Source organism: Ylistrum balloti, unplaced genomic scaffold (genome assembly GCF_031769215.1).
Source record: "Ylistrum balloti isolate Yb309-2 unplaced genomic scaffold, AGI_CSIRO_Ybal_v1 Utg370406, whole genome shotgun sequence".
Classification (NCBI taxonomy): Eukaryota; Metazoa; Mollusca; class Bivalvia; order Pectinida; family Pectinidae; genus Ylistrum; species Ylistrum balloti.
Window position 1 is genome coordinate 868,909 of NW_026782277.1, and position 69,744 is coordinate 938,652.

The following is a 69,744-nucleotide window of genomic DNA, read 5'->3' on the forward strand; positions in this document are numbered from 1 at the left end:
TATAATCTGAGTTTGAATTAAAATTCTTTTAAAACGTCGGTATTTCCTTTGTTGTTTTAATGAAATATCTGTAAACAAAATACCTTATTCTTTGTCGCCATATTTAGTAAAATTATCTAAAGGACGACAATATAACCCAACTTAAGGTGGAAACATAGATATCCACTCTGAAAGAGCTGCTGACATGCATTTCATATCAAAACACAAAGAGAACAATTCATCAATTTAAGAATAAGGAATCAATTATACGCTTCAAGTATTAACGATTTTTAATGCCTTAAATAAAGAAACAATACCCAGAAATGCAGTATGCATGAAACAGGAAATGATGTCGAAGGTCTGTTATCACTAGAATTCCGTCTGTAATGTGTTTATTGCGTGGGTATATGTATTTAACCATTTCATTCCCTAAATGATAAAAACGATAAAAAAACATACGGACTTTATAGCAAGATACATGTGCTAATAACACATGACGTTCAATTATTCTTCATCTTGATAACGAAATTCCTGCACTTTAAATGAACCGTCTTCCAGTAGATAAATCGATACAGGGTAAGTTTGGACACATGTTGCATTAGAATACAAGTAGACTATTTCTTCTGTCCTGATGTTAGTTATAATGCGTAAATATGAATTATTTTTTCCGCGGTCATTCTGTATTTCAAATTGACAGAAATTTCTGTATTGTTCTTCGGTAACCAGGTCATCCTTATATTGTAGATTGAACAATAGATACAAATTTAGTATTAGAAAAAACAGAGCCAAAAAATTAATTAAACTCCATCATAAATTTATTTCCGCATTCTGATGGAATCGTCAGTGATAAATACTTCCTTCCCACACATCTGAAACGATAAATTTGTAGAGTCAAAGGTTTCAGGTTGTTTGTTCCTTAGTAAAGGGAAAATAGGTTTACAACATTTCCTGTTGACGTTATTCCAGCTTGTATGAAGCACTCTCGTTGTGCCAGAGTGGAGCTCAGGAAGGAACCCTAGTATTGGGGGAATATGTATGTGGTCGTGGTTACGTCCGATGCAGGAATCGAACCTCTGTCATCTAGATAAAAGACGATTGTGGTACCATTTGACCAACTAAGTCGATTATAAATGATATTGTGCCTTTTCATTTGATTCTTTACAAACTAGATTACGTGGTTGTATGGAAGTTTCTTAATAGGTAATGATGTTGCATTTCAGTCGTATTTCTTTCTCAAAGTATTTGCTATAAATACATATTATCTGGGTTTTGTTTCTGATATGCCTCATTTGGATGTGTTGTTTCATCAAACAACATATAATTTAACATTTTTAAACATTGGTTTCAGATTATATCAATATAAGAAATGGAAAGAAAAATTCGACAAATATATAGTTACCGAGATTTGGCTAAAAGTTAATTATATCGTGTTAATGGTTTAGATTTGGCAAAAGTAACAGTTTGGTTGATATGTGTGAGGTACGCGAAGTATAAGAGCGAGAGCCCTTTTGTGTGTGGACAGCTTTGTAGTGTATATTTTGTCTTCGTTTCTAAAAAGGTTTTATTTAAAACAAACGCTTTGTGTAGACACATTTCAACTCTCTAAGGTATATATCACATACTTAAAACACGATCCTCTCTCCAGCAACTTTAAAGCGTTTTTGGGTGTATTTGCTGATATATAAAATATTGAATACAGAAATATTTTGAAGGAATGGAGATAGCACAATCTCTATTCCAACAATCCGAGCAACATTTGAGAAAAAATGTTGCACGAAATCCTGAATTTTACAATCACATCTCTCGATCTTTTGTAAATTAATTTGAAGTTAAAAGGTTTTAATGGAAAAAAAAAAGAAGACTAACATAATGAATGTTATGCTTCTTTTCATTCATATGTGAAATTGGCAATTACGACATGAATGTAATTTCCGTGTTGAGTAATGTTTTCCTAAAGTCAATGTTCATTATATTAATACTACAAAATGGGTCCCTTGTCACAATTTATGCGGATTCGATGAATAGGTTTATGGTTAACGACGGGTGGTAGTGTGTGTCTTGTTCTGTCTTAAAATTACTGACATTAGCCTAATAGCACCTCTGGTAGTCATTTATTATTTTATGAATTTGTTTTTCTTGGAATTTTCAGATACAAAAAATAATTGATTAGAATTTTAGTCCAAATATTCTCAGTTTTCAGACTTGTTTCAATTTCGATTCGCTACAAATGACTGATCTTATATTATTGAACCAAATTTTACCAAATTTTTCGAAATTGCATACTGAAAATTTGAGAAAATTATTTTTCTGTGAGAAGGAAACCAGATATTTCTGATCACAATTTATTCCTTCCTTTTTTATTGTCATCATTATTCTTGTATTTTGATAGGAATTTATAACAGGCCCAGCCAGCATATAATTAGAGTATTCAATTCATTTGAAGACATGAGGCAATCAAAGTGTTGGTAATAGCCTGGCTGGGTACATGCTTAAAACTGTACCTCAGGATAACCTCACCAGCTGGAGTGGTTACTTTAATGTTATCAATGATATGTTTAATAAATAATTTTTATCATCATCCCTCGTGCAAGAGTGGGAGACAAATAATTCTGATGAGTTTTACTGCTTGTTTACTAATTACAAGCGCCCATCCCCACCCCTAAGGAATTGCTTATTTTTCTTTGCCTGAATTCGAATATGCTGTCCCATTCGTAACATTATTGATGTATAATACTTTTCTTCCTCTGCTATCCACATCATCGTTCTTCTATTGGTGTCTCCTTGTTGTTGATGTCTCCCTAGATACACGTTTTGATATGACCCTGGTTGTTGATGTCTCCCTAGATACACGTTTTGATATGACCCAGATTGTTGATGCCTCTCTAGATACACGTTTTGTTATAACCCTGGTTGTTGATGTCTCCCTTGATACTCGTTTTGATGTGACCCAGATTGTTGATGTCTCCCTAAATACACGTTTTGCGATAACCCTGGTTGTTGATGTCTCCCTTGATGCACGTTTTGATATGACCCTGGTTGTTGATGTCTCCCTTGATACACGTTTTGATAATACCAATATTGTTGATGTCTCCCTAGATACTCGTTTTGGTATGACCCAGATTGTTGATGTCTCCCTAGATACACGTTTTGATATGACCCAGATTGTTAATGTCTCCCTAGATACACGTTTTGCTATAACCCTGGTTGTTGATGTCTCCCTTGATACACGTTTTGTTATTATCCTGGTTGTTGATGTCTCCCTAGATACTCGTTTTGATAATACCAAGATTGTTGATGTCTCCCTAAATACACGTTTTGATATTATCCTTGTTGTTGATGTCTTCCTAGATACTCGTTTTGATAATAACAAGATTGTTGATGTCTCCCTAAATACACGTTTTGATATTATCCTTGTTGTTGATGTCTCCCTAGATACTCGTTTGGATAATAACAAAATTGTTGATGTCTCCCTAAATACACGTTTTGATATTAGCCTTGTTGTTGATGTCTCCCTAAATACTCGTTTTGATATTATCCTGGTTGTTGATGTCTCCCTAGAAACACGTTTTGATATGACCCAGATTGTTGATGTCTCCCTAGATACACTTATTAATATTATCCTGGTTGTTGATGTCTCCCTAGATACTCGTTTTGATATGACCCTGGTTGTTGGTGTCTCCCCAGATACACTTTTTAATATTATCCTGGTTGTTGATGTCTCCCTAGATACTCGTTTTGGTATGACCCAGATTGTTGATGTCTCCCTAGATACACGATTTGATATGACCCAGATTGTTAATGTCTCCCTAGCTACACGTTTTGCTATAACCCTGGTTGTTGATGTCTCTCTTGATACACGTTTTGTTATTATCCTGGTTGTTGATGTCTCCCTAGATACTCGTTTTGATAATACCAAGATTGTTGATGTCTCCCTCAATACACGTTTTGGTATGACGCTGGTTGTTGATGTCTCCCTAAATACTCGTTTTGATATTATCCTGGTTGTTGATGTCTCCCTAGAAACACGTTTTGATATGACCCAGATTGTTGATGTCTCCCTAGATACACTTATTAATATTATCCTGGTTGTTGATGTCTCCCTAGATACTCCTTTTGATAATAACAAAATTGTTGATGTCTCCCTAAATACACGTTTTGATATTAGCCTTGTTGTTGATGTCTCCCTAGATACTCGTTTTGATATGACCCAGATGGTTAATGTCTCCCTAGATACACGTTTTGCTATAACCCTGGTTGTTGATGTCTCTCTTGATACACGTTTTGTTATTATCCTGGTTGCTGATGTCTCCCTAGATACTCGTTTTGATAATACCAAGATTGTTGATGTCTCCCTCAATACACGTTTTGGTATGACGCTGGTTGTTGATGTCTCCCTAAATACTCGTTTTGATATTATCCTGGTTGTTGATGTCTCCCTAGATACACTTATTAATATTATCCTGGTTGTTGATGTCTCCCTAGATACTCGTTTTGATATGACCCTGGTTGTTGGTGTCTCCCCAGATACACTTTTTAATATTATCCTGGTTGTTGATGTCTCCCTAGATACTCGTTTTGATATGACCCAGATTGTTAATGTCTCCCTAGATACACGTTTTGCTATAACCCTGGTTGTTGATGTCTCTCTTGATACACGTTTTGTTATTATCCTGGTTGTTGATGTCTCCCTAGATACTCGTTTTGATAATACCAAGATTGTTGATGTCTCCCTCAATACACGTTTTGGTATGACGCTGGTTGTTGATGTCTCCCTAAATACTCGTTTTGATATTATCCTGGTTGTTGATGTCTCCCTAGAAACACGTTTTGATATGACCCAGATTGTTGATGTCTCCCTAGATACACTTATTAATATTATCCTGGTTGTTGATGTCTCCCTAGATACTCCTTTTGATAATAACAAAATTGTTGATGTCTCCCTAAATACACGTTTTGATATTAGCCTTGTTGTTGATGTCTCCCTAGATACTCGTTTTGATATGACCCAGATGGTTAATGTCTCCCTAGATACACGTTTTGCTATAACCCTGGTTGTTGATGTCTCTCTTGATACACGTTTTGTTATTATCCTGGTTGCTGATGTCTCCCTAGATACACGTTTTGATAATACCAAGATTGTTGATGTCTCCCTCAATACACGTTTTGGTATGACGCTGGTTGTTGATGTCTCCCTAAATACTCGTTTTGATATTATCCTGGTTGTTGATGTCTCCCTAGATACACTTATTAATATTATCCTGGTTGTTGATGTCTCCCTAGATACTCGTTTTGATATGACCCTGGTTGTTGGTGTCTCCCCAGATACACTTTTTAATATTATCCTGGTTGTTGATGTCTCCCTAGATACTCGTTTTGATATGACCCAGATTGTTAATGTCTCCCTAGATACACGTTTTGCTATAACCCTGGTTGTTGATGTCTCTCTTGATACACGTTTTGTTATTATCCTGGTTGTTGATGTCTCCCTAGATACTCGTTTTGATAATACCAAGATTGTTGATGTCTCCCTCAATACACGTTTTGGTATGACGCTGGTTGTTGATGTCTCCCTAAATACTCGTTTTGATATTATCCTGGTTGTTGATGTCTCCCTAGATACTCGTTTTGATATGACCCAGATTGTTAATGTCTCCCTAGATACACGTTTTGCTATAACCCTGGTTGTTGATGTCTCTCTTGATACACGTTTTGTTATTATCCTGATTGTTGATGTCTCCCTAGATACTCGTTTTGATAATACCAAGATTGTTGATGTCTCCCTCAATACACGTTTTGGTATGACGCTGGTTGTTGATGTCTCCCTAAATACTCGTTTTGATATTATCCTGGTTGTTGATGTCTCCCTAGATACTCGTTTTGATATGACCCTGGTTGTTGGTGTATCCCTAGATACACTTTTTAATATTATCCTGGTTGTTGATGTCTCCCTAGAAACACGTTTTGATATTACCCAGACTGTTGATGTCTCCCTAGATACACTTTTTGATATTATCCTGGTTGTTGATGTCTCCCTAAAAACACGTTTTGATATTACCCAGATTGTTGATGTCTCCCTAGATACACTTTTTAATATTATCCTGGTTGTTTATGTCTCCCTAGATACTCGTTTTGATAATACCCAGATTGTTGATGTCTCCCTAGATACACGTTTTGATAATACCAATAATGTTGATGTCTCCCTAGATACTCGTTTTGGTATGACCCAGATTGTTGATGTCTCCCTAGGTACACGTTTTGATATGACCCAGATTGTTAATGTCTCCCTAGATACACGTTTTGCTATAACCCTGGTTGTTGATGTCTCTCTTGATACACGTTTTGTTATTATCCTGGTTGTTGATGTCTCCCTAGATACTCGTTTTGATAATACCAAGATTGTTGATGTCTCCCTCAATACACGTTTTGGTATGACGCTGGTTGTTGATGTCTCCCAAAATACTCGTTTTGATATTATCCTGGTTGTTGATGTCTCCCTAGAAACACGTTTTGATATGACCCAGATTGTTGATGTCTCCCTAGATACACGTTTTAATATTATCCTGGTTGTTGATGTCTCCCTAGATACACTTTTTGATATTATCCTGGTTGTTGATGTCTCCCTAGAAACACGTTTTGATATTACCCAGACTGTTGATGTCTCCCTAGATACACTTTTTAATATTATCCTGGTTGTTGATGTCTCCCTATATACTCGTTTTGATAATACCCAGATTGTTGATGTCTCCCTAGATACACTTTTTAATAGTATCCTGGTTGTTGATGTCTCCCTAGATGCACGTTTTGGTATGACGCTGGTTGTTGATGTCTCCCAAGATACACATTCTAATTAGACGTTGCTTGTTGATGTCCCGTACTAATTTGACCCTGCCTTTTAGAGAGAAATCACAGCTATAAAATAAAGTACTTATTAGTGATATTAAGGGTCTAAATTTTAAACCTAGGGGGCGACAGGGGGACATCCAAACATATATTATAAACCTTATCTCTCCATGTGAATGGCAGCAAATATTGTTATTCACACGACTTCATCTTATCGACCCATGCTCGTGAATTAAGAAACCACATTATCTTTGTGGACGCACATCTGTACGCTGTTGCATACTCCTGATTTGTACACAGCAGAAAGAAAGAGTAATGTAAATTTAACATTGTAGAATATTTTTGTCAGTTTTTGTCACTGAAAGTTTGGTAGAAAAAAAAAAGCATCATAATCCAAACTCGAAGTTAATATGTTTAGGGCAAAATATGAACAACAGAACAACGCTCATGAAAAAGCAGGAGAAGAAGACCATGTGTTCCGAAAGAGTACGCGCATTTGTCAAATGAGAACAAGGTAGTAAACAACGGAACCAACAGGTAAACAAACGAGCATCAAATACGACTAGCGACACAAAGAAATAGAATATCTCAGAATAACGAATGACTATATAATCTCAGTATTATTTCCATTTGACTAACCATAACGACATCAGTTATACTTAAAATGTAGATTTCCAAATAGAAAAGATATATACAGCTGTGTGCGTATCGTATAGCAGAGTTATATATAAGCATTGTGAATAGTTTACTGCATACATGCACATGTGCATATAGTATGTACAAAACTTGCTGCCATTTTCTTTACATCAATACATGTATTCTAAGATAAAACAATATAACAAGATGAAACAACATAGTGAATTATTTCTGTATGAATTGACGCTTTCTTCTGCGACATTTTCCTAAGATAGAGTTGAATTCATGTGAAGTTAAATTGCTGTTGTTTGTCTAGGATACACGAACAAAATTGCACGTTTGCTATGATACAGTACATGTAGATCCGTCACAAGCAACAATTAACCTATCAGAAGACGTTTTACGTAATGACAGGGTTGCTGCATCTCATGTTCTGTTGATTCAGAACGAACGTTTAGTACGCGGTGAGATAAAGTAGTTGGTATATATAAGACGGATGCAATTTCTGCTGAAGGACATAATAAAGAACAACAGAAATACCGCCAAATTACCATACTTCGCATCCTAATATTTTATTTTCTTACCTTTCCTTTTTTTCTTTATATGCTGCATTTCCACTCCTTGTGGCGCTTTCGACAACCATCCTGCTATAACCCAGACCGTTCTGAAACAATATAAGCCCCTACACCCAATCTATACCAAAATAAAGCGACGGATGCAATGAGTTTTTAACGTGTTCAGAAAGTGTTCCCATCTTATAAATCTTTAAACGGAGTAAATGGTTTGGTTTCCTTGCTTTTTTTGTTCCATGCGTTTGATTTCAGATATATGTTGTAATACTGTTAAACATTATCAGCTTCAAACTACATGTAACCTCACTAGTTGTTGTATCTATCGCCATTCGCTGTTTCCATCGGAAATACTCCAGTTCATCATATGACATTTCGGAACCCAGTTTGTTATGATTTCTAAATTTTCCCGCAATCGCGTCTGCGGAAAGATATTGTATATATTCTCCGAACGATAGTGATATGAATTAGTGTTTGGTTGCTCCTAGGTTTTTGTCGACGTTTTTGATATGATGGTTATTCAAATTTTAAATAATTAACAGAAGGTTCACAACATTCAACAGCTAGATAGATGTTAAAATCTCTTGGTGAGAATGTAAGACATTATAGATTTACTGAATTTGATTTTGAAAATAAGGATGAGTTCTAGCAAAGAAAGGTTATGAACGCATTTGAAACACCAATAAATATTCATCGAAATAATGGGTCACATCACAGCATGAACAACAATTTAATAACATCCTTTTTTTATAGAGGCAATATTGAAATTCAGATTTTACCTATTGTAACATAACATTGTACATGAATGTGTGTTTTTGGATCAAAGATTTCTTTCACCCTCCCAGAAAGCATGTTATTCCAATCCTAAATTCGTCCTAAACACGTGAAATAGTTTTCAATATCCAACTGTGTGCCATCATTTATATTCGCTCTTTGAAATAAGGGTGAAATAGGAGAAAAGTTAATTCCAACGAAAGCTGCCCTGTTTTCAGAAACTATTATTGGTACCAATTGGGTAAAATATCGTGTATCTTAATTAAATATCTTTCTTGTATGTAACAATTTAATTCATTTGAACATTGACACAGTTCAGCATACACCCATGTACAAGTTGTTTTCAGATATTAAGAGACTTAAAAATGAAAGTTTATTAACGGAATTATTGGGATTCTTCAGAAAATTTCTTCGATTAGTCTTGGTTTCACCTAACTCGTCTCCTAGGTTCAACTTTTGATCGCTTTAAATACCTGACGAGTCCTTGAAGGACAAAATGTCTTAATGCTGTTAGCTTATTCCATCATATCATACTGTGTCTAATTCAAAACTCTAAAATACCATCATGGCAACATGATAACAATTCAAACTCAAATTTCCATAAAACTAGGGCAAAATATGACCAAAAGAACGATTTAGACGGAGAAAACGTAAAAGGAGAATTAGACCATGTGTTTCGCAAGAGTAAACGTCTTCTGCTTCATTAACGACATCCGCCTTGTTAACCTTAGTCAATCCAAGTACGTAATGTCACGTTCAACGGAACCAACAGGCAAACCAGGCAGTGGAAGTAGCTCTTCACTTATATTGAATTTCAGTTAGGGTGTAGTCAATATAGGCTATTATAAAATGCTCCTTTTGGTCAATAATTTATTGAGTTTGGAACGATAAGGATATACGTCAATAACTTTCGCCTTTTATGTTACATTCATTGTTATCATTACTTTTAATAATCTATAGATAACAACCTGATATATACGGTTAATTGATTTACATACTCGATGTTGCTGTTTATTGCACTATAAATTGATATCAACAAATGTGTGTTAGCTTATCAACAAAATAATAAAAATATATTCCATGTTACATATTGTTGCATACCTAAACATCGTTCACAAGTTAATAAATAATGAAAACTCAATAATTCAAATTATAACATTAAAACTAAATAGATTTAAAAGATACCAGTAAAACTTAATATCTAAAAACATACTATTTAAAACTAAATCATTTTTACCAAAATACCATAACAATATTGTGACAAAACGTTACCTCTTGAATGTTCTATTTTGCAAGAGACAGAACTTTACATAAATCATAAAACATTATCTGTATGAGCTTGTTCTCAGTATGTCATTATCAACAATATTGAAATCTCAAAGAAGATTCCATACATCTCCTTTGATGGCATTATATAAAGCTAACAAATTTACCTTTCATCTCGCGTTTCGTATTTTATACTCGCTCGCTCCTAGTTCCCTAATTAATGCACTCACCGTTTATCTTATAAATTTGTGTAATAATTATTGAATTTTTTATCGCACTGCCTTTGTTCGGGTCGTAAATATGAAACACTTTTCCAATATTAGGTATGTCTCGCTGCGGAATATCAATAAACCAATCAAGCAGTAGTTTACCTACCACGGTGTTGTTCGTATACAATCACACACGCATGTAGGGACCCATTCAGGTCTTTGATAAGACCATACCTTATAAAGCTTTGTCAGTTTCTTTTTGAGACCAAATCTGAACGAGGTGAATGTGATTCGATGATATCCCCAGCTGAGTGGTCCTGTATTTTACATATCGGGAGGCTGATGTTAATTCTGTTCTTTGTTAAAAATCTTAATCTCAATTGCCTAGGATAAGACGCGCTGGGTCTCCCGCATGATGTTCAATGAGGCAGCAACCGAGTAAATAGATATATAACATTTGACCTTGCGTTCAGGTGCATATCTTAAGGTATAGATATGTTATATTTATAGTTATTTATTTCATGGCGGTATGATCTAATACTAGATAACATTTGTTTCTCCCCGGTACAGCAAATGATATGAATGAACAATGATGAATCAGTCACACAATTCATTTTTATACTGCCATCTTACTGAAATATCATAACCTCGACAATGCTACAAGAATCCCTGCCAATGACACTATGCTTACAATAGGCTAACCATGCCTTACCGTTCATTTCAAGCTGAACGAAAACAAAACAAGCGCAAGGTTTATGGACATTGAGTTTTCTTTGTTAGGAAGATATCTCATTACATTATCCTTTTAGATATAGAGAATTAAACATGTGTGTTTGCTTTTACGTCAGAAAGTCTCCTTGTATGAACTAATCACGTTTGAGGTGTTTGATTCGCGTTAGTGTGTCTTTGTTTGTTTTGATTCCTTTGTTTTAAACCTTGTTCTCATTTTAGAAGTGTTATTTAACATTTTTGATTTGGCCAAGGCTTACATGGCGGAAAATGTCGATGAAGCAGAAGACGCTTTTCCTTCTTAAACACATTGTCTTTTTATCTTTGTTCTCTTTCATGAATCTACGTGTAAATATTTCCTTAGCTCATTTTTTCCAGTCTCACCAAACGTAGGTTTAAATTAAAGAGCCAGACCCACTCCGCCATAAATCTCCGGAAAGAGATTTTACCGATAAATGCAATCAAAACTCTATATATCCTGTATGGAAATCATCTAACGTATGTATTGATTACATTTTTCAATGCTTAGATATGACACAAAAACGTGCAGATTACGAGAAAAACTACGATTAATTGTAAAGAGGCCCTCAAATGTGGGCTACGATACGGTAACGAACATGTAGAACATCGCGAAATGGATCTATCTAAAGCGAATATTTGATGATAAGAGTATTTATGAATATGATGTTAGAGTGATACTACACGAGAGAGCCAAACAGAAAGCCATCTTCCTTCTTTTGGCCTCAGAGTCCGTCAAAACACGTTTTCTTCCCCGATTCCCTCGCACGCTTTCTGCCATGTTGGAAGACGGCAGATTTATTTACAGTTCTTTGCGCATGCGTCAGAGGGCAGGACTTCCCGCCTAATTATGGATAAGCACTGAGCCGTTTCGAATTTTTTTTTTTTTTTAAACTATTTCTTACGTTAGATTGGTAGCGAGTTATTTTGAAATTGCGGTATTACGGGGTTAGTCAGAACTTATGCTACCCGAGAAAAATAGAAAATCATGATTTTTGTTTTTTATATAAAATTATATTGGTCGAGGAGTGGGTCTGGCTCTTTGAGAACCTGTATGTTTATTAATTTGATCAACGTTTATTTTTACTATAGCAAATATATGTTGAAACCTATTGTTTTACATGATTGAGATTTGTTATTTAGCAACATGTCAGAGATAAACAAACCGTTCATTTTTAGCAACATGTTTAAGCCTTTACACATTGTACATAGGTTATTTAGAGAAGACACAAAATCTGACTACTTACATCTATGAAATTTGTCTTGAGAAAAATACTTTTTATTTACATGTGTAACATCTTATATTCCAAAGAAATTATTGTGTCGCTGACGCAACACTACGACAATCTTTATCAACATATATAGCAAATTGAAGAATTGTGTTATACTGGAAATGACAACAATGCCTGTTGAGTGATGACAAAGATGAGTAACAAGACAGATATCGCCGTACATGTTAATAATACGACCACAAACTTTTATTGATTCGGATTCTGCAAACTCTCTAGGTAATTCGACTTTCTCATTGGCTTTGAATTTAAATATGTACATTAATCAGCTTTCAATATTCAACTGAAAAACATCAACGGAAGTAACCCAAAAGCGAAGGATTATTCATTACAAAGTCTTTTTTCATTAGAATTTTATATTCAATGTCCGATAATTTGATCTTTAAAAGAACTGATATCCGATCTAAACAAGTCTTAAGTGAATGTCAAAATTTCGAAACTTTTCGAAAGAACCATCAGTAAGCACCTGAACATTAGAACTAACTTACCTTCCATTGTTGCTAAAACGTGCTGGGAACCGATTATCGGAAATCTCTAACCATAAAGACCTTATGCCAATTGTTGACGGGGTATATCGTCCCGTAAACAATCAGGGTTTTTTACGATGGAAGGTTTCTTTATGGAAGCCTGTGACTACTTCACTAAGCAACATACATTGTACCGAAAGTCCTTGCATAGACTTCTGAAATGTTAATAGCTAACATGCTATTTTTTTTTAATTTTCGTCTTGGTTTTTTTTTTATCTTTCGCAGTTATTTTAGAAGGCACATTATTTTCAATAGACTCTGTTTTAATTATTGTCTGACTGATTTTAGCTCTGAATTCATTAAAAATTATCAGTACATCATTGCATAGAACTAGGAATCTGAATATTTCCGTGGTGTTTCATGGCCGTTTCATATAAAATAATGGCTATTTCCTCATTATCTCTAATCTATTGCCTGGTCGTAGTATCAAACTTGTCTATAAAATAGTGGTTAAATAGTGGTTAAATGGAAATCATTGATGCTTTGTTTCAAGGACAAGAAGTTTCCCATATAAGATGTATTGCGATAGCTTCCTGGTAATGATAATGATAAAAGTGTCGCAATGCGATCATTATCATTACAAGGGAGGTCACTGGCCGCCTGGAGAAATCGACTGAATATTTTCATATGTTTTATCGTATCCAATCATATGTATGGATGCGAAGGGAGGGGATCGGGACGGGATTTTAGAATACATCACTTTATAAATTTTGTAGGACGACAAAGTTTGTTCCAAATCTTTATTTTTAAATAGAGTGTAGTTTATTAACAAGAAATGCACGCGAGAAAATAGATTAACCTTTTTACAATGTAAAATTGAATGTTTGAGAAAAAAAGGCTACATCAACAGTTAAAACAAAACTTTTTCAACTCCAGGTTTGATATTTTTAAAAACAATTGTGTTTTACCTTCAGATTCGTGTTTTACAAATATTTTATTAAACGGAAATTAATATAATTTCAAAATAATTGTTGTTTTTGTGCAATCTGAAGATCGCTTACAGGAAACACCCCCGGAATCTGCCTCAAAGTGCTGATGGCCATTTTACGCCAAGGAAAAATACCCATAACGACTATATCAGTTGGCAATATGTCACCTAAACGAGTCGGCAGCTTATTTCAAATTGAGATATCATAGCCCATATATGTCAGCGACGTCCCGAAACAGCAATGAATGGAAACAGTTATTTTATCCCCTTAACAGTTAGCAATAAAGAGATAGCACTCATGTATTGCTATATAGATAGAGTATAATTTATGTCCTCACAAGAAATGTTATAGTCCCAGAGCAGCTACACAACCTAATGGTTAGATCTGGATCGGAGAAACTCTTGGGACCAGAAGAGATGAAATGTCAGCATCGTGCATCACTCATTTCGATCTATTATTGTAGACGCTTGAACATTCGCAGTTATGAAAAACAATACCCTCTGTTTGTTTTCATGTGTTTAGATGAAATAGTTATGTTACAAAAGGAAATATGTACAGACGCTCAAAGGTAACTCCTTCCTGTTGGGGTATCAATTGAAACAGACGCGATGAGTCCATCACTAAAAGGTAGGTAGCAATTGTCTCGACACTACTCGGAAACGAAACGAATTGATCCGTTCGCTGCACTCTACACGAATATGCTCTCTCGGATAGTAACATCATATTCTCGTATCTTTATTCAGTACATACTAAAACGTTTACATGGCAGATTCTTGTCGTATAACTTATGTGCCTTACTATCTGTTTTAATATCACACAGTCTTAAACAGGACTCGTACAACATGCAAATTATATCAATTGAATAAAGTCAACTTTCAAAGATCAAGACATGACTTCAATTTAATTTTACTACTTTTATTTTTTTAATTCAAACTATTATAAAGCTCATTCTTAAAAACGAACTTCATGTATTAATTTGAGGCTATAATGATATTTTTTAAAGAAAGGATATTCTTTATTTATACATAAATTCGGTGACGTGAGATCAAAACTATGGATAAAACAAAGATTGTTCACCTGTTTACATCTTGCAATAGGGGTATTAAACCAAATGCGACATAGTAACATAGTAACATCATATAATTGGGAAGCAGTATTGCTACTATCTAGAAATGGAACCAAAGGGAATATGAATTCATCACATATATAAACTTCGTGAAAAGCTACTTTTTGTAGGAAAACATTTGGGTATGCCGCTGGTGCAAAAGAGACGGTCGCGTCCTTGATATCCGAATCTGATGGATATTAAGGTTAGAAATATTCCATTTGTTGTTCACTCGGTTCTCATTTTGACAAAATTAATACATCATGAATGGAGTATATGAGCCTAAAATAGTGTGAATATACAGACGTTGAGCTCTCATTTTGTGCTAGTGATTACAAGGGCAACATCTATGTTTTTATTTTGATACATCTGACGTTACACAATTTGATACCAATATTTTGTCGTCATGTCAAATGATGTTGTACCTTGTTCTAATTTGCAAAAGTGACATTACTTACTTGGACTGACCACGATTTACGTGCCGGGTGTCGTCGATAAAGACACTTATACTTCCTGGCCTTATTTTCTGTTTAATTTTCAAATGTCTGTGTGTAATTTTTTTTTTCATTTGCCCTAGTTTCATCGAATTTATTTTATGATTCTGTCAACTGTATTTTCCTTGTTATTTCTGGGTGTATTGCTCTCTAAAATACTCACGTCGTCTCAAAGAATAAGAATCAGGAAGCAAGAGATACTTATGTTTTATTCTGTTTGCCAATTCCATCGATACAGATTTAAACGCTCCATTTAGACTTTTCTCTCCCCAGTAATCAACGTAATTTCCCTCCGTCCTCAATAGGATAGTGACGAGGGTTTATCCCGGAGCGCTGGGCCCTTGGTCACGGCGTTGATAAGTTATATAAACCAATCAAGAACCCTTCTGTCTCGTGACGCTAATACTAATCAAATAGTATTGGAGGTATCGAATTATAGACAGTGTACCTCCCCATCTAGGTTTTTTTTTCGATCACTTTGGACTTCCCCTCATCATCCTTTAAATTTTAAAACTTAGGCCCTTAGCATCACTGACGTGTCCTAGAAGGACGAATCAGCTGTATGATGGTGTTTAAGTCATTGTTTGATTCTAATGTATCTATTCATTGCGTCTTTTGTACAGTCCTTTATGATAATGATCTATGACGCTGATTCGGAAATGTTAGATTTATTTACAAATGTTTAAACTCAAGGTGGATGAAACATGGATAACATACAAACAAAAGAATAGTTTAATCATTATTTGACACTACGGTATTTAATACAATATTTCGTTGAAATGTGATATTTCCCTATATATCTTTTGCAGTCTGTTTCCGTTAGTGCTCGTACTGGCATTGGTAAGGCTACTTCTCGTGTGTGAATTACCTGTCTGTCGCCGCGCTAATATCTTTTTTTTAACGCTTAGGCAACTAATAATGTAAAAAATGTATTGATTTTCAATGGCTATCTATATGATCACATGTTACTCCTATACAACAATAAACACTATCTGGGGTCGATATAAGGATTAATTAACCTGGGGAAAATCACACGATATTAACATTCTGACTACATATATGTATATATAGTACAATGATATTTCAATTTCATTTTATAAAACTCAATGAATGGAAGGTCAGCGTGAGATGACCGTCCATGTACTGATATGTCTAACACTATCATTACTTAATAAACTTTTCTATGTTTGCATATACATTCATTTTATTTCTGTTAAAACCAACACAGTTCTCCACCAAAACTTTGTATACAGTAGACTGTACCCAATGGACGGATGTAAACATATTGTCATGATTCTTCAATTTCGAAACGGAGTTGTGCATGATATATTTATGTGTGTGTGTGTGTCCCTTATTTTCCGTATTTAAATATAATTTTTGATCGATTGGACTATTCGCTAGTATTTAATATCTAATTTATTGGAATGTACACGATATAGGAATTGCCATCCTCAATTCCTAACGATTGTATGACATTTATAGACATACTAGTCATATCGATACCAATGTCAGTTGTGTATTATGAGTCCATGAACTGTCACAGGTGAAGGAATATTACAAGACAGGGTCGCCTTCCCTTATAACAAGATAAAATCAGACAGTGAGAAATATAATAATTAAACTATTTTAGTTATCATTCATGGGCTTTATGAACGCCACCTGGATACAGACAAATTTAACATGAAGCGATAACGTTCTTTGTTTAATCTTTTCCTTATTTCTGTTGGCATTCATATGCACATGATTGCCATTGCGGGGCAACTCTATGATTTAAAATGGCAACATAAAACTTCGTTGAGTTTGTACAGAAATAACATCCACAAACATTATTTCTGCATCATAGTATGAAATTCTTATGTATTCAGACTCGTGAAATTTATCTGACACACAAATATATCACACCTGACACAAAGAAATATCACACCTGATACACAAAAATATCACACCTGATACACAAAAATATCACACCTGACACAGAAACTATCATCCTTGAAATACAGATTTCAGTTTCAGCGCCAAAGAGTTTCTCCTACTTCAGATCGATTTTGTTATATTTCGTGACAAACTTGTTTTGTAAGATGACAAAATTTCAGTCTTTTAATTAATTATTCTCCATCGAGAGAAGTCACCCTATTTCTGTCTGAAAAAAAACAACATATCCTATTGGTTTACTTGCTTAATGAAGACAGTGTGTATTTATTACTTAGTTCAATAAGGGCAAGCATGACCTACACGCATGCTTACGTTTGAATGTGTCACATGATGACACGCAAACCAGCCTTTTATCAACACAAACAGTCTATATATGAAATGGTTTCATTTCCGTTTTAAATCTTAAGCAAGTTTAATTAATTTTTATACATTTATATTTTTAGGACAATTATTTGTCATCTAAATGTTTCTTTGTTTCTCGATCACTTTTAAAAGGCAAGGATGAAAATTGACCAATCGAACAGCAAGGACCACTTTAAACGTCACAATTGTGGTAATGACGTCACAAATTAAAGAAATATTGATTTCATATTTTCATCTCTTGATTGTGTTTTTGGATGAAGGTGTGAATATTTATCTTCTGGTATCGCTAAACATTCCACTCACTAAATTCTGCTATAGTTTTCACTAGCCTAACATACCATGATTGACAAGCCGTAACATGCAGCGTCATATTGGTCAGCGCCACTGACCAGTCTTGTCCTCTCTTGCTAGGGTCGTACAATGTAACCACGACGTACGTAGTACGACCAGTAAGGCTGACCATGACGTGATAGGGGTCAAGAGTGCAGGTGATAAAGCTCGGTGTTATTATCTCGGTGTCAGCTTATGATTTGTTGATAGTTAAGAGCCATTGAGAGCTTGATGTCAAACTATGATCTCAGAGACGTTTGTCACATTCAGACTGAAGAAGGTAGATATATCGATATTACAATAACACGTTAAAATATTAAACAAACGAAACACAATCTTCGCGGAAATCATGAAACTGAGACCAATTTTTTTCTATTGATCTGATATCGAAGGTGCCTTGGTTCTGTTTTTCCGATTTCATTCAATCAGTGAAACAAAACCGACTAATGGGACCCCACTAAAATTATATTGTCAGTATTTGAACTTTTTTGGTTGATACAGCGTGAAATTATATCTGAACATACCAACATACTCATTGTCTGTAAGTACAGAATCAGGTTGATATTGTAACAATCAACGAAAACAGTCTCACCGCAACAACAACAATACTGTATATACCTAACTGAAACGGGCAATGACATATTCACGACCTCGTCAGTTCACAGATTCACAGCTAATGAATACAGAGTATTTACAGCGTCTATAAATAACATGCTGATGAAATGTTTGATACAGATAGACGTTTCTACGACACCGTGTGTCCAGTCTCTGTTGTGGACCAATGCCCATGATGGTAAACTCGAGAATGACAACTAGTAATGAGATATTAAATATTACATGATTATTGTATGGGTTTTCGGCCAGAGACAAATATACATTCTGGCATGTTTTGTTTATATTTCGGTTAGAGAATAATACATAGTATTGAATGTGACTTTGGTTAAAGACTAATACAAAATCTGGTTTTTTGTTTTTTTGTTTTTTTTTTTCGGTTAAAGAATATTACATATTATCGAATGTGTTTTCAGTTAGAGAATAATTTATATATATATATTATTAATTAAGTTCAGTTAGAGATTAAAACGTTGTATAGCAGGTGTTTACGATCAGACAGTACAACGTGCACGTGTGTTTAGTTAGAGACAAATACAACGGAACTATGTTACATATACATGTCAATGACGTCATAATGACGTTATAACGGTCAGACTCAGTTAAAAAATTATTATATAAAGAGTATATCTTCAGGTTTATTAAGAACTGCAGTAAACATAAATAAACGCTGTATTATTCCTTACGTCAAAATTGTGGAAATTGAAACTATTAGCTTACCAACACATATGATAGATAATGCAGAAAGTCATTTTTATCATTAATCATTCAAAATTAATTTTTAGCATTCTATTCTAAAACTATTAAATTCAGTTGGGTCAATGACGTATCAAGACATTTTTGGTAAAAATGGAGACAGTCAAAAACACCATGTCTATACAATGTATACATTGGCTGAGCATTTTTATTAAAAGTCGAAAAAAATGGTGAATACTTAATTTCGCGCTATCTTCTAGGTACCCACATACAGCGAAAATAATTTTCCCATAAATATTTCCAATCATACATAATATATCCAGGGTGAAATAACACACACATTGCTAGCATGAACTGATATGTATATTTGTCATTGTTTAACAAATTCAGCAATTTAATTCACTTGGTACTATTCACGTCTTCACTATTTCATTCACTGGTTTGCCCTTGGTGTAATCATACTTTTCGTCCTCGCGGGGCCGCTGTGGCCAAGTGGTTAAGGCTTCTGACCATGATTTTATATTGTTTTGAATTTCTCTTTTATTCTTGTTTGCACTTTGAGGAACCTCAGGGACCCCAATCCCTGAGGCCGTAATGCTGGGACGTTAAATTATAACTTTAAAGGTTAACAAAGTGCGTCTGACCGCCTTTATCACTAGCCCTTCACCTCAGGATCGCGGGTTCGAGACTTAAATGGAAACTTCGGCTTTCTTCCACCACCCACACCTGGCACATCCTTAAATAACCTTGACTGATAATAGGACATAAAGCAATAATACACTTTCTTGCAAAAGCTATGATCGTATATGAAGACGGTGTACAGCCAATCAACATAGTTTCTATATTTAACACAAAAAAGGCACAGATCATAACGCACTATCTAATTTGCATAATTTCTTCAATGAGATTAAGTACAAATATAATTGTATTTTGGTTCCAGAAGTTTGCCGTAACCTACATCCACGTTTTAATTTATTAAACTAAAACCACGGTTCAGAATAAACCCATGTACATGGCGTAACTCTAAAATCGGAAGATAAATGAAATTTGCAAAAAAAAAAAAAAAAAAACCACACAATTAATGGGCTAGTGCACATCCTTATCGAAGCATTAATAAAAAAATTGTCACATTTTTCAGTTTACCATCACTAACGAGTCCTCGCAGGACGAAACAGCTGTGTGATGCTGACAATTCATTGTTTGGCTCTACTGTATCATACTCTAAATTTGTTTTTAAAGGTGCTAGTCACTTGTGTGTCTTTTGTACATTCGCTTTGACACACGTCGACATAGACAGGAATTTCTTGGGGGACTCATATTGTTTTTGTCAACAAGTCTGTTTCCTGTAAAAGTCTGCTTCGTTATAACTGACATTTACAGCATGCACAGAAATTGAATTACGTGATATCATAATATTTTTTGCTAGCTTCTTAAAGATTTTGTTGACTTTCATATCGACAGCAGACGCGTGTCATGAAGAGGAGAAACATGCGTCTCTAGCGTTATTGTGCCATTCGACATTGCCATATAGAAATGATTTTATTGTACTTGAAATATTTCAATAGCTGAGCCTACATTGTCTAGACAAGACTTGTTTTAAAAAATCGAAGAACAAAAAAGATGTATATTAGAAGTACATGATACCTTATTTGGTATGTTATAAATTGACGTTTGAGAAGATGGGCGTGGCTAGTACCTGTATATCATTGATATACGCATAGAACACTTCTACTAGACTACAGTACTACAGTATGAAATTTTCTGATTTGTTGAAGGATTACACAGAAAACGGTAACCCATTTCAATAACATACGTAAGCATTTGAGGCGAATTCAAAACTTCTCAAATTCTTCTATATTTTTGGCCCTAATGACCTTTTATGTGTTGACGGGCCGTTAAGAATGTCATAATAGTAATCTTCTATATCTAAATCTACAGTATATATCTCTAAATTACTGGAGAAGGTTCTTGAGGAAGATAACTCTTTCGATATCACAAATTTACTGTGTAAAATAGCATATAAACTTGAGAACGATACTAAACAAAAGATAATGATATAGTTGTACTAGCTAAAGAATGAGGTAACCAAATAATGTTAATTCAGTTGGCTTCCGAACTGAATGTTAGTTTTACAGATATCATGATGAAAAATGATTGGAACTGTTTGATTCTAAGGATAATTTCTAGCCCCGATTGGAAAGGCAAAGCCAGGGTGGAACATTTCCTCAACCCCGCAAAAAAAAATTAACCCATTAATGACTGTCTTGGAAAAATTAAGAGATAGTGCTGTATTGAATGTATTAACTACAATATGCAATTCTCATCAAATATTTGATCACGCAGTTTTCTGTTGACCCAGATAAGCTGATCAAAGACAGGATAGAACACTCAATTAACTCAAACGATGTATATTTACATTGTAGTGATGTCAATAATTGATCAGAAAACCTGTTGATAAATAATTCTAACTCTTGAGTAAGTTAACCGAACATTTGTGTACGACTGTATGTCACGGATTCCACTGTCTACACATGGATATGTTGTAAAACACGACTCAATGAGTCTATGTTAGCGTCGTATGTAACTATAAACATGACAACAAACTGATGCCCTAACTCCTAAGTAGCGCCTGTTCAAGGTTTTTACATGTGATATATCTCATTTTATGTGACCAGAGTCGAATGTAAAACAAAAAAAAAAACAATTTGTTTACGACTGGTATCGCATCAAACATCGTGATAAATCATCAATATATTTTTTTTATTTTAGTGTCGCTTCAAATTCAACATTTTCTGGTCACCTGGTCACGTAAATCGGGAGAAATAAAAAGTACATAAACGTGCTATGTTAATATCTACGAATAAAAACGACTAAAATATAGCTTTGCGTGGATATACATTCTAGTACCGACGGTCAGTGATCTATAGAAATGAAAATATGTAAATGTTCAAGGACAAGATAGATAGGGCAGATGTTTTTAGTGTAGGGTGTCATATTGAGTGCATTTAACAATATACTTCAGTATGATAACACTATAAAGTCGTCGTCACTTCCGCATTATCTCAAGAAGGCTTGCACAAACAAACTTCAAACTTCCATAAAATGACGTAATTATCACATGCACTCACATGCATAGGGAGGCCGTCCTTTAATGATCCTGGCTGTTGATAATGGGTCATAATATAAAACTACAAAAAAAAATAAATCGGGCACTTCCGTGTTTTCATCCGGGTTAATAAGAGCGAATAATATTTTTGTCTTTTAATTGTTGTAATAATATTAGGATGTATATGATAATAACAAATATTATACAATAGAATTATTGATCATAATAGAGAATGGAACTTGCTGAACCACTTGACGTATCTAGACTGTGTATCATGATTGTGTTACTTTATATTAGATGAACTCCTGCGTGCAATAGCGCGTGAATGACCAAACAAAGGTCGGTTGCATTATAGAGGGTTAATAGATAAGTCGGTCTAGATTACTCGGGTGAGGACAACTTCAAAAGTCTATGTCTATATACTCCCATCAGGAAAGGTTTTCATCGCATTCCGGCTCTGTTTCAGCTCAACGCCCTTTGACAGATTTTGCTTCCAAAGGATATTTACTAACTCCACGGGTCTCTACTGACCTAATCGCTCCCGCGTGACCTCGATCATAGCCGTGAAGTAAAACCAATTAAGGGCACCAAAGAATTGAATTTCCTATTGTGGGTGTAGTAACAGTCAGTATAGGTCAGCGGGGGAGCCAGCCAAGGCGGGTCACTAAGTTCAGAAAGAACGGAAATTAGGTCATGACAGGGGTTCCTGATTTCCTGAAGCCGTGTATCGCTCTGCGGTTTTATTCCAACATTTTGGTGTCTTGACTGGAATATCGAGTTTTAGCGATGTTGCCTACGGTGCACAAGTATGTTTTTCTCGTTTAAAATGTACGTGTGTTGACATCCAGGTATTCAAACAAAATTATGAATAAATTCATAAGAACTGTTTTAAGATCAATAAGAATGCTTAAATTTCTCAGATTAATAAAATAACACATAAAAAAATCCCTATTTTATTACCTTAAAGAGAAAGACGTGATTTCTTCAAACGTTTAACTGACATCAGAACATGTTATTTCCTCAAAACGTTTAAAAGACGTCAAACCATGCGATTTCTTCAAGCGTTTAACAGACGCCGAAAAATGTGATTTCTTCAAACGTTTTCACGACTTAAATATTCCGCTGTTATTTGATAACAAACAAAAGCTTACGTATTGACCTTTTACTATTAAACTTGGCTAATGATGTTTTGTTCGTATGACAAGCAGAGTGAAACATTATCGGAAAAAGACTGAATATAACCGATGTTTAAGTTGACACGAACAATAAGATACTAAATATTGGCCTTCACGTGGACCCGCTTAAATTAAACATTAGCTTCAAGAAAATAGAGTTATCTTATTATTGTAATAATTGTCTTTACAGTCTTGCATCTTATTTGTGGTGTTCTAGCGTCTGTAAACAATCGACGGTAGAATAATGACACCGTGTACAAATATGTCTGTACAACCCAACAGACACCATTCATGGAATTACACCTACATTGTAAACATGAATAATATATATCACAACATTCCCAGCTATCATGCTTACCATTCAACGCATTGTTAGCTTAATAATCAATTATCAATTAATATACCTTCTAATATTTTGTTATTTAATAATTGTGTTAAAAAAACTTTTTGAATAAACATAAATATTCTATGATAATGTTTTACATGTGATGGAATTGTGTGTAATTTATTGAAAGAAAAGGAGCAGAGTTTCTTTTTGTTTATTTAACACTGACATCAAGCTTGTTCGTCTTCATGGTGGTAATTAGTCATTCAATTATTGTCTAAATCGTCAGGGAAATATCAGGTTTATTGTCTTGTTATAAACAAACCGGTTATATAGGTGTTAAAATACAAAGCACACTCTATGTATACTTACTAACCGGAGTAAACGTCTTTCCAATGGATTCATGTGTTGAAAAGCCGTCTCCAAAGGTAAGTTAACGTGTGTTGTGATTATCTTCCTTGTTTGACAAAATTAGTCTATATTTATGTACAAAAATAGATATCAAATTTACAACATACATTATATTTAATATTAAGATCACATAATTATGGACGTTACGTTGGCAGATAGAAAACCGGTGACATTTATCGTATAGAAACTCTTCCAGTATCGCAATGTTGTTTTAACGAGTGGTTCTTAAATTACGGCTGGCACTTTCTATTTTAGGAGAAAAAAATGAAAAAGACATACATTATTTACAAGAAAACATGTCTATACCTACTGTTGGATATTGGTATTATTGAATTATGATCTGAATATTTGATGTGGCGTCGGTTTTCATAAACAATGAAATTGGCAATATTATCTGACAGTGTCAACGCTTTGGCATAAATAAAATTTTCGACAGTTATATTAAGCTCGACAAAATGTGTAAGGTTGAAATTCAAGATGCAAGTAAGATAAGACTTAACCTGGTGTTTATAACAATACAGACGAACCTCGTTTTCTCGAATTTATATAAAAAGAAAACCCCATTTATTTCGACGCATTTGCATGTAGTCGACCCCTGCCTAACTTTACACAAATGAATCGAGTTCACTTAAATAGAATATTCGGTAATCTCGAAGTTTTCACATCGTTCGAGATAAGGAAGTTCGACTGTATATGTAAGTTAAAGCAGTATAATGATTCAGTTAGTAACAGGTGTTCGTAATGTTTCAGCTTTATGCGTGCCATTACGTCATTCTACATGCTGCATTTTATTGGTATATTTTCCAAAGAACTAAAATGATAAACATCGAGGATGAAAGCGTTTTATGGAGAAAAAAAAAGAAAAAAAGAAAAGAAAAATGTAAAACAAACCCAGTGGTTTATATTTTTAAAAGCACCTTCCTTGATGGTAAATTAGATTGGAGAACTTTTATGGATGACGAGCCTGGTAATATATATTAATAACAGTGACGGGAGCTTTCTTTTATTCTGTGTTGTATTGAGATTTATTACTGTGACTTTTGCAGTTGTCTTTGATCAATAGCATGCTGAAGACCCATTCAAGAAACAGGTCGAACACGAGAAATGATCAATTTTTTGCGATGGAACGCAAAAGTTTTCTTTTCTCAGAAAAAATATAAGAACTCTGATATTAAATTGAAACCTTTGTTGGGAAATTTGAAATTTGAGGTTTTATTGTTCCGTGTTTTAGAAGCAGTTTGGTTGCAAATAAAGACCAGGGCGTACATATGCAATCTTCTTTTTAAAAACAAATATCTTTGATAAGTTTTTCATGTAAAGCTTTTCACACAGTACAAAGGATAGGTGGATTGCTTGAGGATTACGAAGTATTGTTGATTAAAGTTCACTTTTCTGCCTGGAGGGAAAGAAATCTATATAAGATTTCAGATTTTAATTAAGTGTCAGCGAGATGTACTAAATTTGGTTGAACGTATAAAAGTTTACCTCTTGGCCTTTGTTCAATTTCTGCTTTGTTGAATGTTTATTGTGGCCATTTAAGGGACTTCCGTCGTCCTTTTTATCCCCGCCTACACACTCTTCTATCACATATGTGTCGGTAGGCGGGCATAGTTTGTGTACGCCAGGCTCTGGATGTCTTTATCATTAAGCCTTCAACCTCTTGGTCGCGTGTTCGAAGCCTACCTGGGGAAGACGCCAGGTACTGACCGAAGGTCAGTGATTTTCCTAAGGGAACAATATTTAACCAAACCAACGACAAGAAAAATGGCAGATATGGGATTTGAGTACGTGCTCCGTTAAGTAACATTTGGAAACACCAACAATATTGAATTCTGTTATTACTCAAGCATTGAATGGCCAAGCTGTGGCATGTATAGGGGATATAAATGACAACGTGTTGTTTGTAACTTGATAATAATAAACTAATGGGACGCCTTCGATCCCTGGTTATGATATCTTTCTCTGAAGGAAGGAGAAAACGACCCTTAAACAATAAACTTTTACCAGGTGGGATATACAGTTGATATAAAGTCAATCCGGGTGGAAGATAAATATAATGGAGGCCTTTAGCTGAAATAAAATGAGAAAAAATCGACAGAATGGTCGACAGTAAGATAATGGCGGTAAGACATTCCAACAAACTATCGACAGAAATATAAGAACATGCAATTCAGTATTGACAGCGTGTCCCAGCAAGCGGATCACTCATTTGGACAATGTACCGTTGTTTTCAGTATGTTCCAAATCGGACCTATCCTCATGAGAGAAACGCCTCAGATACGATTGGTATTTCTCTAAATCGCATTCCTTCTGTCTGGAAATGTCGTGTAAATTTTATCGCCGGAATATATATCATGATGTATTAGAATAAAGTAGATGAAAATACAGATGCATTTTGACATTTTTTTATTTTTATATGCGTTTTGAAATAACTTGACTGAATACCAAACATTTGCGGCAGAAGAACTCAATTTCTTTGGAAATAGAGTTAATACATCATCATCCTTTTAGTGCTAATGGAGGTATGATTGTTTTGAATGGGGTAAACGTGCTACCGGAACATCTCAATTCGATTTACGTTTTTGTTTTGTTTTTTGTTTTTTTCTTGTTTTTTTTTTTTGTTTTTTTTTCAACTCTCTGTATTATTCATATTTTTGGTCGCCTACACGCTCAACCTTCATCAATCATTCATATAAGCACGTATTTGTATTAATGGCTTGCTTACTGACTTCATACTCCATCTTCCAACTTCAAGAGGCACATAGTCAAGCTCCATATTAGCACATAATACCAGAAAAGAATAATTGTTTCTACATACTGCTAAATGACATGTTTTCGTGGTACTCATTTCTTTCCTTTAATAATGGCACTTGATGTCGTGGATATACTTAAAATGCCCGCTGATTGTTTATCGTTTCGTGGGTATATCAATTCATGTGTTAATGGTACCCATGAAATCGACGCAAAATAAACATCCACGAAAATTGATTATCTTACATTATCTGTTGACGTTGATATTCATGTCAGGATGTGTTTCGATATTTCATGCGGCTTAATGTATCGAGTTAAAATACTTGTATAATGTCACATTAATACAAAACAAGAAACACGATATTTGAAATATTTCTTTTTTGAAAAATCAGTCTTCCAGATTTCAACATGTTTATCGATATTCCATTACAATCGTGAAAATGATTTTGGTGTATTATTCAAATAAATGTGTATTATAATATGTATAATATGTAGATACTGCTTGATATCAGACAGGGTCCGGTTTAGACAGGTATACTGTATATATATTACTTGGTATCAGACAGGGTCCGGTTTAGACAGGAATACTGTATATATATTACTTGGTATCAGACAGGGTCCGGTTTAGACAGGTATACTGTATACATATGTATTGTTTGGTATCAGACAGGGTCCGGTTTAGACAGGTATACTGTATACATATGTATTGTTTGGTATCAGACAGGGTCCGGTTTAGACAGGTATACTGTATACATATGTATTGTTTGGTATCAGACAGGGTCCGGTTTACACAGGTATACTGTATACATATGTATTGTTTGTTATCAGACAGGGTCCGGTTTAGACAGGTATACTGTATACATATGTATTGTTTGGTATCAGACAGGGTCCGGTTTAGACAGGTACACTGTATACATATGTATTGTTTGGTATCAGACAGTGTCCGGTTTAGACAGGTACACTGTATACATATGTATTGTTTGGTATCAGACAGGGTCCGGTTTAGACAGGTATACTGTATACATATGTATTGTTTGGTATCAGACAGGGTCCGGTTTAGACAGGTATACTGTATACATATGTATTGTTTGGTATCAGACAGGGTCCGGTTTAGACAGGTATACTGTATACATATGTATTGTTTGGTATCAGACAGGGTACGGTTTAGACAGGTATACTGTATACATATGTATTGTTTGGTATCAGACAGTGTCCGGTTAAGACAGGTATACTGTATACATATGTATTGTTTGGTATCAGACAGGGTACGGTTTAGACAGGTATACTGTATACATATGTATTGTTTGGTATCAGACAGGGTCCGGTTTAGACAGGTATACTGTATACATATGTATTGTTTGGTATCAGACAGGGTACGGTTTAGACAGGTATACTGTATACATATGTATTGTTTGGTATCAGACAGGGTCCGGTTTAGACAGGTATACTGCATACATATGTATTGTTTGGTATCAGACAGGGTCCGGTTTAGACAGGTACACTGTATACATATGTATTGTTTGGTATCAGACAGGGTCCGGTTTAGACAGGTATACTGTATACATATGTATTGTTTGGTATCAGACAGGGTCCGGTTTAGACAGGTATACTGCATACATATGTATTGTTTGGTATCAGACAGGGTCCGGTTTAGACAGGTATACTGTATACATATGTATTGTTTGGTATCTGACAGGGTCCGGTTTACACAGGTATACTGTATACATATATATTGTTTAATATTTGGCAGGATCCGGTTATGTGTATATAATGGATTTTGTTTGGTATCAGACAGAGTTCGGTTAAGGCAGGTTTTACTGTCTATAAATTGTAACGAGGAATTAATTCAATTTGTTTTACGGCGTCAAAAATGCTGTTACACTGACACACATGGATCACAAATGTTTTTTATCTTCTTAATTAGCTCTTCTGTCTTCAACATATGCATCCATCCCAAACCTCACTAATCCGGAAATTCGAATTCTGTTTCCGGAAACACTCTTTAGCATGAAGTTAATATAGTAAAAATTCCAACAAATGTTTCTGACAGTTTTTGTTACCACGTGCAAAAAATGTTGTGTTCAGTCATTATAGGTGTTTAGGAATAAGTGAAGATCTGAAAAAACTCAAATCAAACTAGTGTACTACATGACATATCTACTTATGTTTAGGTACAGTGCACCCTCTTACGATGTTTTCTGTACGTCTGTAACGTCTGTACGTCTGTACCGTCTGCACGTCTGTACGTCTGTAACGTTGATTACCATCAGACGTGGTACAATTCAAATCATATGTTGTGATTGACGTAACGAGAAAAAATCAGTTGATTACATGAACGAAATGGGGTTTACAAATGTGCCTATGTTAAGTCATTGTGTCACAGATAAATACTTATTTATTATGTAATTGTTTGACCCAAATAGAGCACAAACTGGAAAAAACGAAAACAAAAAGCAACAAAAAATGAAAATAAAAACCAAACAATCAAAACAAAAACTTAAAAAAGGAAAAAAATGTTTGAAAATTCTAAAACTGAATTTCTTGAACAAATAAATACCAGTTTCAGCGATGATTTGAAATATCTCATCTTTAAAGGTTGACAGAGACAATGAAGACACTGAGTGCAAATCACAGACAACCACAGAACTGTCAATTCTATTGTCTGGTGAATTCTTATAAAGCTTTACATATTACGCAAGGAAGTCGTGTAACACACAGCAGTACCCCAAAAAAATCCCGTTCTGCCGTAGAGCAATTTCGATTTCGTCTTGAAGAAACCTTAAGCTCGATAGAACACACTATTTTCCGCTCCAGGGCCTGTGGTAATACGTTGATGGTATGTCTCAATCTACCTATTCCCATTTCCATGAATACGGTTATGATTTACGCTGTTTATCGACGGTTGGATGGTACGACATATCAATAATTTTTATCTGAAATATCCAAGAGGTATGAGCAATCCACGGAATGGTGATGTGGTCTACACTAAAGGACAGCAAAACACATACCGGGAGTATCCCGGAAACTGGTGTAGTCACGATAAATTATCAACCAATTAACGCTGACGCCAAGCGTTCAGATGATATAGAGTTATTTCGATCACTGAAGCGTTTGAAAGGCATATAATATTAAGAAAACAGATAGTAATTTCGATTTATATGTTGGTTCACAAATAAGGATGTTTTACTATACTTTTATAACAATTCTATATGCACTTCGGGTTTTCATGTTTTAAATGTATAGAAAAAAATAGTAATATGTTGAATTCTATTATCAAGCACCACGCTCTTGGTTTTTTGACCTGTCACTTTTGTATGTTTTCATTACCTTAAATGTATTCATTCTGCAATATTTACCAATGTATGGAATTGCTAATATGTACCTTCACTTAAGTCTGTTGTGAATTATAAGCTTATGAACTGCCATTGGCTTAGAAATACTGCAAGTAACGTAAGCAAAGTGAAGAAGTCTTCCCATATGATAAGACGTGAATTAACAGTAAATTCCTTTTAGTTCAATCTTTGCTAAATTCTTACAAACTTTCACAGTTTGAACTGAACTCAACCATTAAACATTTAACTCTCTTTTTCAAACATGAAACCGTTTTCCGGATAAGATAATCAAATTTTACATTGACCTTTGTTTTTTTTTTATTTTACAGGCAAAAAATAAGATCGTCATGCTGAAAGTACTTAAGGAACTGCGAGGTAAACGGGCATTCCACCCAATATCGGAGGAGGGCGAACGGGAGACGGAACAGCGCAAGGAAGAAGAGCAGGTATGTACCAGTCGTATCGGGTTGTTAACGTCATATCGAAAGCTTAGTGATTAAGACGTTCTAAACACTAGTCCTCCAACTCTGGGTCGCGGGTTATATACCTGTATGGGGTAGTCGACAGGTTTTGGCCGCAGGTCGGTGTTTTTCTCTGTCTTTCCTCAACAACCAAAAAACTGACACGTCCTTTAATGGCCCTGGCTGTTAATAGGACGTAAAGTGACGAAAAGTACATTATATATATATAATTCTGAGATTTCATCTGCTCGGTAACCATGGCGACACATGCATTTCTTGGCATCTTCTCTTCAATTCCTTAGAGATACTATAAACCAATAGCATTATGTGTACAGCTTAACGAGGATTTAAATTGACGCAGAAAGATTCCTCCCAAAACATTTGGATATTCAGTGAATAATCATGAGGAAATTGATGTGAACCTAAAGCAAATTGTGTTTATTTAAGACTTCAGTTGAACCAAACTTATCTCGGAAACACCAAACAAAAAAGTTCCCCTAATCTAATTATGTATAACCAGAATATCACTGCCTACGGCACTTGAGTATTAACAGTTATGTAAACAAATGGAAATTTATTTCAATTATAAAATTATAAAATTTTAAAATAATCAAGTTAGAAATTGGTATTCCAGGGAATTATGAGTGTCAACTGGAAGAAAGCAAATGCACCAACGAGGGTTTATGTAAATCAATTAAGGTTTTCCTCGAATCTGCTTTTAACCTGTTTTCGTTCAGCCCCGAAGGCTATGTAAAATCCATGTCCTAAGCAAAATGTTAAAGCAAATTTTGAAATAAATTGACTATCTCATTAACATTTGCCATGACAATATGTGTATGCGGGGTTTAGTTTGCGTCATTCATTCTGAACATTAATTAGAATTTTCTGTTGAGAATGCACGTGTTTTTTGTTGTGTCGCATACGATGCACTCGGTGAATGTCTCCATTTTCCTTGCAGCTAGAATATTGTTAAATATCAAGGATTGTTATGGACGAGACGGAATCAGAATTATCGTAAATATAAAACCGCATTACTTCCCACAATAGACAAAATTTCCTGTCGGTGCTGACGTCGTTCAGATCGTGTTTCTATGGTGTCTGGAAAATTACGTCATAATAGTAGGCAGATGTGATCAGGCAAAATTTCTCATGCGAAAGACGCGTTTTCTTTGAGTAAACGATTAAGAATAGGCTTTATTCTCTTCTGGTGAATGAACTCTGCTGTCCGTTTTGTAAGCATACGATTACATACAGAAATTCTATATACACTGATATATGTATCCGTCTCAGAGTTCATGACAGGAGGAATAGTCTTCCATTCATCCGTTGTGCTTTTAATACATTATATTCTTCTCATCTCTACAGTCCTATTATCTTTATTTTTGAAATTACGAATATTTTTTTAATAAATAACTATGAAAAAAAACTAGAAAAATTCAGTATGTCAAAATAATTAAAATCCAAACGCTAGCTCAATAAAACTAGAGCAAAAATGAAGAAAAGGAAAATTTACACATAGAGACCCCTGATTAAGTACAATAATAAGACCAGGTGTTCCGGAAGAGTAAGTGTCGTCTGTTTATTATTATACGTCACTAAACGTTACTTACCTCTTATTTGATTGTCATTAAATTTTCAAACGGATAAATCTCATTTTATACATTTTATTGTCATTAGGGTAATCAAGTAACGTTAATAATGTTGATTTCATTTTTCCTCCGATTTAGCCAATTATAGATATATTATTGCCTTCATTATCCAGGCATTTTGAACGGTAGCAGAACAACATCAAACTCAACTAAAAGGTTTATGAGTTTTAATTTTCACATGTGATTGATCAGTCTGTGCTCGCGGTTACTGCAATAAGCGTGAAATTTTATACTTACTAAATATATATCCTTTGAAATATATGTTAAGCTCCTTCAATAGGTGACAAATTATATAAATTGTTGTACGTGTTTCCGCCGTAAGTCAGATTATCAGTATCAGTATATATCAGTAGATAGTAAATTATTTTAATCTGAAAACATAAACTAGATGACAAGCATTCGAACGCGGTCCTGATCAAGAGAACTTTTTTTTCCGTGATGATGGTTTTGTTGTTTTGATGTTTCTAGGGAACATGTCATAAAGATTTTGTCTCAGACAAGATGATTTTGTAATTTCATGTCTTGTAAAAAGCATGTCATTATATTGGACAGTCTATTTATATGATCATATCTGTTATGATGACGTCATCAGACAAACAAACAAACAAAAAAAAAACCGTCTTTAAATCATAACTCATTTCTAGTTGAGTACAAACGTATATTGTTTATCGATACGTAAATTTAAACAATTTGTGAACACAAGATAAATGAAAAACTTGGTGCGCGTTTTATATTCTCAAAACACGTTCACATTTCACAGATATATGCACTTTCAACTTATTGATCACTTTGATACTGTGTAACGAAAATATAATTCAATTTGACAACAGTCTTCAAAAACACGCTATTGAGGAGAAACCTCCTCTGCGAAAAGGAAGCGACAACGTAAAATCGAACGAAAGACTTTTTTTTTTTAATTTTTCAATTAGTGTAGGTACGATGACTACGATAAAATAAATTTCCGTCGAAATTTTCGAAAGATGTATGGCCTCAAAATGCCGACACAGCAATGTCCTCCCCAGATAACGGTCGGGAACCAATAGATCTCATTGATCGCCTGTCAACGTCTGTCTTGTCTCGACTGGGCCAATTCATTAGCGCTGATAAAGTATGGCCACACTTGTAGAGAGACGTGTCCTATAAAATCTATGGAGACCCTGAACTATCGTTTGATTTTAAAAGACGTGTAAATTGGTAGTCAAAAGTTATAGCTTCAGTCATTGTTCGTTTGGATGAAGTCCTGGGACAGTTGGAGATTTAAGATTTCTATGCAGGCAATGAAGTGTCGTGATTTTTAGCAAAATATATAAGGCAGCCCTGATATGACATCGGTTTTATAGAGGTAGGATTGTATGGAGGACCGAAGTGAAGTGTTATTGATCAAAATCCTGTCTCGAGTGTCCTTGATCGTCACAGACTGCTTTCATTGCCTGTTTTCTATTGAGAGCCCATGACATCCACAAAGCTGCCTTTACGATACAAAGTTGTTTTCCTCACCTTCATATATAGAGTCTATGACCTCAAAGATGCCCGAGTCCAAGGTCATTACAAAGTCAAGACCATGATCTTAAAAAAACTGTATGTCATTAACCTTTTCACTAAAAATGCCATTGACCTTCACGGAGCTGTGAGTCCACGACCTTCTAAAAACTTTAGCAATGACCTTCACAAATCTATGTCCTTTAGAAAACTGTATGTCCATGTCATATACAAATGTTTTCCATAACCTTTATGAAAAGTGTCCAAAACATTCCCACAACTTAGTTTCAATAATCTTCATAACCTTATGTGACAGTGACCTTCCTGACGCTGCACGTGTGATCTTCATAAATCTGTGTGTGACATCAGTGACGTTTATGTAATGGATATGTACAGTTTTATCTGCTAATGGGTGAACAGTTATCATTTTAACCTTACATTGATTTCATTTCATTGAGATGTCAAGAGTTTTGGCATTTATCCAAGTCTGCACTTTCCATCTTACATTTTTGTATTGGTGTAAAATCATGGAAGATGAAGTAGGAGTTCCGAAGTGAAAACAAATCTCAATATCATACGTGCATGTTCTTGGTACTTCTACAAAAATCTCTCGAGCACTGCTGCAGACCTGTCAGCAGATGCCATATTGACCGAGAGAAAAAAAATCCCTCCCAGTTTAATATGTTTCCAAGTAATTAACTGATGTCATACAAGGTATCCCCCTTTGGGGAATTTGTGATTGAGGCTCATTTAGGGGTAATTCAAAACAGAAAAACACACAAAACATATTTTTGTCAATGTGAACATGATATGGGCATATCAATGTATATAGTTTTAAGCTTAAAAAAGTTTAGCTTTTAAGAAAAATAAGCTTTTTTGCATATTAGTCTTTGAAATTTTCATTCCCTCAATGATGGCCCTATTTCCTTTTGTATCACTCCGCGTCATGTGACAACTGTGTAATTAGTCTCATATACTGTATATAGTGTGTGTCGTGTTATTCGTGAATTGAAGCTTAATAATTCGCCCTGACGGAATATGTTTGTGTATCGGACCCCAAGTTTCAAATACAAGGTAACGGTATCATGGCATCTTTACAGTATAACAAGACATCAAACTTCTAAGACTTTACACAAGTACAAATAATATATAAAAGTATTGTTGAACAATATAAGATTTGCATATGCCTGATATTATTTTGAAATAAAAAGAAGATAAAATTACCCGCAAGGCATTTCTACCTTCTTCGACTCAACTAGAATAAGTCCAAGAAAGTGGGTTTATTTTCTTCTAAATTTCCTTGATCTCTTTTCTTAAAAAAGATAGAAAAACACTGTTTCCGATATATGGAATCTAATTCTGATATGAACTCACATTTAACTTTAAACCATAATTTAAATAATTTGATTGTTCACCTACAGGCCAAGCCGAAGTCGACTGAGCCAAGCGATGATGAATGTTCCGAGATTGAGTACATCCCTCCGTCAAAACAGCATCAACAACAAACCAAGTTTATCATTCTGCACTACTCGCCTTTTAAGGCCGTTTGGGATTGGATAATTCTGTTTCTCGTCCTCTACACAGCCGTCCTTACTCCCTATGTTGTCTGCTTCCTACTAAATCAGGATGAGACTCGGATGAAGTTGAACCGTGACGCTGCCAGCCGGCTCCAAAACGCCGAGACGAGCAAAGCTGACCCTCTCGTGCTGATTGATCTAATTGTAGATTTGATGTTTATAGCTGATATTTTGATCAACTTCCGGACGACGTACTTACACGACGGTGAAGTTGTGGTGGATCCGCAGAAAATCGCCATAAACTACGTGAAAGGATGGTTTGTGATAGACACCATAGCTGCCATTCCATTCGATCTCTTATTATTTGGCTCCGGCAACTCTGACGTAAGTATGACGTAACCATGACGTAGGACTAATATTCACTTGGAAGTTAAACTGACGCACTTAATTTAAGGATTTTTTTTTCACATTAGCAACTATAGCTTTTTGCGGAATTAGAGTTGCTAAGTGGACAGTGACATGTTGTTGAATTAAAAAAGTTCAGAAAAATATTTAAATATTTCATATGTCTCAAACTTTAAGCCATATCTCATACTAAATAGCAAGTTTCGGAGGCATTATGAAAAAAAAACGATATTTCAAATATCATCAGAGAACTTATCTGTAATCTTGGAAATCTGTTGTTTATTAACGCCGTTTTTCGGGAATCCTTTATAAGATGTTAAGTTTTTCTTGTAAAGCTTCATTTTAATATCATTCGTCAATAAATAAAATTAACTTTTAAACAATTAAAAAAATGTTTGATACTTTCCAGACAATGACGATAACGGGCGTTCTAAAACTGGCTCGTTTACTCCGGTTACTGCGAGTACTGCGGCGTATAGAACAGTTTGCGGAGTACGGAGCGGCGGTACTCATGTTACTCATGGTGACCTTTTCTCTCATCGCTCATTGGCTAGCATGTGTGTTTTACGCCATAGCCTATGTAGAGCGACCACACCTTAAGGCCCGGATAAGCTGGCTTGACCATTTGGCGACTCAGTGCAATAAACCCTACCTTCCCAATGATACCATGAGTGGGCCGAGCATCCGGTCAAAGTATATAACGTCACTGTACTTCACATTTACAAGTCTGACCAGCATAGGATTCGGGAATGTGGCGCCAAATACAAACGCTGAGAAATTGTTTTCGATTTTCGCCATGTTGCTGGGATGTAAGTATAACTTCATTCAACATTATATGACATTTTGAAATTATTTTACAAAATAATAATACTCGTGTTCTCTTTCGTAACCCGTTCCCCGCTTAAATCTTAAACCTCCGAAATATTCCAGACCGGTTAATCTTCTGTCCTCCCTGCCATCATCCAAACGTGAGAAAGGCTTGTTGAAGGCACAAATACTTTCACATTAAGAAAAACATATGTTCTATTCCTAAAGATTTGTCGAAATGATATATTGTAACTACAGTAAAGGATTTTAAATTAAAATTTAATCGATTTCAATAAAGGAAATTACTTCTAAACAAATAGATAACAAAACTGTATTATCAACAGCGATATGATAAAACATTCATACTGACGGATAAGAGATTAAACACAGAAAGTTATGTAAGAAACGGGTCAAAGTTCGCACCGCGCACTTGTTAACATGGTAAATTAACGAAAGAGTAAGGTAGGTGGTAGCTTCAACTAATTATATTAACACCTGAATACAAATCAGTTTTATTTCATAGTTAATCTCTTTAATATTCGGGCTCAAAATAGTTCCTCTAAAAAAAGTATGTATCTTTGACCTCACTTGTCATTGATCGTTTGGAATCCCTCGTACTTTAACCGATTGATCAACGTCGCAAATCTAAGACCGGACGAAAACAGACATAAACTTTTCACAATGGCCATCTCGTCGGAAGCTCTCGCCTGTCATCCGATTGTTTAATGCTATGAATGATGCTTTTCACGTACATCACACAAACTGCAATCAGCTAGCCTTTCCTTCCGGGTGTCCGAAGACAAACATCAATCTTAATGATCACCACGTTCCAATCTTGAGTGATGTCTTTACTCCGTATTATTAAGTCGTTGATGCTAGTCGCGTGGTGTCATTTGTGTGTCCTAAACAAGGTTTTATTGCCACTACTGGTCAAGAATGGTCAAGCCATAGTAATGACCACTTGCTGTGACTGGCCGTTAATGAGTGTTCCTATAGGGGGTATCACTCCATTGTTTGATTCAACACTTCAGGATATTGCTCTGCCGCCTAATGTCAGTCGTCTGCTGGACATCAGGTCAACGTAACAAACTTGTAACTGTGTCAGATTTCCAGATAATATTATCTTCTTGTTCAAACATCTGTGATGGTAACCATTTTTTCATAAAACCTCCTGCATTTTGTTGAACGAACAGTTTAACAAGGTTATAAGATAAAATACATCAAATTTAATCTTTTTTTCCTCATTTCTTCTATCTCTTACAGCGTGGTAACACATTTTACCTATTTCTAAAAATAGAATTTTATTTGGGCTCAATTTACCTCTTTAAATATAAAATCTGATAAAAGAAAACTATCCAGTTAATGCTACAATGGAGGACTATTTTCTCCCGTAAAGATAATTAGGATTATTTAGCTCTGGATAGCAGAATATTGTCTTTTGTGATTTTATTTATTTATTTATTTATTTATTTATTTATTTATTTATTTGCGGTAAAACTAAGATAGTTTCGTATTCTTATGAACAAATGTAAAGATCTTTAATACATGTTTAAAGTAAGAAAGCAAATAAATACATGGATAAATAGATAAACAGATAGAAAATAAATAAATTCTGGCCATCTTCACATTGTCGAATGGTCTGTCAGCTGGTAGTGACTGGTCGATAAGGTCAACAGTGTCTATATCTTTATTGATTACCGGAAGAGAGAGAAGTCGATGTACATCCTACATTATGATTTATGTAAAACCACCTGATTGAAGGTCAAGTGTTCATTTATCTGTCCGGAACTGACCATAACACATATATCACTGAGAATAAATATCAATATTGACCATATAGACGGTCGAAGTGTGACTGCTAGATGGATGTGATTTTGATCTGATTCAATGTGATTCCGGATAACGCTTGACCGATGGTCAAGCTGGCTTGAACACTCAAAAGACAAATGTATTCCCCGCCAATTAATGATGCCTGGGATAAACTGTCCACCTGACGACATCAACACATTTCTCTTTTCGCTTGACCGTTATTTTACTAATGGATAAAAGAGTTTTTGTCCTCTGTTTATAAGTATACATCCTCACTATCAGAATTTTAATTTCAATAAATATTTTCAGTACCAGACTTTCACTTACACTCATGGAAACTATTCTCTGAATTATCATTTTACAATTATTGCTTAATGTTAAACCTAAAAACTTAACATGGCAGTATATTTTATTCTTGGGACAAGTGGTTCGGCTGCGGACTAAGTAAGAAAACAAAAAATTACCTCGGACATAATCGGTATATATCGGAAACTTTAAGTATTTGTCGTTAATCTTCGGGATTAGTCGTAGCTGATCCTCTATTCTCCTTCTCAGGAAGACTATTGGTTCTGTCCTCAACCTTAGGCTTTCTAGCTCATGAAAATGGTGCTTTCAGTATCTCGTGTTCCCTGTTTGTCTGTAAGCATTAAATGGGATTGTCGTCATTTCAGTGTGACGGCACTATAAGAATATGTATCACTGATCCTATCATCCATGCACATACAGGAATGTTAATCATGTATTGCCAAGCTACGATGGACATATTTAACGTTACGTGCATCGCGACAAATATCTGTGTGGAATGTGTTACAAGCTTCACACACAAACACAAAAAACGCTGACCCAATCACGTATAGAATTTTATGTCATTTATAAAACTCCATCTATACGACCCATTAATTGAGAACATGCAGCTTGTCGCAAGTGGAATTGTCTGTCAAATGAACGCACCAAACCATTGTGATCCTGACTTATAACGGAGATGTATTTTCATTCGTACCGGTTGTCTCCCGATCGTATTGGGCTCTTCTTTTATCTAGTAATAAAGCAAGGTCGGCCGGCTGGGCTTGTTGAAGATTGTTAAAGTGGTCTCGAGCTGGATGTGATCCTACGAGACTTATGCGCAAGTAGGTGACAGACGAGTTAAGACCCTTTTTATGACTGCTTTTTATTGCCGTTGATGTTTCCTCAAATGGATAATCAATTTTTCCTTCTCTCGATGACCGGCATCAAACCCGTTGTCTTTGTCTGAAGAGATTAAGAATGGTGGTTAGATAGGACAGCGGTTTGTTTATCTATCTATTTATTTACTTCGTTTTTTGTTTTTTGTTTTTTTTTTTTTATTATTTATTTTTGTTTTTTGTTTTGTTTTTGTTTTTGTTATAATTATCATTTTTTTTATTTTCCCTAAACAGCAAATACAGAATTACGTTTCTCAATAACCTAAGGGATACTACGATAGTTTTGTTTAGAAAAAGTATGTATTTCGTTAAATTGGACTCATGATACCATCGTTCCTTATGTAGACCGATTCCGAAATTTTCCATCATAAGCATTCTTTAACACTCATCCTCTGTGCTGTTTGAATTAACAGATCTAGGATTTTTATCATTCATTGTGTTCCCTAGTCGGTAATGTCATTTCAAACATTTCCAGAATTTTCGGTTGTCAGGAATTCTTAATTGAATAGCAGTTCGGTGTGATAGCGCTGTAAATCGGCATTGAATTGTTTCATCATTCATGGACATTCTCGTAACGATAAAAATATGCCTAATGTAGGGAGCCAGAAAGAACGAAAGAAAGAAAGAAAAATAGAAAGAAAGAAATCCACTTCTGTACACTAAACGCAATAGGAACATAACATAATGTCTTTCGAATCAATTAGAAAGAGAAAAATAGTCAAATAAATAAAAAATAAAAGAAGGAATGTTTGATTGTTTGATGAGCGTCCAATTTATTGCAAACAATCAAATATGTTGATTAACGTTTCCTATCAGAAGTTAGAAGAATGAGCTGAATCAGATTCTACACCACGACAGTTAATTATCCTGATGGGAAAACCTTGTGACAAAATTTTCAAAATTGAATCGAAAGTCATTAATAATACATAATGTTATCTTAAAATTTCTTTTCTGCCTCCTATTAGAAAAGCGTTACTCGTCAAGTGGCGACAACTATACAAAATGTTCATTATAATGTAAATAAGTTGGTTTGACAAATTTGTTTAGTCGCAACTCCTGTGCTTTTGCTAACTAAATACACTGCGTGGAAATTAACTAAAGCAAATGCATTTTACGAGGACCATAATTCATTTATGCGACAGAAACCGAAGCATGGTGGCAATTTTCTATTTAATCGTCAACTTTATTCGATTGAACAAAACGACAAGTAATGAGAAAATTCAACAATTGCAGCAACAAGTTTAGTTGAATGATTTAAACTTATGCTGGGGAGAAATATTCCGGAAAAATCAACTGGTTCAACCCTTACTTTATCAAAGCGAGTTAAGCTGATAACGGTTCTTCGCAATGCGTTTCCGATTTTAATCCACAGTTTCGTATTCACGACCACACTTCCGAAGACCCACAAATGCTGTTACGTATTTGTTATCGCGAGTTGAAGACAGTAATTACTATATAGGGATGCTAAATCGAGTTATTAATATAACAAGATGTGTTTTACCGAATAGTGAACACAATTTAGAGCCGCCATTTCGTTCATAGTGCTTCAAGTGCTTTTAAAGTTTATGGGAATTTTATAATATATGTCTTCGATGTCGAACAATTATGGTTCTGAAGAAAATCTCTTAATTTTTTATCCTGACCGAAATTGTGTTGTAATTCGCAGCAGACGTAGAAAATAGCTATTACACTACATGATGTTGATGTTGAGAAGAGTAAAGGCCATGTCAAGGAAATTATATTTTTTCGATATTTCCGGGTTTTTTCTTTGTTATTTTTTCAATTTTTGTTATTGTTGTTTTTTATATATATATATTACAATATAACACTAAAATACCATTCCCTAAGAAAAGAGAAGAAACCTCACCCCTCAGTCAATAGGAAGGGTTCAAACTAATTGCTCATGCAAGACATCATATTACAGACCTTTTTCTGTCATTCCAAAAACACTTTTAGTATATCCTATTTCATATATCAGTTTCGATAAAAACATTAAAAATCGTACAATAAGTATGGTGGTGTTATTCATGCAAAAATGAAAAGTGGCGATAGAAAAACTACGTACTGTAACTTTCAAACCTAAGACAAAGATGCATGCCATTCATATTTTTGTCGGAAGACAATGCAGCATAACCCATAATTCTCCTTAAGCGGTTCGAATTCTTAATCTGGAGTGTAATGTGTTGTTTTTAGGATAGTTTTCACGTTTAAATGCATGTATGTAGATCATCAGAAATTTACAGTCAGTTTAATTCGTCCCTCAAAGACATCTTCATTCTATCTTTTTTCTCTCTGATCTTTTCGGACATACCACACACTTTAGAAATTAAATATACACAAAACGAAACGATTGGAATTATCTAAGAGTGAAACAAATCTGGACAAGCCAATAGGAATTATAAAAATACATTGAATTCATTGTATATAGTAATGACTTAGATTGGTAAAGAAATATGAATCCGGTTTTAGAAATAGATTGCAAATTAAACATATCTCATTGTGGAGCGAAGCAAATAGCGAGCGGCAACAAAAGCTGGAATTGTCTTCACGGACAGTGAGACTAGATTTAAATACAATATACATATAATTAAACAGAGAACCAGAAACGGTCAATTTAATCCGGACCATTCTAAATGACAAAACTGACTGTCGGGAAACACCAGCAGACAATTTACAATCTTAGTCGCAATTTAAAAAAATCCAGAACTACCCTCGCTGACATTGCCTGCCTGGTAATGAACCGTACATGGCCACATCTCAATACTTCAAAGAATTTAATCAAAATGTCTCCGCTATTTTCCCCCGTCACTGTTTGGTTCGCCTTCGGAGAATAATCTCGATTTCGCGTGTTACGTGGTACCTCGATTTTATTACATTATTTCAATTAAATTTTGATCCGCATTTCTCTAGCTGAGAAATGTAAACGCCCGCAGCCATTATCCAAGTAATTCCGGCGAAGACACGAAGACCAAAAGACCTTTGATGCAAACATACGGTGATGTCGACAGCTATAGTAAGGTTTCAATGAGTGATGAACTTAACCGGGGGATACACGAGGTACCAAGGGGTTAGAAAATGTTATCTCTGATATTAGAAATCTTATTTTTTTGACGATCCTGTGCCAAGCCGTTGGTGTTGTTTGACAGGCAGTCATTGACAGATTGAAAACTATTAGATATTGCTTTCGGAGATATCAGTCTGATAGAAAATAGCTGATTAGTAGACTGTTGAGAATTGTGGATCAACTCCGGATTTACCGTAAAATATCGTCTGTTATCACATTTTGAAATAAAAAGTCTAACTTAGATGAAATGGAAAATATCTTCTACCTCATATTATGTCCAGTGAAAAAAATCACCATTTCTCCCATTGCGGTTGCAGTAACGAAGATGAGTATCATTATTTTTTTCATTTATTCGCAATTTTCAAATTCAAAAACAGCTCTAATTCTCTATCGGCGTTGGTATCCAGCAAGTTCCGCATGTGAAAATATGTGAAAATATTTTTAAATAATAATAATAACCAAAAGACCAAATAATACCTGAATTTCCAGAGCATATCGGATTTTTCTAAACATGAAACCAACAACGGACAATCACAGACGGAAACTAGGATCGTATGTTTAAGACATGTAAAGTGTAGTCTCGTGGACGTATTCGTGCGTATTAACAAAAAGAGCCGTTTTCATAGGATCAGGTGTCTTGGTGGGCAAGCCAATTCATTATTGGCTTGATTTCTTGCTTTCTATCAAATCCCTCAACATATAGACAACAAATTTATCTTATTTATCACGTCTGTGTCAGATTGAGTTTTAGTAGTAAGGAATAAAAGAAACACCCTGGTTAAGCTTCTTTTTTACTTTTTTCTCTGATTATGATACTCACAAGTTAAATCCAAATAAATAGACATCATGGCAAAAGTAAAGTCAGGAATACTAAAATTGCGGATTTTTGCGGAGCGTGATTAAGGAGGCGAATGCAGGAAAAATATATTCCAGATAATAATGAAACACATTAAAACGACCTTTGAGTTTGGTACCAATAGCTTTTGATAGCTGTTGGTATCTTTGGTGATTCTGTCTGTACTACTGATTGTAGTCTTTGTCCAGTTTATTAACATGGTGTTGCCATCCTTGGTTAGGTCTAGAAATCATTATCAAATCTTATAGTGTAACATTCCCCAAGTTTTCCAAGTGCCGCCATATTTGATACATTTTACACTGCTCATGATAATAAGTTCAAGCTTATGTTATATCACCATGCTTTGCTGAATGCCACCATATTTAATTCACAATAATTAATTCGGTATATCCCTCAAGTGCCGCTATATCTGATTCATGTTTCGCCTTTCGTCATTATTTCATCTAATTTCGTTTTGTTACACTCCCCAGCTCTACTGAGTGCCGCCATATTTGGAAACGTCTCTTCGATCATGTTACGTCTGTACCAAGGTTCGGATGAATACCAAGAAAAAGTTGAAAGCATTAAAGAATTTATCAACTTTCACCAGTTACCAAAAAACATGGCTGGTCGACTCCAGGAATCCTTCCAACACACATGGGCCTACACTAACGGTATTGACATGAGTAATGTAAGTACTACCTACCACAGTTATCTCCCCTGATAAAACATGACTCATTTTTCCTTTAGCAATAAAGATATTTCTTAAAACATTAATTCGGGAATTTTCTGCTCCAATCTTCATAATTAGTTTCGAACTTTGTTGATATATAGAAGTTCTACTCATAACTTCCGTCTTTTTTTGTTTTATCTAGTTTTCTTTCTAACACTTGATTGCTGACTACATCAATTGATTATTCTGTGTTTACTACGGTATAATAGCGTAATGTATGGGAAATGAGAAGAATGCCCTTCAGAATGTTGTTTCTCAAAAATGTTGTATCGATAATTTCCTCTTTCATTTCCTTATGTCACAGAAATAATGATGTACGAGAGAGACCAGCTAATCCTGTCTTTTCTCGAGAGACTTGATAAATTCCCTAATCGGGAACGTGAGTGATAACCGGAAAAGAACGTTTTTCTTTTCGTTACATAATTTTTTTACATACAGGTTTCCTGCGGATTATCAGTCAAATTAGTAATATCTAGCTCTGCTGCACATATCTCGTCCCCGCGAGACTAATTATAGAAGAATTCATCCTCACTCGATGTCAGATTCACGTGAAAGCTTAACCATACTCTGACTTATAGAACTCGGAAGACAAGCGTTTAGTTGAGACAGATAATTATTTGTTTTAATGGATCTTCTGATTCATTGATATTTAGGCAATAATCAAAACGCCGGTTTGGATTTTTTGGATTATTATTTATAGATTTATACGCATGGAACGATAACATTATGCATTAGCAAATGTAACTCATTTAGATCAACGAAAATTCTGTCGCGAAAATTTCAAAATAATTATACATCTATGTAAATGTTATTGATGACTGTGTTTTCCAAATGAACAATAGTATCGTTTTTTGTGATTTTGACAGGAAAATTTCTTTCAATTTAACTTATTCTTCAATTAGATACAAAAGAAACAGAAAAGTGATCATCCTCCATCGTGTTTTCGTTAACATTACGCTTTATCACGTGATCCCAGAGACAGATAATAACTGACGGAAGCCAAATGAATTGTAAATAAATAGGAAAAAGTACAATATAGTTTGAAAATAATATAATAAAATATTGATATTTGTATTTGTGACAACCCATAGTCATCAAAATATACCCTGATATACTGGTCAAGTTCCATTTTAATGGTAGTCATATTTTGGCGCATGAAACGTTTCGTTGACTTCGCTTACAGATGTTTCATACGTATTTTTTGACAATGAAATACAGAAGTCATCACTTCGATGTTGATAAAAGAAATGTTATATTTAACCAATAAGATGATGTCCTGTGTGAGTATTCCATGGAAACTGTGTGCTTTTACAAGCCTTTGCACTATTGAGGCACAAGTAAAATTAACACGATTTAACGCATTAACATATATTTTTACACAAGCTGTACATATCCATACAATCTTCCGCGGGTTGTTTATTTACTTTTGATTCACTTTTTTTATTTATATTTATCTTTAAGTTTAACGGCCATGATGTCCGCTCGCATGGCCTTTCAGATGAAGATAAAAGATAGGAAAAGTCAGTTGAAGGAAGAAAACATTAAGTGAAAGAAAAAAAATGTGAGAAATGAATGTAATAGAGGTAGAGTCTACTGTTCCTATGACCTGCATATAACGTTTAACAGGTCGCACCTGCTGGACTAATAAATCATCCGAATTCGTCAAAACTCGGATGATTTAGTTCACAATCATCCTTAATTAAACGAAATCTCAACTGCCACAAAAAAGCATTACGTCCGCGAAGGAAAAACTTCACTTATGTAAGGTTTTCCTATGGATAATTTTAAGTTAAGAAAAATTCTTTAAACTAAGGATGATTCATGAAACTGGGGCCTCAGCGTCTGTCACATACAATCAAATGAAGAGTCTAGCACCTTTCAGTGCAAAATGTACCGAATAAGCTTACTATCATAATTAAAACTGCGTAAGATATTTATTTTGCTTCGTATTTAATTAGACACTGCTATTTTTATTTCTTATCAGGTTTTGAAAAATTTCCCCGACTGTCTACAATCAGACATCTGTCTTCACCTCAATAGAAATCTTCTCAACAACTGTCCGGCGTTCAAGGGAGCTAATCCAGGTAGGAACTCGCTGAACGATATTTCCTATCTCACTTTTATCAGACCACAAAATTTACAATGATGGTTGGTACATTTTTTATCCCGATTAATTCTAGGAATCTAGCAGCTATACTTTGGGCCGGCGGTACGCTGGGAGGGAGTGGTGGTGGGGTGGGGGTGTGGGGGTGGGGAGGGGGGGGTGGTGGATTGATTAATTGTAATTCAGTTTTATCTTTGGAACATTTTATGTAAGCTTTAATAACAGTGTACATCCCTACCACCTGGTTTGAAAAGTAGCTTTCTTGCCAAACCTCAATGACATTTGTGTTTTTTACTTTTTTTTGCACTTTTTGAAATATCAACGAACACTGGAATGTGACTTATATGTCTTTTGATTTATTCATGACGTTCTGTATCAAACCTGAGTCTTACATCTTTTTCAGGCTGTCTTCGTGCCTTATCTATGAAGTTTAAAACTACGCATGCGCCACCCGGGGACACACTCATACATCCGGGTGATATTTTGACGGCTATCTACTTTATAGCACGTGGATCCATAGAGATTTTAAAAGAAAACACGGTCATGGCAATATTAGGTAAGACTTATCTTACCTTACGGTAAAAATGTCGCTGGACATGTTTTTTGCGGAATGAAATGTACAGTGAATATCTGTAAATTAGGATTGGTTACTGTAAAATTATATATTTTCGTGAAAATCAAATTTTACGGTTTTTTAAAAATATGCATTTTGATCGGTACGTGATATCATGGATAAATCTCCTTTTATTCACTATTATTATATATAATCCACGTCAACATTTATTTGCTTAACATTTCGTGGATTAAGCGTTCCCATGGATTAACGAAAATAAACCTACCACGAAAATTAATGATTTTATAGATAATAGGAACACCAAAAAGGAAAGAAAGCAATACCACACTGATAACTGTATGGAACTGCTAAAACACTTAATAACATTCATTAATACCAAGGATAATCATTTCCTACAAGGGAGCTGTTTTTACGATTTCACTGCAGCCATCTTTTAATCAAAACCTTAAATAGGCTTTCTGAAATATGAAAGATTCATATATCTTTAAAAGTTAAATCAACAAGAGCACGAAGTTTGAGAATGTTGTCGCAATATATTGGCTGTATTTATCAGATTGAATTCCAGAATCCAGAATCCCTTGTAACGTTAGAAACATCAGAACTCTCATGCGACAATGTTTAATGATACAGAGAGATAACTTGCCAATTATTTGTATTCGTGGTTATTGTTCTCACCAATCAATAAATGTCGCATTCCTAATCAATTCCTGTTACATTTTTTTTTAGTAAAATGTATTTTCAATTTCCAGCTACTCACTGACAGGAAAATATTCGATATGGTACAAACAAGAAATACATGGAATGTAATGGAATTGACGCGATGTGTGGATAGGCAAATAAAAAATCGGACGCAATGTTGAAGTTTTACCGTAAGGCGAATTACCATATCAAGTATACACTGTATAAACGAGAGGCATTATATCGAGGTTACAATGTATAAACGAGAGGCATAATATCAAGGTTACAGTGAATAAACGAGGGGCATTATATCAAGGTTACAATAAATAAACGAGGGGCATAATATCAAGGTTACAGTGAATAAACGAGGGGCATTATATCAAGGTTACAATAAATAAACGAGGGGCATTATATCAAGGTTACAATAAATAAACGAGGGGCATTATATCGAGGTTACAATGAATAAACGAGGGGCATTATATCAAGGTTACAATGAATAAACGAGGGGCATTATATCGAGGTAACAATATATAAACGAGGGGCATAATATCGAGGTTACAATGAATAAACGAGGGACATTATATCCAGGTAACAATATATAAACGAGGGTCATTATATCAAGATTACACTGTATAAAGGAGATGTGTTATAAAAGGTAACATTGTATTAACGATATACAGTTTATATCGAGGTTACACTGTAGGACTATAGGCGTTATATCGAGGTTACACTGTAGGACTAGAGGCGTTATATCGAGGTTACACTGTAGGACTAGAGGCGTTATATCGGGGTTACACTGTAGGATGAGAGGCGTTATATCGAGGTTACACCGTAGGACGAGATGCGTTTACCGAGGTTACTCTGTAGGACTAGAGGCGTTATATCGAGGGTACACTGTAAGACGAGAGGCGTTATATCGATGTTACACTGTAGGACGAGAGGCGTTATATCGAGGTTACACCGTAGGACGAGATGCGTTTACCGAGTTTACTCTGTAGGACTAGAGGCGTTATATCGAGGGTACACTGTAAGACGAGAGGCGTTATATCGATGTTACATTGTAGGACGAGAGGCGTTATACCGAGGTTACTCTGTAGGACTAGAGGCGTTGTATCGAGGTTACACTGTAGGACGAGAGGCGGTATATCGAGGTTACACTTTAGGACGAGAGGCGTTATATCGAGGTTACACTCTAGGACGAGAGACTTTATATCGAGGTTACACTGTAGGACGAGGGGCGTTATACCGAAGTTACTCTGTAGGACGAGAGGCGTTATATCGAGGTTACACTGTTAACGCTTTGTTTTGTATGGAGGTCATATTCATGTTTAATTGTGATAGTATACAAAACTTCTGTGTTGACTAAATGTTGGTTGAAGTTGATCACATTTATGTTGTGATATATTAAATAAAATCTCTGTTTTGTGATGGCCAGGTAAGGACGATATATTTGGAGCTGACATGAAGGACACAGCTACCCCTGGCAAGTCACTGTATTTCGTACGAGCTCTGTCATACTGTGATATCAACAAAATTGAGATGGAGGATTTAAAGGTGGTTCTACAGACATACACAGACTTCACAAAAGAGTTTATGGAAAAGTTTCAAGTCACGTTCGACCTGAAAAAGGTAAATAAAACACTATCAACATTAAGTTATTACAAAGAGAAAGCCGAAAAGGTGGGCGTGACTTTCCAGTTTCGGATTTCCCAATGCGCTATATTTAGACGGTTTGGCTGGGGGTATTCCCCACCAATTTTGCCAGTCCAAACTGACCACATCATAGATATTTTGATGCTTATAATAGTTTTAAAAATCATGAGTTTTTAAACGATATAGGACAGCAAAGGAGAGATAACAAGCAACAATGAGTAAAAAATATGTAAATATCAAACATTATAAAATATAGACATTAAAAATCAAAACCTTGGAATAAAAATCACCTCAAATACTGTTGAAAAATCATTAAATGATTCAGAGAGAAAACGTTACTGACGAACACGTCCTTTAAGCTCTGTAGAGCAGTTCTATGAAATAAAATCATGAGAAATTTAAATGAAATTTAGATTTCTGAAGTTGTGGGAACATTCATGAATCTTGGCTGTGAAACAGTACATATGAATTTTGTACTATCGCTGCCGTCCTTTTTACTTGCAAACTTTGTTAGGAATCAACGAATATCCTATAAAAAAGAGAGTCTGTTTCCGTCCTGTGAAAGTCTGGTTATCCTTAGGAAGGCAATTTACGATAAAGGCATGTGAACACACGGGAATTTATATATTCTTTTAAATTTTAATTGTATTGGAAAAGTTCTGTAGAAAATAAAATACATACTGTCAATATTTAGACGTTCACTGTTTTGCGTTAGACCATCAGCTGCCGGAAAGGTTACAGTAAAGAAGTTGTTTTGAATTAAGCAAATATTTTTTATATAGTTAAAGAAAGATGCCAGGCCGGCGTCAGAGTAAACTCAGTTATGTTGGATCCCCGGGTATACCTCCAATGCCTGAACACGCGCTTATTGTGTTTTAAAATGAAATTACACACATATTAGAATCACGTAATCGATGTGTACATCACAACGCCGTAGTTTCGTATGACAATTACACAGAAATCTTGTCCTTCCGTTTTACAGACATGGTTTCGAATTAAATTTACTAACATTTCCCTCTCGGTATTCGATATGAAAACAAGTGTACATTGAATCAAATTGATCTGGATGGAAACGGAAATGTAATCGTGGTGCTTTAGTAACAGATGTCAGCAACTATTACATGTCTTGCGTCCACGAAAACATGCAAATGGAGGAAATGTGAAATGAGATATGCTAAAGGATTACCTGAAATCTTTAACATCCAGACTGAAAGGAAATCGAATCTGCTGCTGTCACCGAGAGGCCATAGAAAGGGTTTCATTTTATCACTATCTTCTTTTTTGTAAAGATAAAGTATCTCTCGATGTCTTAGCAAAATCGTAATTCTTATTCCAAATTTGTGAAGTCAGGGCGGGTGAAGCATAGAGAAAGAACGATTTGTAAGGAGGCATGCAACAAAGTACCCGGATTTCCTTATATAAGTCATGCCTTCCCCATTAGCGACACCTGCCGTGTAAATCTAAAACCAAATTTCACTAACTGAAAATGAAAATATCTAAAATTACGTTCCTTTGGTTGTCAATTACAGAATGTGTTCGTTGATAGTTAGTGTTGTTTAATGGTTCATTTCTTACACATTCAGTTTTTACCATTGTCGGCGATTGTAAGGGGTCTCCTGCCCGACCAGGTAGATATTCCTAGCGCCCATCCAGCCGAGCCTATGTCATTTTATACAACTCATTTGAAATAATAGCATTTATAGTTTGACGAAAGTTTACCTTTCTATCAAATTATTACTTCATTAGAAATGTAAAGAAAGGAATTGTAAAACGATAATATATTATTTGTATAATATCATATTACAGGTATAATTCTATATTACATATTGAATTAATGTTTGAAAACCTTTTCTATGTCAATTAAGGAATTACACATCTATGAAAATATACATTTAAAATATATATGTATGTGCTAAAACATTTCTGTTTGGCTTCTTTATTCCATGTTACAGATGAAACTCTATCAGTATCGTGTATGACGTAAATATCACGTGACTGTTCTATAGCGTCAAGCCAATGTAATTAATTCTCGTACATATGGCTAATTTGATGAGAGCGAAGACTTCGTCAGACAAATCAATAGATGTTGAATAACCTCCGAAACGTTATTCCGTGACAATGACTATCGGATCATATATAACATGTACGGCACCGTTATGTGCATTTCTCTGTAAAAGATCTTCTAACAATTTGATGAATGTTCATTCCGGAAGAATTCTTAATGGAAAAAGTGAGTTAAAGAATGATTTCTCAACAGTCAAAATTTCGTTAAAATAAAATTAGATGTGTAAAGCATCGCGTGAGTTGTGAGCATGGTTTCAAGAAACATTTCGCATCGTTATAGAATTTGATTAAGCAAAGAAAGTTAAAATAATATTCAAATTTTATAATTTTAAAAACAACGGTTGGAATGTAGAAAGGGTCAGGTTTTATGTATTGTCTAAGATTTTATTTCCAAATGTAAAGTTGATAATAAAATTCGCTTTAAACAGAAATTTTCTATCTACCATTTATCATCATGTATTTCAAACTTGGCGCATGTGTGGCATTTTATTGCCGTGGCGATGTGGAAATCCGTTAACGATCTCCGGAAGCATCATGTTCTCCACATAATTCACGTCCCATATTCCAAACAATTTGGTACTGGTACATATACAATATGAAACTGCTAAAGATAATATACTCGAATTCAATTCCAAGATTTACAACACGATGAATAAAATCTCGATCACATTTTGGTCAGCCTTAAGTGGTAGTCAGATGTGGGAAAGGGGGTGGGGAAGAGCTAGACCTGGACAATAGGGAGATAGAAGGGTTTATAGCATCACTCCAGCATAGCTTCCAACTAGATTACTCAAACGGCATTTTTCCGCGGAGATTCTCTTTGATTTAAGGGTGCACCTACTACAGTCGCCCAGCGTAATAAGATCCATAGATTTTGGTTCAATAGAGTAGGATATCGATGTGAATATTTCCTGTACTGACCCAAAATTGGTCGCCATAACCTTCTTCATGGACATTGTGGTATGGAAAGTCTGTGTCTTTGTAATTGTTGTCATTGAGTCGATTCCGAGTTTTCATCTTTGTTAACTTCCTTAAAATGAAAATCATCTAGGTTGACGCTGTGTCGAGGTAGCTAGGCACCACTTGTGGTGATTCCCGATTGCTACATGACGTCTGAAAGCATTCTTATAACGTACCTTGCACATGCCTTGGAGTGTAGTTTGCCTTGAAGTGTGTCGTGTTTTGATAAATATGAAAGAACAGATGTTTCTACTTACTTATCGACAGTATTACGTTACGCCTTTTTCCATCACCGGTTTGTAGAGAGTGTCAATAATTTCAGTACTACTTGGTAACCGTCCTTATCAGGAGCCACCTTCTTGACTTTCTCTGTGGAATCCTTCACTTAGCGTTTGATATTTACCGCAGAAAGGGAATATTCCATATAAACGATATTTAATCACTCTTCAAACTTTGTGATCCTCCCTTCAGGACTTGAACAAGCTCAGCTTAGTTCATCTTACCACTCACTCGAAATATCTCTATCGAGTGAATCAAAATGTGTAGCTACGACAAAGATGCGGGTTTGGTGTGGCGCATTTTACCACTGTACAGGAAAAAAATAAGTGAGACTCAAAAATGTTTGAAATGTTATCGTAGTCTGTATATGGCATATACAGTGGAAACATCAACAGGCAGATATATATATTTTTTTCATACATGTCTGTTAGAAAAACATAGGGCCAAGGACACTTCCATGTAGGATCCCATTGTTAACAATTTTAAGTTCGACAGTCCCGAATGTATTGACCACATCTGTATAGTATCATACATTTCTATCATGTCTCTCCACAGCGGTATGTCCAAAAAGCTATGAGATTGAATTTAATCTCTTTATTTACTCAAAATGCATTTCTTCAAAAAAAGTTCAGCTCAATAATATAGACCTGGAATACAACTTTCGATTTCCTTTCACTCGTATTTCTTAATCTCTCACTCTGTGGCACGTTAACATAATGTTATATATTCATTATATATGGGAACTATTTTTCAGGGCACATTACTCCAATGTAAGAGCAAGCCAAAGATGGAAGACGAGACGTTGAGATTCATCCGCCAAAAACGGCCAAGGTTACAGTGTAAGCGTCGCCGGATGGACGGACATGGTATTCATTTTTGCACTGATGGTGCTATTTTTTTGTAATATAAACTGACCGTCATCAAGCTGAGGATGAATGCTTATGTTTGCAGTTACCAATATATTGACTATCAAATGTATTCGTTATTGACATCGTCGTGATTCTCAAGGATGTATGAAGCTTAGATTCCAAAACTTTCAAAAAATTCAAATTGACCAAGACGTTAACTATGCTGTCGCAAAATGAATTCAAGTAGAAGATCTGAAAACATTCATATAAGGCACTTCACTGTAGGTTTTAAGCTCAACCATATATAACAAATATGTATAAAATGCAGAAGTATATGATATAATGTCTACAACTTTTTATATCATATTTCAAGTCAAGCATGACATTCATACATCTTTACGATACAACTCAATGGGTACAGTTATGACGTCATAGGGAATTTAATTTACAAGATGTTTAAGAAAATGTCTATAAAAATAAATGGAGGGGGTTCGTTTATTGATTTACCAACAATTTGGCAAATCAGGAAATCAGAATATAAGAGGTTAGTTCAATAGTTTCGTATAAATGTATAGATAACTAATGGACGGGGTTCTTCTTTTCTCTTCGTCTTCTTCATTACCGGGTCTATATTAACACTTTCTAAAGGAATATAACATATCAATTCCATGATGTTCACATTTTTAAGATCATTAAAATTGAAACGGACAAAATGTAGTCAAGAAAAAAGTTTTATCCAGATGTAGACGTAATAAAAGCCCTAAAGGACAAAATGAATTTCACTCCAGAAACACCTCAGTTAAGATCTCTCTATCTGGTCTAAAATGTTTTACCCAGACGACGGAACTAATTGAACTTCGTATATTGTTTGTGTTGTCTATGCTTGGGACCATCAGCAGATGCTTACCGGAAGTAACCTGATGGACAGGTCGTACCGGTATTGAATCAATCAGTCCAAATCAATTAACAGACTCTGTTAGTTTCCGGCAGAGACACGGTTGCTGATAATGCCGGAACGTTTTCGAAACATTCCGGAAGTTTGTGAAATTATTACGGGAAGTGGTCCAATTCATGTTCTGTGTCCAATTGAAAACCGTAATACATAATATCAGTTGTTCCATTGATTTGTGCTCATTACTGGCACCTCCAAGCATCCACTGCGTACAACAATAAACGTAAACCGGAAATTCAGCATATAATTTCCGGAAATGACGCGAAAAGGAACGGACATTCTGTGATATATTGAGCATTAGGAAAAAGTGTAGAAGGCTGTATGTAATTGATTTTTAACAGGGCGATCTAGTTTCCAAAGGAGGCATGGTGATAGAAAAATTGGAACTTTAGCGGAAAACTCAGGAAGTGACGACGAAAGGCCCGGAATTGTTGAGATGTCGGCAGAAGGTGCTATTGATGACGATGTCGATGCAACTGAACATGAAGTTACAAGGAAAAACTCCATGGGGTCAATTGCAGGTGCTTGAGATTTTGAGACTATTTTGTTATCTGAATTTGTCTTAAATAATTACCAAAATATTTGTCAGGTTATCGCATAAGAATGTACAATTCATTTAATATTGAATAACAAAGTAGAAAATTTGATACGTTTACTATAATCATTAGCAACATCAAACTGAAATTAAAAACCTTCGTAAATGACAATAGCGAGCTGTAACCATACAAAATCAATGTCATTTTATTAACAAAAACACACTGCAGCACCTTGTACCAGTAAATCCGTATATGATAAATAAAAAATGGAGGTAGAGTTATAATAAATGGCAAAGATTTCAACAAAAGAATTCAATAAAAGCGAAATAAAAACCCACCAAAAATCACAAAATACAAAATTATCCAAAACAGGGCGTTCCTTGGTGGATCGGAATTTTTTTTTTTTTTTTTTTTTTTAAATATTTTAATATTTAATATTTTCTTCTGGTTACTTCAGTGATGACGAATTTCTTCAACGCGGTAGCATCCAAAGCTAGAAAGGAAAAAGGAAAACGATCCATACTGCAACGACCACACGGTTACGCTCCAAAATATGACGTCACATCGAACGGGCTAGCGTCACAGCACCAAGGCTTATCACCAATTGAGTCTAGTGTGACGTCATATACTCCAAAGTCGCTGTCTAGTTCAGGACCACAATGGAGATTTTCTAACATCGATTTTGAGATCCAGCAACATCCTGAAAAGGGCAACTTACAAAGCCTGAATGACATCGACAACCGACTTGAGGGTCTGCACGAGTAAGTAGCAGTTGGCATTGAAGTTTTTAATCTCAAAACACATTTCTAAATGTTCACTATTATTCAAGAAAGTATAACCCAACAAAAGAAAATCAAGGTTATGCAATATAACACATTATGATTTAGAAATGTATTGTTGTCTGCTAGGGAATATTTGTAGCTCGTTAATAGCAGATGAACATTAAAGCTGCAAGCATGGCGAGGCCACTCAATAATGTTTCCAATAAGGGTTTCAGAAAGAAGTCGTGTCATTAGTAACGAGGGATAAACTAATTCTGTGGAGCATACCGATACAGAATATCTTGTTAACGACTTGATTAGATTTAAACTTAATTTTGTTTCATCCAGTGTCGAAATTTTCCTTAATAACAGCAAAAACTTGCTTTATGAATGCAAATAAATGAAAATATTGGTAATTAATGACTAAGAAAAAAACGAAACTATTAAATGAATGAGGGTTTATTTGGAAATAACATCTGGCTGAAACCTAATAATACTAGCTTTATGATTGTGTATGATTATCGGAAGGTATGAACGATCTGTTTACGCATTTGCCGCGCTCTCCTTTATCGTACCAAAACAATCAAGAAAATATCAATATGTAAACATAATAATCAAAATCATAATCCAAACACAGATTCAGATTCAGTAAAACTAGGGCAATATGAACAACAGAAATGTTTACACGAAGACTCTAGATGAACGGAGAATGCCAGTAGTTCCGGATGAGTAAGCGTCTTCTGTTTTGTCAACATCAAAATCATCAAGAAAATACCAACATGACAACATTATTCAAACTCAAATTAAATAAAACTTGGGCAAAATATGAACAAAAGAATGATTTACACGGGCCTCATGTACAATGAGTATAAAACCCGGTGTTCCGGAAGAGTTAGTTTCTTCTGCTTCATCAACGACAGTTGCCATGTAAACTTTGGTCAATCCAATTGAACAATCTCAAATGAGAGCCAGGTATACAACAACCAAACCAACAGGCAATCTAACGAGCATCAGCTTCATGTCGCACAACGAAATAGAATATTTCTCAATGAGATCACTATGGCGACTATAAAACTTCCCCATAATTTTCATCAACCTCTATCTTTTGAACCCTTGTGTTACGAGTTTTTCAGTCAGTTGTCGCCTTTTTTGCACGAAAATCGTGATAATGGGAACAGGTCCTAGAATATCGAATCAACTTTGACATGTAAATATCATAGGTTGGAGATGCAGTGATATTGCTATCCAGAAATGGAAAATTCACGATAGGGAAAATGAAATCATCACGTTTATCATACAGCTTGATGAAAAGGTGTCGATGTTGGTTTCGTTTAAAGTGTGGAATAGCATGTATTGAAACTCTATTTTTGCAAATATCACTCACACAATTGAATCTCAAATCAAGGATATATACCTTATATCAAAAACAGCAAGAAACAAGTGAGCATAATCATAATCCAATCTCATGTTCAATTAAGCTAGCGCAAATAATTATGATCTTAAGTCAGTTTAAATCGACAACTCTTGAAAACGTCCAAGGAGAATTAGACCGTAAAATATTAAGTCCTCTAATCCGAAAGTGTAATGAAATATGTTAGAAAACGTCATGTGATCATTTTCTTTTGTTGACATAATGTTTACATTTTTTATGTTTCTATGTCACGTATATTATAATTTGTGTTATTATGTATTTCAGACGAATGAACAATTTTGAAAACGAACTATTTAATACTGTTGACGCCATCTTAGATATACTGGGTCACAAGCCAACTTGTACAAGGGACACTGTGGACCAATCCACGTCCAGTTCTACTCAGATAAAAACAATAGACCGCCCTCCACGTCCTAAGGGTGCAAGGCTGATAAAGAATGCCACGGAACTACAAAGAGTGATCGAAAATATGTGATATGACGTCACAACATCCGGTGATGTGAAATGTTGAATAGTTGTTTCAATGTGCTTAAGGAACAAAGGTTGCGAGCCTGTTCCTAAAACAGCAGTGGGTCGTAAGCGACCTATATTGTGTTCTTCGATTTTTACTTGGAACAAATGGAAGTTTAAACGACAAATATTGATTTTGGTAAAGGCATGATTAATTGTCACATGCGAGACGGTCGAGCATGTCGTTCAATCATGATTCATAATTCGGATGTAGACAAACTATTCCTCAGCGATTTCAAGGTCGACGTAGAAGGACCGGAAACTCTTAAAAGGAATTATTCAATGTTATGATATGAGTAAACAACATGCAGATGATATACACTATGTTTCTTTCTGACTGGGAAAATAATAATAAAAAAACCGGACACGTAAATGTTTTGATGATGCTTGTGAAATAGTTTAGCAGTGTAAATATGTTATAATGTCAAACAATCTAACGATGTATTGGTATTATAACGTTCTGTCTTAAGGAGTTTCAAGTTATATTGAATTAAAAGCATCATAGATTAGTATAGATCCGACTTTCAAGAGAAATTATAACAAGGGGCATCATATATATTATGAATTTTAAAACAATGTTGATATGTTGACGCACAACTTTTTTGTTTTAACACACGACGTCAGAGGAAAACAATATCGACCTAAGTCGTGTAATACATTATTTCTGTGAGTTTTTATAACAAAATTGTCAACTTATGTTAGTGAGAATATACGAGATATATTTGTTCAGTATATATAACATTGCGTGTTAGATACTGCAACAAAATCAAACGAAGAAAAATTACACAAAACGCGTATTTATGTAGATAATATAATATATACATACAATATTTAAACTGTAGTCTATCCAGTGCAGTGTAAACGTCCAGCAGATCAGTCCATTTAATCAATCATGGTTAATATGATGTTTCTTTGTCTACATAATGCCTCGCTAGAAGCCATGAAACCGCCCTGTTAGATATGGACATGCAGTTTTAGGAAAAGCATTATGGGTAAAGAAAAGTGTCACAACAGTGGCTGCATGTTATGCGTTTTCATTAATTCATCCCTGATACGGTGTGAAGCAATAAGACGAGATTAAATATTAGAGGTGTGTTTGTCCATCAGTACACGTCCCGCATGTCTTTAAGTGAGTGATTTGATTTTATGTGTGTTTTTGTGAAGTATAGAGATATATATACAGTCGAACCTAGTTATCTCGAATTCGGCGGGATCTTGGAAAGACTTCGAGTTAGCCGAGTGTTCGAGTAAAGTGAGTTCGGTTGTTTCGTATAAGTAAAGCAGGGACCGATGAATGCTTCGAGTTATACATGTTAGAGATAACGAGGTTCCATCCATTATATATATATATTTACAGAATATCTCAACGATGGACTGAACAAATAAGTTTTGACAAAGATGTTCGCCAAACGTGCAAATATTTATTACTCTTTAATACTATGGAGAAAGGGTTTGACATCAACACCGTCACATCGTTAGTGTCACATTCACAAATTGTATGGAACACACCAAACCCTTAAGAGATCAATGTATTGTCGAAAGATTACAATAAGCATTTGTATTTAATTATAGAAAAATATAGTCGACAAAACACATTGCTTTCCTGATCGGGAAAACACAATCCTTTTGGAAATAAAAATATCACTTTATAGAGATATTAGATTTTAAGTCATCATTACGTGTTGTTACATAATAGATCATATTTTGATTCGATGGCATAATCATTCCTGTGCGATTGTTACTTTTAACGTTATAATTATGACGTAATGATGACGTAGGTTGTTTATGTGCATTTACTGTCGTTATTATTCAATGTCGATAGTTTTTGTCTGTGATATACATAGCAAGGTGACTCCTGGCCTAAACCATGTTGATGACATCATTTTGATAGTGATGTCATAAAGAAATCATTCCATGTTATGTCGTGAACAATAACCATTAAAATATAGCATTTGTTTTCTTTTATTGACGAATATTTCCGGCAATATGCATCAATCGCGTACACTTCTATCATTGATATTATTATTGGTCTTGTTTATTTGTATCAAATCTATATCTCATTGTTTAGTTGCACATTTATATGTGACCTGTTGCTATCACGTATGAAGAGATCGAAAATTTGTATTGTTCTGTACTGGTGTATTTTTCTGTATTTTTTATCATGTTAAAACATTGATTACTAATAAGTGTAGTCAAATCATATCTTTTTCTGTTTTTTTTTTTTTTTTTTTTATTTTTCGTGTTACAGATTTAGTGTAATAAATAACAAACTAATTCCATAGCAATATCAGTATTGGAAGAAAAAACATACAAAATGATGAATTCGTTCTTTCGCAATAAACGCTACATGGACTACATACACAAACTATATTTAGCACAGTCATATTTTAGCGTTGTATACCTAGCGCGAAAAGCGATACAATCATATAACACCTTAGATAGGTACGTAAACAGTGTTACGGTGTTCACATTCTGTAATATGATCTATTACATCACAATATTGAGTTTAGATATAGCATTTCCATATTTGTGTGTGAGATCTGAGTGACAATCACGCTTGTTTTTTAAACAGTATTTTCAAACATCGATAAAACATTTACACGTGCCAGAATTTGGCGCCATTTGAGTTATGAATATGAACAGATGAATAATAGCTAGGAATACCATTGTAGTGTTGATGTGAAATAACTTTCACATGCTTGTCATGTTCATCGAATATTTCAGTAAGTTCTCTCAGTATGTTGTGAGGTATTAAAAAGACATATAATGATATAAGTTAAGCTTGGAAATAAGTTTTTAACAACAGAAGGGACCAAGGAATTGATGAAATATTGATAAATTTAGACATTGGCAGGCGGTGTATTACAATTTTGGATCATGTTTTTGTAAATATACATATACTCCACATCTATACCACCGTCCAATCACATTAAATTAGATATAATTACGTTACGTGTGTGTTGAGTTTGAACTGTTAGTTTTGTATATTGATTTGTGTGTTTAATGTACATATTGTTTATGAAGACACTAAGATTGCAGTTGTGTGCAATTATGTACATTGTGAAGAAAAAATGTAGAAAAGTATTAGCCAAGTATCATAACAATGAAATTTGATTGTACGGATAAAAAAACTGAGTACAACAGAAACAACTGCTAAATTTGAGATTTCATTGTTATAGCTCTCATATTGTAAGTATCGCCTGTCTGTGTACGTAGCAACTGTAGTTGTATTGGGTGAAGTCTTACTAAATTGGTCGTGACTTTCCGTAATATATCGGAAGATTCCGCAATATTTCGTCTATTTCCGACAAAATGGCGACAAAATATATTAACGACAATTAGTTTGTGACGTTTTGTTTACTGCTGGCCGCTACATATTGTTGTTGTAAATTCAACTGATGCTGAATTAGTAAAACATCGAATAGTTGACAAACAAAAGGAAACCAATAAAAGAAATGTAAACATAGAATGCATACTGTCTTTATTTACCCTATTTATTTTGTTTACTCATTTTTCTGCTTTTGGTAAAATTTCGATGCTTTATATTCAGAATTTAGGTATATGACAATAAAGCTAGCACCAATTATATTTCTGTAATACAAACAAAATATTAACACATTTTCTACAAAAAATACCACATTGTTTTGCATCGTTTCCCGGTCTCACGTCAAGATATCATAAGTGATTTAAGGATATTTTGTACATTCTATATGCTATTAGTCTAAAGAATCATTATACATTACAGACGAAATTTCTTACAGAAACATGTAAAAACGAACGAAATATACAGTTTTTACACTTCAAAATAACGAGACATACAGATAGGCAAACTGCTGTTCATAACTAGATCTTTTTAAAGTCTGGAATATTTCGACTTCGTTGAAATATCATTACAGAAACTACTGTACGACAAAAGTCTGGATATCCAGTTGTTCACACATAACTTTCCATGGTTCAGTATGCAGCTTCTGAACCTAGTTCGTTATGGAAACCAGAAGACATTTTGTATTGATATGCGTTGGTGCATGTCTATGGTGTTTTACAAAATTATTTTATCGTTATGCCTTCAAATAATTGCCATTTTACTCGTACACCTAAAACCTTAACAACCAATATATCTCAAAAATGAGTTTCAATTCCAAATTAATTTCACAAAACACGTGTCATAAGTTTTAATTTTGTGAGCCTTGGCTATTGCATGTGCAGATAGAAAGATAAAAGGTGAAAAGGCTTAGACCCAGATGATGCTGATGGTTCATGACTGCATTTCTAGAACGTACACACAGTACTGACAATATTTCATGTATTATTTATACACAGGTATAGAGAAAGAAGAAAGGGGAGTAGTGGAAGGGTTTAGACTCAGATGATGCTGATGGTTCATGACTGCATTTCTAGAACGTACACACAGTACTGACAATATTTCATGTATTATTTATACACAGGTATAGAGAAAGAAGAAAGGGGAGTAGTGGAAGGGTTTAGACTCAGATGATGCTGATGGTTCATGACTGCATTTCTAGAACGTACACACAGTACTGACAATATTTCATGTATTATTTATACACAGGTATAGAGAAAGAAGAAAGGGGAGTAGTGGAAGGGTTTAGACTCAGATGATGCTGATGGTTCATGACTGCATTTCTAGAACGTACACACAGTACTGACAATATTTCATGTATTATTTATACACAGGTATAGAGAAAGAAGAAAGGGGAGTAGTGGAAGGGTTTAGACTCAGATGATGCTGATGGTTCATGACTGCATTTCTAGAACGTACACACAGTACTGACAATATTTCATGTATTATTTATACACAGGTATAGAGAAAGAAGAAAGGGGAGTAGTGGAAGGGTTTAGACTCAGATGATGCTGATGGTTCATGACTGCATTTCTAGAACGTACACACAGTACTGACAATATTTCATGTATTATTTATACACAGGTATAGAGAAAGAAGAAAGGGGAGTAGTGGAAGGGTTTAGACTCAGATGATGCTGATGGTTCATGTCTGCAATTCTTGAACATACACTGATAACAATGCTTTTATATAACAATATGTCTACTAGAGCTGTAGTAAGCAGTACATTATACAAACAAATTACAAACACATGTGCAGTAACATAAGAGAACTACACAGGTCGCTGTACTCACTTGTCTTGTCCGACCTATATGTAATATGACTCCGTAAGAAGTCCTATGTGGGATAGCGTGATAAATATCACAACAATGTAGCAAGCAGAACATGTGTTCTGTCACGTATTTTGGACTGTTACAAGTAAATATAAATCATATGGAATGATTGAAAGGAATAACAGAAGTGACAGATAAATAAAATATAATATCGTTACTTACTTGGATTGCTCATAGGTTAACATGGCGGATGTCATCGATGAAGAAGAAAACGTTTACTCTTTTGGATCACCTGGTCTTGTTCTGATTGTAATTTTTCAGGAGTAAATCTTTCTTTTGTTCATATTAGTTCTATAGAATTTGGATAATGATGTTTTTCGTTATACAGAATACAGAACTGGCATTTCTGTCGTATGATGTTAACATCATAATCCTAAAACATCAGGCGCTGACCTGCTGGTAGTTAGAACTCTAGAAGGGGAAATGTTCGGCAGTTTCAGCAGGTTGATTTCAGGATCGCATGGGAATATTAACCAAGCTTCTTGTATACAAGTGATTATTGAAAGAGCTGCAGTTCATCAGTCACCGCTGAAAATGGATACGACAGTGTCTTTTCCTACAGCAGTAGTAATATGAACGAGATAAAGATGTACTGACAAATAAAGATTTTCTACGGTAAGTAACTGACGTATTGTATTTTATGTTATCGGGAAGTGTGTTCCATAGGTAAATAAAGGGGTGTAGGGAGTATGCTTCATAGGGAAATTTAGGGGTGTAGGAAGTGTGTTCCATTGGTAAATATAGGGGTGTAGGGAGTATGCTTCATAGGGAAATTTAGGGGTGTAGGAAGTGTGTTCCATTGGTAAATATAGGGTTGTAGGAAATGTGTTTGATAGGTAAATATAGGGGTGTAAGAAATGTGTTCCATTGGTAAGTATAGGGGTGTAGGAAATGTGTTTGATAGATAAATATAGGGGTGTAGGAAGTGTGTTTCATAGGTAGATATAGGGGTGTAAGAAATGTGTTTGATAGGTAAATATAGAGGTGTAGGAAGTGTGTTTCATAGGTAAATATAGGGGTGTAGGAAATGTTTTTGATAGGTAAATATAGGGGTGTAGGAAGTGTGTTTCATAGGTAGATATAGGGGTGTAGGAAATGTGTTTCATAGATAGATATAGGAGTGTAGGAAGTGTGTTTCATAGGGAAATTTAGGGGTGTAGGAAATGTGTTCCATTGGTAAGGATAGGGGTGTAGGAAATGTGTTTGATAGGTAGATATAGGGGTGTAGGAAGTTTCTTTCGGAGGTAAATATAGGGGTGTAGGAAATATGTTTCATAGGTAAATATAGGGGTGTAGGAAGCGTGTTCCATTGGTAAGGATAGGGGTGTAGTAAATGTGTTTGATAGGTAAATATAGGGGTGTAGGAAGTGTGTTTGATAGGTAAATATAGGGGTGTAGGAAGTGTGTTTCATAGGTAAATATAGGGGTGTAGGAAGTATGTTTCATTGGTAAGGATAAGGGGATAGGAAGTGTGTTTCATTGGTAAATATAGGGGTGTAGGAAGTGTGTTTGATAGGTAAGGATAGGGGTGTAGGAAATGTGTTTGATAGGTAAATATAGGGGTGTAGGAAGTGTGTTTGATAGGTAAATATAGGGGTGTAGGAAGTGTGTTCCATTGGTAAATATAGGGGTGTAGGAAGTGTGTTTATTGGTAGATATAGGGGTGTAGGAAGTGTGTTTTGGAGGTAAATATAGGGGTGTAGGAAAGTGTGTTCCATAGGTAAATATAGGGGTGTAGGAAGTGTGTGTTGTAGTGTGTAAATATAGGGGTGTAGGAAGTGTGTTCCATTGGTAAATATAGGGGTGTAGGAAGTGTGTTCCATAGGTAAATATAGGGGTGTAGGAAGTGTGTTCCATAGGTAAATATAGGGGTGTAGGAAGTGTGTTCCATTGGTAAATATAGGGGTGTAGGAAGTGTGTTCCATTGGAAATATAGGGGTGTAGGAAGTGTGTTCCATACAGGTATATATAGGGGTGTAGGAAGTGTGTTCCATTGGTAAATATAGGGGTGTAGGAAGTGTGTTCCATTGGTAAATATAGGGGTGTAGGAAGTGTGTTCCATAGGTAAATATAGGGGTGTAGGAAGTGTGTTCCATAGGTAAATATAGGGGTGTAGGAAGTGTGTTCCATAGGTAAATATAGGGGTGTAGGAAGTGTGTTCCATATGGTAGGGGTGTAGGAAGTGTGTTCCATTGGTAAATATAGGGGTGTAGGAAGTGTGTTCCATTGGTAAATATAGGGGTGTAGGAAGTGTGTTCCATAGGTAAATATAGGGGTGTAGGAAGTGTGTTCCATAGGTAAATATAGGGGTGTAGGAAGTGTGTTCCATAGGTAAGTATAGGGGTGTAGGAAGTGTGTTCCATTGGTAAATATAGGTGTGTAGGAAGTGTGTTCCATTGGTAAATATAGGGGTGTAGGAAGTGTGTTCCATTGGTAAATATAGGGGTGTAGGAAGTGTGTTCCATTGGTAAATATAGGGGTGTAGGAAGTGTGTTCCATTGGTAAATATAGGGGTGTAGGAAGTGTGTTCCATTGGTAAATATAGGGGTGTAGGAAGTGTGTTCCATTGGTAAATATAGGGGTGTAGAAAATGTGTTTCATAGGTAAGTATAGGGGTTTAGGTAGTGTGTTCCATAGGTAAATATAGGGGTGTAGGAAGTGTGTTCCATAGGTAAATATAGGGGTGTAGGAAGTGTGTTCCATAGGTAAATATAGGGGTGTAGGAAGTGTGTTCCATAGGTAAATATAGGGGTGTAGGAAGTGTGTTCCATTGGTAAATATAGGGGTGTAGGAAGTGTGTTCCATTGGTAAATATAGGGGTGTAGGAAGTGTGTTCCATTGGTAAATATAGGGGTGTAGGAAGTGTGTTCCATTGGTAAATATAGGGGTGTAGGAAGTGTGTTCCATAGGTAAATATAGGGGTGTAGGAAGTGTGTTCCATTGGTAAATATAGGGGTGTAGGAAGTGTGTTCCATTGGTAAATATAGGGGTGTAGGAAGTGTGTTCCATTGGTAAATATAGGGGTGTAGGAAGTGTGTTCCATTGGTAAATATAGGGGTGTAGGAAGTGTGTTCCATAGGTAAATATAGGGGTGTAGGAAGTGTGTTCCATTGGTAAATATAGGGGTGTAGGAAGTGTGTTCCATAGGTAAATATAGGGGTGTAGGAAGTGTGTTCCATAGGTAAATATAGGGGTGTAGGAAGTGTGTTCCATTGGTAAATATAGGGGTGTAGGAAGTGTGTTCCATTGGTAAATATAGGGGTGTAGGAAGTGTGTTCCATTGGTAAATATAGGGGTGTAGGAAGTGTGTTCCATTGGTAAATATAGGGGTGTAGGAAGTGTGTTCCATTGGTAAATATAGGGGTGTAGGAAGTGTGTTCCATAGGTAAATATAGGGGTGTAGGAAGTGTGTAGGGGTGTAGGAAGTGTGTTCCATTGGTAAATATAGGGGTGTAGGAAGTGTGTTCCATTGGTAAATATAGGGGTGTAGGAAGTGTGTTCCATAGGTAAATATAGGGGTGTAGGAAGTGTGTTCCATAGGTAAATATAGGGGTGTAGGAAGTGTGTTCCATTGGTAAATATAGGGGTGTAGGAAGTGTGTTCCATTGGTAAATATAGGGGTGTAGGAAGTGTGTTCCATTGGTAAATATAGGGGTGTAGGAAGTGTGTTTCATAGGTAAATATAGGGGTGTAGGAAGTGTGTTCCATTGGTAAATATAGGGGTGTAGGAAGTGTGTTCCATAGGTAAATATAGGGGTGTAGGAAGTGTGTTCCATAGGTAAATATAGGGGTGTAGGAAGTGTGTTCCATAGGTAAATATAGGGGTGTAGGAAGTGTGTTCCATAGGTAAATATAGGGGTGTAGGAAGTGTGTTCCATAGGTAAATATAGGGGTGTAGGAAGTGTGTTCCATAGGTAAATATAGGGGTGTAGGAAGTGTGTTCCATAGGTAAATATAGGGGTGTAGGAAGTGTGTTCCATAGGTAAATATAGGGGTGTAGGTAAATATAGTGTGTTCCATAGGTAAATATAGGGGTGTAGGAAGTGTGTTCCATAGGTAAATATATAGGAAGTGTGTTCCATAGGTAAATATAGGGGTGTAGGAAGTGTGTTCCATAGGTAAATATAGGGGTGTAGGAAGTGTGTTCCATTGGTAAATATAGGGGTGTAGGAAGTGTGTTCCATAGGTAAATATAGGGGTGTAGGAAGTGTGTTCCATAGGTAAATATAGGGGTGTAGGAAGTGTGTTCCATTGGTAAATATAGGGGTGTAAATTGGTAAATATAGGGGTGTAGGAAGTGTGTTCCATTGGTAAATATAGGGGTGTAGGAAGTGTGTTGGTAAATATAGGGGTGTAGGAAGTGTGTTCCATTGGTAAATATAGGGGTGTAGGAAGTGTGTTCCATTGGTAAATATAGGGGTGTAGGAAGTGTGTTCCATTGGTAAATATAGGGGTGTAGGAAGTGTGTGTTCCATTGGTAAATATAGGGGTGTAGGAAGTGTGTTCCATTGGTAAATATAGGGGTGTAGGAAGTGTGTTCCATTGGTAAATATAGGGGTGTAGGAAGTGTGTTCCATAGGTAAATATAGGGGTGTGTGTTCCATTGGTAAATATAGGGGTGTTAGGTAAATAAGTGTGTTCCATTGGTAAATATAGGGGTGTAGGAAGTGTGTTCCATTGGTAAATATAGGGGTGTAGTGTGTTCCAAGTGTGTTCCATTGGTAAATATAGGGGTGTAGGAAGTGTGTTCCATTGGTAAATATAGGGGTGTAGGAAGTGTGTTCCATTGGTAAATATAGGGGTGTAGGAAGTGTGTTCCATTGGTAAATATAGGGGTGTAGGAAGTGTGTTCCATTGGTAAATATAGGTGTGTAGGAAGTGTGTTCCATTGGTAAATATAGGGGTGTAGGAAGTGTGTTCCATTGGTAAATATAGGGGTGTAGGAAGTGTGTTCCATTGGTAAATATAGGGGTGTAGGAAGTGTGTTCCATAGGTAAATATAGGGGTGTAGGAAGTGTGTTCCATTGGTAAATATAGGAAGTGTGTGTAGGTAAATATAGGGGTGTAGGAAGTGTGTTCCATAGGTAAATATAGGGGTGTAGGAAGTGTGTTCCATAGGTAAATATAGGGGTGTAGGAAGTGTGTTCCATAGGTAAATATAGGGGTGTAGGAAGTGTGTTCCATAGGTAAATATAGGGGTGTAGGAAGTGTGTTCCATAGGTAAATATAGGGGTGTAGGAAGTGTGTTCCATAGGTAAATATAGGGGTGTAGGAAGTATGTTCCATAGGTAAATAAAGGGGTGTAGGAAGTGTGTTCCATAGGTAAATATAGGGGTGTAGGAAGTGTGTTCCATAGGTAAATATAGGGGTGTAGGAAGTGTGTTCCATAGGTAAATATAGGGGTGTAGGAAGTGTGTTCCATTGGTAAATATAGGGGTGTAGGAAGTGTGTTCCATAGGTAAATATAGGGGTGTAGGAAGTGTGTTCCATAGGTAAATATAGGGGTGTAGGAAGTGTGTTCCATAGGTAAATATAGGGGTGTAGGAAGTGTGTTCCATTGGTAAATATAGGGGTGTAGGAAGTGTGTTCCATTGGTAAATATAGGGGTGTAGGAAGTGTGTTCCATAGGTAAATATAGGGGTGTAGGAAGTGTGTTCCATAGGTAAATATAGGGGTGTAGGAAGTGTGTTCCATTGGTAAATATAGGGGTGTAGGAAGTGTGTTCCATTGGTAAATATAGGGGTGTAGGAAGTGTGTTCCATTGGTAAATATAGGGGTGTAGGAAGTGTGTTCCATTGGTAAATATAGGGGTGTAGGAAGTGTGTTCCATTGGTAAATATAGTGGGGTGTAGGAAGTGTGTTCCATTGGTAAATATAGGGGTGTAGGAAGTGTGTTCCATTGGTAAATATAGGGGTGTAGGAAGTGTGTTCCATTGGTAAATATAGGGGTGTAGGAAGTGTGTTCCATTGGTAAATATAGGGGTGTAGGAAGTGTGTTCCATTGGTAAATATAGGGGTGTAGGAAGTGTGTTCCATTGGTAAATATAGGGGTGTAGGAAGTGTGTTCCATTGGTAAATATAGGGGTGTAGGAAGTGTGTTCCATTGGTAAATATAGGGGTGTAGGAAGTGTGTTCCATTGGTAAATATAGGGGTGTAGGAAGTGTGTTCCATTGGTAAATATAGGGGTGTAGGAAGTGTGTTCCATAGGTAAATATAGGGGTGTAGGAAGTGTGTTCCATAGGTAAATATAGGGGTGTAGGAAGTGTGTTCCATAGGTAAATATAGGGGTGTAGGAAGTGTGTTCCATAGGTAAATATAGGGGTGTAGGAAGTGTGTTCCATAGGTAAATATAGGGGTGTAGGGTGTAGGAAGTGTGTGTCCATAGGTAAATATAGGGGTGTAGGAAGTGTGTTCCATAGGTAAATATAGGGGTGTAGGAAGTGTGTTCCATAGGTAAATATAGGGGTGTAGGAAGTGTGTTCCATAGGTAAATATAGGGGTGTAGGAAGTGTGTTCCATAGGTAAATATAGGGGTGTAGGAAGTGTGTTCCATAGGTAAATATAGGGGTGTAGGAAGTGTGTTCCATAGGTAAATATAGGGGTGTAGGAAGTGTGTTCCATAGGTAAATATAGGGGTGTAGGAAGTGTGTTCCATAGGTAAATATAGGGGTGTAGGAAGTGTGTTCCATAGGTAAATATAGGGGTGTAGGAAGTGTGTTCCATTGGTAAATATAGGGGTGTAGGAAGTGTGTTCCATTGGTAAATATAGGGGTGTAGGAAGTGTGTTCCATTGGTAAATATAGGGGTGTAGGAAGTGTGTTCAATTGGTAAATATAGGGGTGTAGGAAGTGTGTTCCATTGG

At 35.4% G+C, this 69,744-nt stretch overlaps 1 protein-coding gene across 1 annotated transcript; it reads left to right on the forward strand.

Moving 5' to 3' along the window:
• Positions 1 to 30,744: 30,744 nt before the first annotated feature.
• Positions 30,745 to 57,653, forward strand: LOC132554470 (potassium voltage-gated channel subfamily H member 7-like). Its single transcript, XM_060218788.1, has 11 exons — positions 30,745 to 30,843; positions 35,408 to 35,887; positions 36,318 to 36,717; positions 44,096 to 44,295; positions 46,322 to 46,421; positions 46,845 to 46,997; positions 49,129 to 49,322; positions 53,404 to 53,515; positions 54,791 to 54,970; positions 55,443 to 55,746; positions 57,443 to 57,653. The coding sequence occupies exons 1-11, from the start codon at positions 30,745 to 30,747 to the stop codon at positions 57,651 to 57,653; spliced, it is 2,433 nt and encodes an 810-aa protein (XP_060074771.1).
• The last annotated feature ends 12,091 nt before the right edge of the window (positions 57,654 to 69,744 follow it).

Bases quoted from the DNA above. Each gene is read 5' to 3' on its own strand.
- LOC132554470 (XM_060218788.1), top strand. From the start codon at position 30,745: ATGCTGAAAGTACTTAAGGAACTGCGAGGTAAACGGGCATTCCACCCA. The intron at 44,296-46,321 runs GTAAGTACTACC...ATTTCTTATCAG, and splicing joins ACGGTATTGACATGAGTAAT to GTTTTGAAAAATTTCCCCGA. The intron at 55,747-57,442 runs GTAAGTAGCAGT...TATGTATTTCAG, and splicing joins CGACTTGAGGGTCTGCACGA to ACGAATGAACAATTTTGAAA.